This window comes from Cololabis saira, chromosome 12 (assembly GCF_033807715.1).
Source record: "Cololabis saira isolate AMF1-May2022 chromosome 12, fColSai1.1, whole genome shotgun sequence".
Classification (NCBI taxonomy): domain Eukaryota; kingdom Metazoa; phylum Chordata; class Actinopteri; order Beloniformes; family Belonidae; genus Cololabis; species Cololabis saira.
Genome location: NC_084598.1, coordinates 24,565,770 through 24,634,183, shown reverse-complemented (window position 1 = coordinate 24,634,183; position 68,414 = coordinate 24,565,770). Strand labels below are relative to the sequence as shown.

General features: G+C 38.9%; 7 protein-coding genes across 18 annotated transcripts in view; 2 read left to right on the top strand and 5 right to left on the bottom strand.

Moving 5' to 3' along the window:
- cbx5 (chromobox homolog 5 (HP1 alpha homolog, Drosophila)) overlaps positions 1-5,373 on the bottom strand; it is a 6,068-nt gene extending 695 nt beyond the window's left edge. Inside the window, exons 1-5 of the mRNA XM_061736095.1 lie at positions 5,216-5,373; positions 4,593-4,773; positions 3,306-3,543; positions 2,148-2,248; positions 1-1,039 (exon numbers count right to left, since the gene is read on the bottom strand). The exon at positions 1-1,039 is cut by the window's left edge and continues 695 nt beyond it. Coding sequence (XP_061592079.1) covers positions 898-1,039; positions 2,148-2,248; positions 3,306-3,543; positions 4,593-4,723 — 612 coding nt within the window. The 5' untranslated portion in view covers positions 4,724-4,773; positions 5,216-5,373 and the 3' untranslated portion in view covers positions 1-897. The remainder of the gene's footprint in view (positions 1,040-2,147; positions 2,249-3,305; positions 3,544-4,592; positions 4,774-5,215) is intronic.
- Positions 5,374-8,554: 3,181 nt separating this feature from the next.
- Positions 8,555-13,005, top strand: LOC133457158 (heterogeneous nuclear ribonucleoprotein A3 homolog 2-like). 9 transcript variants are annotated; one of them, XR_009783842.1, is made up of 12 exons: positions 8,555-8,668; positions 9,182-9,298; positions 10,165-10,311; positions 10,420-10,630; positions 10,722-10,868; positions 11,000-11,086; positions 11,171-11,320; positions 11,398-11,532; positions 11,621-11,717; positions 11,876-12,524; positions 12,766-12,821; positions 12,905-13,005. XR_009783842.1 is itself a non-coding variant. In XM_061736092.1 (10 exons), exons 1-9 carry the CDS (start codon positions 8,657-8,659, stop codon positions 11,704-11,706), a joined length of 1,089 nt encoding a protein of 362 aa, XP_061592076.1. In that variant the 5' UTR covers positions 8,555-8,656; the 3' UTR covers positions 11,707-11,717; positions 11,876-13,005. The 9 variants fall into 9 exon arrangements, 4 of the variants coding, with proteins under 4 accessions (XP_061592076.1, XP_061592077.1, XP_061592075.1 ...); XR_009783844.1 differs by lacking the exon at positions 11,876-12,524 and having other exon boundaries at positions 11,627-11,717; XR_009783843.1 differs by lacking the exon at positions 11,876-12,524.
- On the bottom strand, positions 12,553-19,212 carry nfe2 (nuclear factor, erythroid 2). 2 transcript variants are annotated; one of them, XM_061736087.1, is made up of 4 exons: positions 19,026-19,212; positions 17,311-17,389; positions 17,053-17,190; positions 12,553-14,343 (listed from the first exon to the last, which is right to left on the bottom strand). In XM_061736087.1, exons 2-4 carry the CDS (start codon positions 17,356-17,358, stop codon positions 13,087-13,089), a joined length of 1,443 nt encoding a protein of 480 aa, XP_061592071.1. In that variant the 5' UTR covers positions 17,359-17,389; positions 19,026-19,212; the 3' UTR covers positions 12,553-13,086. The 2 variants fall into 2 exon arrangements, with proteins under 2 accessions (XP_061592071.1, XP_061592072.1); XM_061736088.1 differs by lacking the exon at positions 19,026-19,212 and adding an exon at positions 17,468-17,523.
- Positions 19,213-25,753: 6,541 nt separating this feature from the next.
- On the top strand, positions 25,754-31,328 carry copz1 (COPI coat complex subunit zeta 1). The gene is made up of 9 exons (XM_061734957.1): positions 25,754-25,834; positions 26,214-26,282; positions 28,799-28,880; positions 28,992-29,083; positions 29,688-29,743; positions 29,848-29,925; positions 30,033-30,084; positions 30,175-30,213; positions 30,844-31,328. Exons 1-9 carry the CDS (start codon positions 25,817-25,819, stop codon positions 30,889-30,891), a joined length of 534 nt encoding a protein of 177 aa, XP_061590941.1. The 5' UTR covers positions 25,754-25,816; the 3' UTR covers positions 30,892-31,328.
- Positions 31,329-42,287: 10,959 nt separating this feature from the next.
- On the bottom strand, positions 42,288-48,429 carry znf740b (zinc finger protein 740b). 3 transcript variants are annotated; one of them, XM_061736084.1, is made up of 7 exons: positions 48,329-48,417; positions 46,387-46,538; positions 46,016-46,225; positions 45,680-45,814; positions 45,454-45,583; positions 45,051-45,169; positions 42,288-44,942 (listed from the first exon to the last, which is right to left on the bottom strand). In XM_061736084.1, exons 2-7 carry the CDS (start codon positions 46,429-46,431, stop codon positions 44,793-44,795), a joined length of 789 nt encoding a protein of 262 aa, XP_061592068.1. In that variant the 5' UTR covers positions 46,432-46,538; positions 48,329-48,417; the 3' UTR covers positions 42,288-44,792. The 3 variants fall into 3 exon arrangements, with proteins under 3 accessions (XP_061592068.1, XP_061592067.1, XP_061592070.1); XM_061736083.1 differs by having other exon boundaries at positions 46,387-46,675; positions 48,329-48,415; XM_061736086.1 differs by lacking the exon at positions 46,387-46,538 and having other exon boundaries at positions 48,329-48,429.
- A 218-nt stretch (positions 48,430-48,647) lies between these two features.
- csad (cysteine sulfinic acid decarboxylase) lies at positions 48,648-55,697 on the bottom strand. The gene is made up of 15 exons (XM_061736082.1): positions 55,558-55,697; positions 54,869-54,980; positions 54,653-54,786; positions 54,443-54,569; positions 54,268-54,358; positions 52,528-52,750; positions 52,324-52,403; positions 52,063-52,117; positions 51,812-51,928; positions 51,677-51,741; positions 51,520-51,601; positions 51,236-51,435; positions 50,488-50,539; positions 50,313-50,402; positions 48,648-50,127 (listed from the first exon to the last, which is right to left on the bottom strand). The coding sequence occupies exons 2-15, from the start codon at positions 54,891-54,893 to the stop codon at positions 49,954-49,956; spliced, it is 1,515 nt and encodes a 504-aa protein (XP_061592066.1). The 5' UTR covers positions 54,894-54,980; positions 55,558-55,697; the 3' UTR covers positions 48,648-49,953.
- A 2,824-nt stretch (positions 55,698-58,521) lies between these two features.
- zgc:174906 (uncharacterized protein LOC571548 homolog) lies at positions 58,522-60,367 on the bottom strand. The gene is made up of 4 exons (XM_061734955.1): positions 60,269-60,367; positions 59,282-59,616; positions 59,110-59,190; positions 58,522-59,033 (listed from the first exon to the last, which is right to left on the bottom strand). The coding sequence occupies exons 2-4, from the start codon at positions 59,589-59,591 to the stop codon at positions 58,753-58,755; spliced, it is 672 nt and encodes a 223-aa protein (XP_061590939.1). The 5' UTR covers positions 59,592-59,616; positions 60,269-60,367; the 3' UTR covers positions 58,522-58,752.
- Positions 60,368-68,414: the final 8,047 nt, after the last annotated feature.

Genomic DNA, 68,414 nt, shown 5'->3' with positions numbered 1-68,414 from the left:
AAAAGATCAATAACACTTTAGTTAAAAAAGAAAATACAAAATTGAACAAAATGTGGTTTATTCTTTTTTCCTTTATCTGGCAACAGTATAAAGAAATTAAAAATCAAATTCATAATGAAACTTTTAAGAGAAACATTAAAATGAAGATGTCACTACATAAAGACATAGTTGTTATGTCCTTTATACATTTTCAGATTTAAAACAGTTATATCCCAGAAGACACGACAAAGTGAGAAAACATCTACAAGATAAAAAGTGTTTAAAAAGGAAGCGATTATGCAGTCGGGAAAGTTCTGGGGTGGTGGCTTCCTGTATATCAATACAATGATCATATTCCTTTGTGTGTTTCTGAAGAAGAGAAAAAAAAAAAAAAAGAAAGAGGGGTGCACTATTCAATACAACAGGATGGGAATTGTGCACCAGCTCCTAACCGTTAACACATACGGTATCAACTTTTACTTTTATGACCAAGAATTTCAACAGATGGCCAGATATGATGGCGTTTGCGATTTCCCTTCTGATATAATTGTATCCTGCAAGCACTAAAACACGTATGTTAAGATATTAAAACGGTTAAACAACACAAAGTCAAAACAGTAGAAACTTTCCCCAGTAGCATAAATCACCCATGTCCACTATGAGTTCTAGCTGATGGATCCCTCTCAGCAGTTTGGGCCATTGTGCTCCAATGAAGCATGAATGGAGAACAACAACCATGTGTGCCGTCTTTGTGTCATCGTTGGACATGGTAAAGGTGAGGGATGGGAGTTTTGGATGTGGGGATAAAAAGTAAGAAAGAAAAGAAAAAAAAAAAAAAACAACAAACAACAAAAACAAAAAAAAAAGTCTGACTCAAGGTTGTCCCTGCAGTGGAGGTTTCCTCCTGAGGTGATGCACTCACGCAGTGACAGCCTCCTTCTCCTTCTTGTCACTATCTTCATGCCAGGTGAGACGCTCCTCATAGAAGGCTATGACAATCTGTGGGCACTTATGATTGGCCTCCTTGGCAAGTACGAGATCTGCCTCATCTGAGTCTTTCCTGCAAGGAGCAAAAGTTTGAAATTATTTTCAATGCAAGATTAATACTAAAAAAAAAATACAAAAATAAATAAACAGACCACTGAAAGACAGAGTCTCCTAGTCAAGTTAAGACTGATGCCATTGTGTTCAATGCAGGATCTAGAACCTAACTTACACCAATCAGTTTGGTCTATTGCATTCATATTTGTGCGCTATTGTGTCTACTAGGGCTGTGCGATTAATCGATTTTAAATCTAAATCGGATTTATTAATCACAATCGATGTTAAAAAAACGAAATTGGAAAATGGATTTTCCTTTTTTGCAGCTGGCTGCATTACAGACAGAGCTCGTCTAGTCATCTTTGTTTGGTCAAGAAAATTGTAAATGTTGTCACTTTACTAAACTCAAGGAGGATTTACAGTATCTTTCAGTTGCACTTCATTCCCAATAGGGAAATTTGTTGGCTATTTTTCTTTAAAAATAAAGATAAAATATTTGAAACAAATTTTTTCCATTGTCTTTTGTAGTTTTACCAAAAAAATTGAAATCAGAAATCAGAAATAAAAAAAAAAAAAAAAAAAATCGGGATTTTATTTTTTTCCAAAATCGCCCAGCCCTAATGTCTACTACAGTTTAACTCAAATGTTGTGCAGCACAACTGCTTCAAAGAATCCCACTGGGAAAAAGAAAAAAGGCCAATGGATGTAAATACAAACATAAAAGTAGGTGTACAGCTAATATGATGAAGAGCAGGAAACAGAAAGATGAGGTTCTGTCTACAACAACAAAGAAAACACACTATTAGGACCCAATACCATGAAAAGAAGAAAATTGTACATTAGCAGCCAGGCAGAACACTGGCAGTTTGCTAGCAATACCACTGAATGTTCAGTGTTATTCTTAAATAGTAGAATAAGTATTTACATCCTAACTGTATCGACAAATTGAAAAATTTTGATCTGATATTTAGATTTAAACCAATATTGCTGAAGACTGCCCAGTTAAAAAAAAAAAGGCTATAAAATCAGAACTACAAATATTACCTCACTCAAAACCAAGGATCAGGCAAGATTTCCTGATGACAATTTCCACTGACAAAGTTAAAGTAAAGCACATCAACACCTACCACTTCATAAGGAACATCAAGTCTCCACATGAGTCAGTTGCGCCAATGATCTTCTCTGGCTCAAGCCCTCTCTCAAAGCCACGTGCAACTAGAATTTCATCCTAAAAAGACAAAATCAAGTTCAAAATATTGCTACAAAACAGGAGAAGGGAAAGGTGGGAGAAAAAAAACAAACTATTCTGAATTGAGTTATGATTACACACCATAAACTTAGTCACAGACAGTAAGTTACATGTGCTGCTGTTAATAAGTGAGCAGGGTAGGGGAGTGTCAGACAATACAAGTGCTGTTCATCCAAATGGACACATTTTATATACAAATGAGCCACCAAAAAAAAAAAAGAGATAGTTACAGAACCAGTTTGATGTTGTCCCATAAAAGATCAGCTAGCTTGATGAAAAATTATGTCTTTCACCTACTACATTAGATTTATGCAGATGATACCCCTTTCCCTTCTCCTGTTTTGTAGCAATATTTTGTAAGCACAAACTGATAAGGCAGCAAGTTACCTTTGATTGTCCATATGAATTACAAAAGAGTAGAGGGGCTCAAATATATTATTGTTAAGACTAGTGATGCACCGATTGTTCGGTAACCGAAATTGTTCGGCCGAAAATGGCAAAAAAACACTTTCGGTGTTCGGTGGAATAAGTGGGGGAAAAAACCGAACAATTAATAACGGCGTTGTAAAATAAGGAAATAGACTGGCCGCTCAGTCCCGTAACGTTGCGCACCACAAACATAAATCGTTGGCCAACCAAAAACTAACCCCATAAGAATTTTACCAAACATTCACCAGGAGGTGGAACCAAAACAAAGTAATGCTGGGAAATTAAAAAAATTTCATTTTTTTATGTTCAATAAATATTTTCTACCTTGTAATTTTGTAAAATATTTTTTTCTTTGAAAAGCATGCCTAAATCAAATGTATTTGATTGAATGTATATATTAAAAATTGGCAAAATAAATGAAAAACTGCTGAAGAACCATGTTCGGTATTGTTCGGTATTCGGCCAAGTGTTTATTATTATTTTCGGTTTCGGCCACAAACTTTCATTTCGGTGCATCACTAGTTAAGACCAATAAATTACGATTTATTTTTATGATATGCTCATAAAACACTGTAAATTTTTGCATCCTAATACTGCTCATACCCACCTCTTTTTTCTTTTTGGGCTTACTTCCACCTTCCTCATCATCATCATCATCTTCATCTGAACCTCTCTTCTTTACGCTGCTGGACTCCTTGGTGCGTCCTACTGAGCTGGAACTTGATTTGCTTCCCCCACTGCTAGATGTAGCATTTGCACTGCCAGGTTTCTTGTAGGTCTTCATGAATTCAGAAATAAGTTCAGGGCAGTCCAGGTTCTTCTCTGGTTCCCATGTGTTGTGCTTCCTGAAGTGCACAACAACGCAGCAAGTCAGCACTGGCAAAGTCATAGCAGTGTATATACCAATACAACACATGCACTGTCCACAAATGGAACAATATTGTTACCAAACCAAATATCTGAGTAGGGTTGCCAGCTCCCTGAAAAATAAATAAGGGATACCTTATTTACCCCCGATTTTCTTCACCCTTCCTGGCTTGGTAAATTTTTTTAGCGAGTGAAATGACTTTTTACTATTTGACTCGACCCCCAGTTGAATTAGATGCATATTTTTGCATTCCATGAACAGATGGAAAACAAGTTATTACCTAGTTTAATAAGCTTTAATACAAAATAACAAAATGAACTGAATAAAATAAGTATCTTTCTTAAACAGAAACCTGTCCTGCTTAACTTAAAAAAGTTGTATAAATTAATATAAAATAAAGAACATCCATTCTGAACATTCAATCTGTCTCTTTTGTAAAGTACATGTTATCACTTTTCATGCACTTTTGAGGCGATTGATGTTCAAATTCATATGTCGACTTAATAGCTCTTGTAATGCCATTATTATGACGTTAACCAACCCAGTCCTCAGTGCTGTAGGATACCAGTCTGCTATGTGGAAACACTGGTATGACTGTCTTTTTTAAATATTGTTGTATGTTTGTTTGTCTTTTTTAATGGACCTGAGTCTAAATAAAAAGATTGATTGATTGATTGTAATAGTGCACATTTTTTTGTGCAATAACAAAAGTGCAAACAGAAAGTATGTAAAAAAACTTGTCAACATATTTGTGCCTCAAAAGCCATGACTGTAGGCTACAGTTGTAGTAAAACAGAAAAAAAATGTACTTATTAACTCAACAGCTCAATGCCATTTTCCATTTATTTTTTGACTCTCACAGTGCATCCCTTTTCAGCTCAATACAGGACAATTCAGTTTTTTCAAGGGAAGGTTGGCAACCCTATCTCTGAGTCTTTCGAACTTCAACAGTTAACTTGCATGTCATCTTTATGGTCTTTGCGCACATTAAGTAAATAGATGGGTATTGTTGGGGTTCCAACTTACTCTGAGTAGCCTTTCCATTTAAGGAAGAACTCAACCCGGCCTTTAACCACCCTCCTGTCCAGCACCTTCTCAACAACATATTCCTCCTCATCAGAGGAGGAGGACTCCTCTTCGCGAGACTTTTTGCCCATAGTAAAGTTCGGTGCTTAACAACACGCCGTCTCAGGCTAATGGCACTTCCCTGTTCAAGGAAACACAAGAGGCCAAACGTTAAAGAAAGAAAGAAAAACATGCACGTCGCATAAATCAAACCCATGCATGCACTCACACATATAATCAGGTACAGGGTTTGCAGCAGGTACAGGTTGCTTTAGAAGGTGAGCTGCGAGCAGCGTGGCTACCAGCGAAAGCATCGTTTTCATTGTCGTCAATTTCCCCTCAAACCGCCTCCACAAAGCACACCAAGTGTCCCCGCCACCAGCCCACGGGAACCTCCCCCGATAACCGCCCGGTAAAACAAGCTGGGTAGCATTTAACGTTAGGAGGAGAACATTTTTGCCACAAATATGTGAAGCTGTGCTGCTGCGAGCTTAAACCTGCTAAACCTGCTAACTTAACTTGACACATCAACCCACGAATCTACTCCCGGGAAAAGCACAATCGTATTTTACATTTTTACAAACCTTTGGATGTGTACACCACCGGGTTTTTTAGTGTTGTTTTTTTTTTGCTTTAGCAGTGAACACCTCGGCTGAGTGTGGTCCGTTGCGGAGCAGCCAGCGGTGTTCCAGGCCAGCGCCGATGCTACGTTAGCACGTTAGCATCTAAATCACATCAAAGGTGCCGTGCGCAAAAAGCGCGCGGTAAAGTCGCACAATGGCCCCGCCCCCCCGGTCACGTGGTACCGACAATACAAGCACAAGATGGAGAACACGTCCCTGTAGTGATATAACCACTATTATATTACTCTATTATTATATTATCTATTATATAACTCACGTCTTTTTAAGGTGCCGGTTAAAGGTGCATGTTTACTGATTTTATGTGCAAATAAAGGACACGAATAGATTAGATTAGAGTAGAAAAACGTATTCATGCATTCATTTTCAGTAGGTTGGATTATTGCAATGGCATCTTTTTTCTTTGTTTCTTTTACCTTTTCTTTTTCCTTTCTATTCTTTTTCTATTGATTGATTTGTTTTGGTGATTTTGTATTGAGGGGGAGGATTTTTTATAAGCCCTTCGGGCTTCTTTTCCTCTCCTGCACAAATTATTTGTCCTTGTATGATAAAAAAAAATTACTGTTATCATTGTGCAAATAAATAAATAAAAAAATAAAATAAAAAATCTTTACAGGCCTTAACAAGAAATCTATCAGGCAGCTGATCCATAATGCTGAGAGAATCCTTACAAACACCAGGAAACTGGACCATATTACACCGGTCATGAAATCGCTACACTGGCTTCCAGTGAGTCAAAGTCCAAAGTTAGAGTTTAAAATCTTACTGCTGGTCTACAAAGCACTGAATGGTCTTGGACCAAAATACATGGTTGATCTGTTAGTTCCTATGAAGCTCCCAGACCCCTGAGGTTCATCTGGATCTGGTTTGTTGTGGTTCCCAAGAACCAGAACCAAGCAAGGTGAGGCAGCGTTCAGTTATTCTGCTCCTCACTGGTGGAACAAACTTCCTGTAGACCTGAGGTCTGCTCCAACTGTCAGCTCCTTTAAATCAGGCCTAAAAACATTACTGTTTACTGAAGCTACTCTTAAATTAAATACTTACCTGCTGTACTCTACTGCCCTTACTTTTAACAACTTGTGCTTTTTATTATTTTACCTCTTTTCTTATCATTTTATTTCATTTATTTGGTATTTAAGCGTACTCTTAAATTAAATACTTTCTGAAAACCGTGAATGAGATGTGTACCTGCGGTACTCTACTGCCCTTAGTTTTCAGCAACGTGTGCTTTTTATTATTTTACCTTCTTTTCTCAAAATTGTATTTCAATTTATTTGTTATTTACTGTTTAATTGTATCTTGCCACTTTTAATGTTGATGTAAAGCACTTTGAATTACCTTGGGTCGAATTGTGCTATATAAATAAACTTGCCTTGCCTTGCCTAGATCCTAGGTCTTTTATTCCTTCCTCTGTGGGGAAATTTGCTTTGTGCAGCAGCAGTACACTCAACACACACATGCAGGGAAAGGGTAAAAAGTAGTGCAGTTACAAGAAAGAAAGAAAAACAGTGCAAAAAAAAAAACAGGTATATTCAACTAAAACAGACACAGAGACAGTTTCTTCCCTCAAGCTGTTGCTCTGATGAACTCTCATCACTCATAGTCTCAGAGTAATCAATCACTGTGCAATAATAATAATAACCACCATCATCTGCTGTAACAATGCATCTTTCAAAAAACACGTCTACCTCATACTGCTGCACCTTTCACTTTAAAGAAAATTGAATATATATGTTAATCAGCGATGTTGTTTGGTCTCGAGACAGTGTCACTGAGGAAAAGACAGGAGGCAGAGCTGGAGGTAGCAGAGATGGAGATGCTGAGGCTCTCAGATTGGATAGGATCAGGAATGAGGACATCAGAAAGACAGCACATGTTAGAGGCTTTGGAGATAAAGTCAGGGAGGCCAGACTGAGATGGTTGGGACATGTCCAGAGGAGAGATAGTAAATATATTGGTAGAAGGATGCTGAGTTTTGAACTGCCAGGCAGGAGGCTCAGAGGAAGACCAAAGAGGAGGTTTATATATGTAGTGAAAGAGGACATGAACGTAGTTGGGGTAAGAGAAGAGGATGCAGAAGACAAGCTCAGATGGTTGTGTGCTGTGGCGACCCCTGGGAAAAGCTGAAAGGAGAAGAAGAAGAGATATGTTAATAAGAGCTGTCATTTGTCTAATTACTGTACAGTGAGCGAAAAATAACCGATTCAAATTCCACCTCAAATACCTCAAATACCTCAAGTATTTTTGAAAATATTTTTGTAAATTTTTTGTATATATTATCCATTTTTTTTGGTGTTTACTATTTTTTTTCTCTCTTGTACATACTCTCTTTCTACTTTTTATATTGCTCTTTTTATTATTTAACTACCGGTACTTATTGGTTATTTCTATTTTACATTTTTTTGTATAAAGTGTGTGTGTTTTGGCTGCTGCACGACTGAATTTCTCCTCTGGGAGATAAATAAAGTCTTCTATTCTATTCTGACTTGGCCAAATAAACATGATTCTGATTCTTATTCTTATTATCTTAACTTTTATTCCAGTATCACATATAATTTGTTTGTTTATGCCGGACCCTGGAATCGAGAGGTCCTTTTGCCCTGATGCCAAATCCATATATTAGGGGATTCATGTATGCGTAGTATGCAATGTTAAGTATTTTTGAGTTACTGGGTCGTTGTTGTGTCCATCCCCTGAAACACGTTTTTGCTTATGTTATATACAATTCAATCTTTATTTCAGACTCAGATAGGTCCATATAAATACAATAAATGAGACAACAACAACAGTAGACAAAACAACAAAGGACAGAATAAGAACATACCTAAAAAATATACAAACACCCTCTCCAATGCCTCCAAAAACTAGAAAAGAACCTAGTACTGCTCTTTTTGGGCATGGTTAAAGAAGCCATAATAATTTCATTTTTTGAGTCATTCAGCCTTGCCATAAAATTATACATGAGATTCCTAAGGAATCTAAGGAATTCCTTAATAGACGTTTTCATGCAGCTAAACTAATCAATGTGTGCTGTGTTTACTTATATTGCGCCGTGCCATAATATAAATAAAAACGGCAATATTCCTGGAAGCAATATATATGGATATAATGTATCTTTACAGACATTTTGATTTTTTTTCACGTGTTGACGAGGTACCCCTGCCATGACCTGATAGGATATTCTTTTTGATTGACGTGATACGAACCAATCAGAATCCACTTCTCGGTGACGACACACTGCAGCGGGAACCGCTGACCAATAGGAGCGCAGAAGGGGCGTATCCTTTCCTATTTATTACAGCGTGGAGTAGGTGACTCGTCTCGTCTGACGCAGATCGCTCCCCCTGCCTGTTGTTCCCGAGGCATCCAGAATAAACCTGCAAGATGTCTAAAGACGTAAGTGTTTTATCCGGCAACGCTTTCTTCGCCATTAACCGACTACTCGATGGTTAAAGTAGTTAGTAGTAGGAGATCATAGGTTTCCCGGTGAGGCTGGTTTAGGACCTGAAGCCGCCGCAGCGCGACCGCATTGTAAAGCCGCCATTTTGTGTCTCACTGGGCCTCGTGGCCTTTTGTTCACCGGGCTGGATGTTTACTACTTCATTTAGTTTCCCCTCTGCATTTACTCGTTCTCAAGTAGATCGTTTTACAATCAATACAAGAGGGTATCTACTGCATACACCCGTTTTTAGGATTTGGTCGTATTCATCATTTGATTGATCTGCAAAGCGATAATGGCGGCGTCTTCTCCTCCTCCTCCCTGTTTGAATTTTTTTAATGCATGGTGCGATTATTAAATGCATGCTATATGGGTGATCGTTGCGAACATGCCCGTGGCAGACACGACTTTTTAGCGCCCCATTTCGCCGCAGATCCGGATGTTTATGGGTTCTTTGTCTTGTCCTGCAGGTCCCCCGCGAGCCAGAGCAGCTCCGCAAGCTGTTCATCGGAGGCCTGAGCTTCGAGACGACGGACGAGAGTCTGCGGGCTCACTTCGAGCAATGGGGGAGCCTCACAGACTGCGTGGTGAGTGTTTAGGCTGATAAATCCTACGAGCCTACGATTTAACGCAGGACTATAAATCGACGCAGAGCTTACGGCGTGGGGTCTGCGTCGTTTTAAAGCAGGACCATAAATCAGGCCACGTTTAGCTCTTTTTGTGATGCAACTGACTTGACCTGTGAATTTGATTTATCCTTGTATTTCACGTTGCAATTGTCATTTGGACAAGTACCTTCATGAGCAACCTCAACTGTATCTTTATCTTGCAAAACATCATCAAAATGGTTACATTTTCCAATACTTACTAGATCCACCCCGTTGTTCCAATCCCCAAGTATTCTCCCAACTTTTGCTGTAAATGTTTTTCAGATTTGTCTTTTTGTCTATCAATCCATTCACAAGTTACTTCCAACCTGTTTTCAGTCTTTATTTCAATTCATCACTTCAATACTAGGTCTGCAAACAATCTCCATCCCACCTTTTTCATGTCTACTTTTTCCCCAATTTTCAATTAGATTCAGAGGTTCCTCTTTATTGGAACACACATTTTTGCTAGTCCAAGTTAGCAAAGCTTAACCATTCATTTCCAGCTCTTCTCTGAACACCCCCATTAGATTCCTGTTTTTGATTTCTAGTAATTTAGCGTATTTTCCTTGTCCTATGTTTGGAAATTTCCCCTCTGTGGGACTATTAAAGGATTTTTTATCTTTTAGATATTTCTGTAGATATTGTTGGTTTCATTATAAGATGACCACTCGACAAGCCCTTATGGGGTTTTTTGGTTCCTCCCACACATTTTCTGTTGCATTTCCTTTTCCCCTACATACTGTTCGTCTGTACTTTTAAAACGGTTGTATATTATGTGCAACTAAACTAAAATTTGGTTCCAGGTTATGAGGGATCCCACCAGCAAGAGATCCAGGGGCTTCGGCTTCGTCACATACTCGTCAGTAAAAGAAGTTGATGCTGCCATGACTGCACGTCCTCACAAGGTGGATGGAAGGGTCGTAGAACCCAAACGTGCGGTTTCCAGAGAGGTAAACAAAATGCAATACGCTATGCTTTAAGTGTTGTCATCTGAGTCACTGGTGTTTTTGACTCTTATGTAGCGCCATGTTTATAATGTCTGTATGGCCCTGTTGCAGGACTCAAATCGCCCAGGTGCACACATTACAGTGAAGAAGATCTTTGTTGGAGGCATCAAAGAAGACACAGAAGAGTCGCACCTGCGGGATTACTTCCAGCAGTTCGGTAAAATTGAGGTGATTGATATCATGACCGACCGTAACACGGGAAAGAAGAGGGGCTTCGCCTTTGTCACCTTTGATGATCACGATTCGGTTGACAGGATTGTTAGTAAGTACCCGCGCTGGCATTTCATCAGTCTGTGTTTGGCTTGATGTGTTTTTATTAACCACCTTTCCCTCCGCCCTTCTTTAAATTTCAGTCCAGAAGTATCACACAATAAACTCTCACAACTGTGAAGTGAGGAAGGCCCTCACCAAGCAGGAAATGCAGACCGCAGGAATGGGAATGAGAGGAGGTCGGAACAGCGGTGGAAGGCCATACGAGTATGACAGGGGCTTCAATCAAGGTATGTGCATTGATGTTGTGATTTTATTAATATCAAAACCGCCCACGTGCTCTTCAGAATCAGCTTAATTTGCTGATTGAAAATTAATCTGCTCTTGTTAATGTGAAATGTAATCTTTTTTTTTTTACCAGAATATTCTCCAGGTGGCAGGGGGGGCAGATATGGAGATGGTCCTTACAATTGCAATGATGGTGGTGGCGGCGGCGGCGGTGGTGGTGGTAAGTGAATACGTGACAGACATGTCTGATTGCCGTCTGAAAGTTGTCTGTATGCAAGTTATACATATCTGTTTTCCATTGTAGGCTATGGAGGTGGCCCCGGAGGTCCTGGGGGATACAACAACAGCGGGAACCGTGGTTATAACCAGGGTTACAACCAAGGTGGGGGCGGCGGTGGTGGTGGATATGGAGGAGGGGGAGGAGGAGGAAATGGTTATGATAGCAATGGCTATGGTAAGGATGATTTGATGCGTTGAAATTCTTGCTTTTGTGTTTTGATGCAGTCGTTTGACAAGTTTGTCTTCTACCAGGCAACTGCGGTGGTGGAGGAGGCGGTGGCGGCAGTAACTACAACAACATGGGCCACTATGACCCCCAGGCTTCTAACTTTGGGCCAATGAAGAACAACTTTGGTGGCGGCGGCGGTGGTGGCGGCAGGAACTTTGGTAAATCTTGACCCGGAGACAATGGGACCAAATGTGTTAACTGGCGCCGTGCACTGTTACTGACGTATATTTTATTTTTTGCTTGCAGGAGGAGGTGGAGGTGGCTATGGAGGCGGCTCAAACAATGGAGGTGGTGGTGGCGGCGGCGGCTATGGCCGTCCAGGGAGATTTTGAGATATGGCGTGGTAAGCTTGCTAAGGCATCCATGAGCTGATATTCCTTGTAAATCACTCTTATTGCAGGGAATCATTAAGTGCAGATAACATTGAACAAATTCTCTCTGGATGTCAGGTCAAATGGAGTCAGTGCACAGTTAACAATGTTGTTCCGTATTGTTCAACAGGACTGAGTACTTAGGAGAGGAGAGCAAGGAGAGGAGAGCAAGCGAAGTGACAGGGCAGCTGCAGGTTTACCTCCTAAATCTGCTCAGCCAAACAGTTGTGGCAGGTTACAGCTGCTACAAGAAGAGATGTACAGTAGATAAATCATGGAGGGCCTTCATTTAAACCTTTTGTCTTCTGTTTTTATTTTAACAAATGTGTCTGGGAAGTAAGCATTCCAATGAGCGTTTTATGTTTATATTCAAGTCTGGTTTTTATTTGTAATTGCATCAAATCTGAAATAAACCACCTTTCAGTTTTCTTTTTTTTATAAAAAAAACATGCGTCCTGGTAGCTTCTTCAGTGGTCTGGGTAAGGGAGGGTTGACTGTTAGATTCTCTACAAAATATGGATCCAGTTTCTACAATATTTGAGTGGTGCATAAATGCTACCATCGTCAGAAAGAATCCATCCCTTGGTTACCTGATGTCCACAAAACATCATCTGGAGGATGCTAGCTTACATGCAAAGTCTTTGAGGCTAGCCATGGAAGCAAGCTGAGGGAGAGAAGTAGCAAAACCACCGCCAGGATCATTGAAGCAGGGGAGAGTGAGAACAGAGGCCTGAGGCTAGCAGGCAGCAGCTACCAAAAGGCTAAACTGCTGTCTGTAGGTAAGACCAGACTTCTCAACTACTGATAGTGTATATCTTGCTTTGCCATGTAGCTGGTAGTGAGTTTTGTAGCACAGTAATGATGTAACTGTTAAAAATTTGACTTGTGCCAATGTTGATGGGGACAAGAAGAAGGCCTCCGTAACTGTTCTTTGAGGTCCAACGTAATGTTGCATGCAATCACATTATTAGACGAGCGTTATTGAGTACTTATTACTAACATTGTGCCACTCCTCCCCAGGCAATGCCAAGAGGTCTCCAAAACTGACATCATTTCAGTGACAATGGCTCAGTCAGGTACAGACTTTTTTTTTCTTTCTTCAATTTATTCATTAAAACTTTTTTTATATAAACTAACATTTCTCTTTTTCTTCCCCCAGGTCAGCTGAAATATGCTAATTTTTTAACATAAAACTGCCGTGCAGTGGTTTTTTTATAAACATTTTTTTAACCTTTTTTTAATAAAGTATTTTTGATACAATCTGGTGTGGTCTATGTAATTTTGAAGAGCACAAGTTCATTGGTACATGAATAACAAGTATTACATGCAGAACGTGACACTTCAATGGTCTCTCCTTTCCATCGTATGGGGAACCAGATACACTTTGCCATCAGGTGTCTGTTGCAGAGAATATTCATCTATTGAATAAGGCTGTCCGTCTTCATCTCGTAAATGTGAAAACACTTCCGCGTACAAGTCCGTTAGACGACATTTGGCAAAAGTTAAGCTCCGCTGGAAGTCGTGTCGTTCCTGTGCCAGGTGCTCTCTTTGGGCCTGCAGCTGGTCCAGTTCTCTCTCAAGGTGAACGATGCTCTCCAGCTTCCTCTTCCTGCAGTTCTGAGCTGCCACTTTGTTTTTCCCTCTCCGTCTGATATCTCTGACCAGTGCGAGCTGAGTATCCGTCAGAGTGTACTGTGTCAGGAGCTCATTGAAGTCATCCACGGGCAGGTTGATGATTTTATCCATGGGGAAAGGTATCTTCAGGGCCATGGCCCGTCGCTCATCCCTGCTCAGTGGAGCAGCAGCAGCAGAAACGCCGCCTTGTGGTTTTGAGAACTTGTGCTGTGAGCTCCCCCTGCTGGTCATTGCACCGTTGTACAGGTTGCTTACTGGAGCAGGAGCTGGACCCTGCTGCCTTGCTGCACGAGAGGTCAGAGGGCAAGGCTGTGAGTGAGAAAAACTCGGCTGAGGTGAAAAATAAGATGTATGTGGGCCTGAGTGTAAATATGAGGGAGCCTGAGACTGGTAGTTCATTGAATAGTGAACCTGCGCCCTTCTGGCATGCTCGACCATGCTCTCTGGTTCTCCATCGCTGTATGTCATGGCTACGTCTGCGCTCTGGTAACCTGGTGCGCTGCCAACTGGGTTGACTGGGGAGGCCAGTGGGGGACTGGACCCCAAAGAGAGACCAGAGTCAGACTCAAGATCGTCCGCTGAGCGAGCGTGTCCACTTTGATCAAGTGTAGTCCATAGCATGTGCCGGTTTGAGCCCTGAGACAGACCGCTGTTGGTCCTCCTGTGCGCTTGGCTGGTACCTGACATGTTCATGAGAGACAGCTGAGGATGAGAGGACATGGGCAGCATTCTTTGGCTCATCTGAGTTTCAGAGGTTCCATACATTGGTTCTGTGTTACTCTCCAGACGATGGCAGGCGGGCGCTGCTTCAGCGTAACATCCCTCATAGGTGTCAACGGTGCTCAGTCCACACGCAGCAGGGGCGGGCTCGGACCGGGACACAGGCATTCCATACTCTCCTGCAAGGTTCATGCTTTGGCACTGTGTTGTTTCATAGGAACCTTCACTTGGGACTTCAAACTCCTGTAAATATATAAAAAAAATCCTTACAAGCAGGTAGATACAGTTTACCACTCTAACGGCTTTGAAAACGACTGAAAGTAGCTGTTAAATTCCGAGACTATATCTGAAAAATGTATCTCGTTTGATATTGTGCAGTGTTTTCCCTGACTTCAGCCTGCCACCCATAGCTTGTGAGGGGCTTTCAAAGATGTGATCTGGTTTCACTTTTAAACAGATGGCTATTGTAGAGCAGAGAGGGGCAGAAGTAAAGTCCAGCATGCCCCCCGTCCTAATCTGTTCATGCAGCCATCGCTCAAATAGATCATTCCAGCTCACCTTACTTTGTGTTCATATTACAGCTGATGGCACACCCAACTCGTAAGGTTTATCGTGCGTGTATATATATATATATATATACACACCCACACACATTTGATTGAATTGTTTATTTCGAACACATAAAAAAATATAAGATTTTAAAACAAATTCAAAACATACAGAAAAAAAAGCAACAAAAACGTAATAGAAAAAAAACAGTGTCCGAAAAGGAGCAGGTAGAAGTAAAACTTTTTTAACCCTGCCCCTTTGTTACCTCTATCATAAATTAAACATAAATATTAATAATAAATAGCTGCAATTACCTAATAGGCTACTGATTTTCCCATTGGTTGTGCCTTTGCACCTAACCAGCTAACAAACACCATGTTGCCTTAACATAACTCCTGAACCAAATAACTTCTCAGAACTTCCTTTTTGTACCGTTTTTTAAATTGATTTATTTTTGTACATTGCTTCAACCCATCACCCAACCCATTCCATAGATCCACTCCAACAACTGAGATACACATGCTTTTCCTTTTAGAATGAAAACATTGTTTTTTGAAATTATATTTTCCTCTTAAATTATAACTCCCCTCCCTGTCATAAAACATTTTCTGTAAATTGCCTGGAAGTGAATCAGTTCTCGCTTTGAATATGATTTGTAGAGTTTTTAGTTTGACAATGTCCCAGAATTTCAACACATGCGACTTTAAAAACAGTGTGTTTGTGTGATCCTTATAACCCACATTGTGAAGTATCCTGATTGCTTTTTTTTGCATTCTGAATAGCGGTTGTAAATTGCTTATATATGCGTTGCCCCAAACTTCCACACAATAATCCAGATATGGTAATACTAGTGATGAATACAGAATGTGCAATGATTTATAATCCAGCATGTATCTTGTTCTCCCCAATATTGCTACACTCTTTGTCAGTTTTGTTCTTATATGATTTATATGGGGTTTCCAGCAGATTTTGTGATCCAGTATCACTCCCAGAAATGTATTTTCATACACCCTTTCAATAGGTACATTATTGATCGTTATTTGCACAGTATCAATTGGGATCAACATGTTAAGCAAGGGACACTATTTAGCTGCTATTTAAACAACATAAACGACAACTCTGAAAATAATTTTCCACTGTGATATACATTCATCAACGCGTTAATCTTGGAGCATGCAGTTTGCTTTTTTCTTGTAAAAAAAGCATCACCTGTAAAATACAGAGAAGAATAAGCACTGTTTTAAAAACGCTTACTTATACTTTTGTTGCTGACGCCTCTTCTCAGTCTCACTGTTTTGGCTGACATGGAGTGTCGCAATATTTGGATTCCATTTTTCCCTTTCACCTTCCATCCTATCCTCAAAATATAACATTTTCCTGTAAATCTTAAATGACCAGAGTCATCAAATGCTAGTCTTACTGTAAATACACCTTCAGTGATTGTGGCTTCAGAGGTCAGTTTTAACTTCACCTGTCAACAGCAGCGCTCTTTTTAAACAACTCTGTCTACTCCAGATGCCGGTTTGCATGCTCGGGACACTGAGATCTCCTGAAGTTTGCGAGTAATAATTTCTGCTTGATGAATCTTTGAAGAACACTCTGTTTTATAATAAAACTATACATCAAAACTTTGCAGAACCACCTAAACTGTTGATAATGCAACGTCTTCCCGGTGAACTGTCTGTTTTGCGTCAGGCTTCTGCTCTGAAGATGTGGAGTTTCATCAGACGATGTTTCATTTTCTTCATTAGCTTGTCTCTACACTTGATCATAACTAACCATAACTCCATGTGTAGTACTGTATAGGCTATTCATATGTTTATGCACTATTTATTATACTTAATAATCCTTGTTAGTTGTTGTCATGATGAATTTAAATGCTTATTTGTTTTAGAAGTCTGAATTAATATAGTATGTCTTTGCAATGTTTTTATAATGCAATATAGGAATTATATATTTTTTTAAAGTCTCATAGGATTTTTTTAAATTAAATGATAGCTTTTATTTTTTTGTCCTTATGCTTTTGTCATCACTACTACTGTCGATAAGAACAGCTTGGGGTAAGAGCGTTAGAGACTCCTCTTAAGTCAGTTTAAGCTTTTTGACTTTGAAGCTTTACCGTTTTTCTTTTACTTTTTTTTTCTGGTTAAGTTGTTTGCTTCAAGCTTTCTTTCTAAATTACAACTTTAATGGTTCGACACAAATGGCTTACAATGATGTCCTTGTGTCTCTGTGTGCATGTGTCAGCCTGCGTCTCCAAAAACAGTATGACAACATACAGTAACTATTATGTTATTCGTATGTCCACTCTCAGAAGCCTCTTGTTGAAGTTTGATAACTAGACCAGTCTGTACATTTGTAATTAAAACAGAAGATGCCAAGTGTGCTGGTGCTGTGTGTTACCTGTAACTCTGTGATGGCCATTAACTCCTGCCAAGCCACATCCATCTCTGTGTCCTGTGTCGGTCCATTTGGCCTGACTGCAGGGAAATTAGTTGGCATGGACACTCCCCCACACAGCCGTCCTGGAGTAGCCACTGCCTTATAGTGGGAAAATCAAACAATCGCTGACATTTAATCAAAAGAAAAACTTTCATGAATCTATTTCAGGCTTGATTGTGCGCTGAGCATTTTGTTCTCTCATCTTATTGACGGACCTACCTCACAGGTTCTCCTCAAAGGGAGAATGTAGTTGGCTGTTGAACACATTCAGGAGAGGTTTTTGCTGCAAAAAATCAGCCTGGTGGAAGCACAGAAATACCGGTTACTGTAATGTATGTAACCTCTGAAATATAACGCAGGGTCAAACAAAACTCACATTCACTTGCTTTTAGACAAAGTCACAGCATGCCTTCGCACACACACATACATACACATACACACACGCACATCTGTAGTCCTGTGGACCAGTTGGTGTTAAGTAAGTGACTATTTGGGTGTTTTGAAGGTTCTTTTGGAGCACATAAAAGGTTCAGTTGAGTTGAGTTGACTCCTCCCATCAGCTGTTCCAGGCTGCAGCTATGCCAAACCCTGATAAGACAATCTGCGGGAAAACAGCGTGCTCTGAGAGACAGACGGGGGACTGATGGCTGCCATGGGAAGTTTTGGCTCACAAGTCTGCATTAATGGTTAAGTTACTTTAACAAAAGCAGACAGCGTTGAGGTTTGGACTTGTTCTGCTTCTCTTTCAGAATTTCTTGGTAAAAGTCTTGCAGTCCATTTGACACGAATGTAACTGCTCTGTGGATATACTGACACATGCATTTAGAGCAAACAGTCGGTGTTATCTTTGCTTTTGATTTATAACCCGAATCCGTTGAAGTAGTTTGCAAGTGTACTCAAAGTTTATAGCTGAAACTGAGCAGGGCTGCAGTTGGTCCCTAATAAACATCTCTCTCACTGTTTCTGTTTTTTTGCAGTAAAATAGAGAAACAAATTATGAAAATATTGTTTGAGTCTTCCTATAATAATGTTGTGGGTAACTTATGACTGCTGTGGCACTGTAAGGACCTAAAGAACCCAATATTTCAATAAAATATGTGGAACAAGCCGAAGCAAAGCAAAAAAAAGAAGTGTAATCATGTTTATCCATTGTTTAATGGCTTTTAAATGCCTCTGAAGCTTAAACAGTTTAAAATAAAACGTTATACTCACGTGCCACAGATCCTTTTATACCTTATTAAGGTATAAGAGGTTAATAATGAATTGACCTAAAGCAGATCTGAGAAAGTCTTTTTTGCAACATGCAAATGTATTACGATTCTCATATATGTATATATATATATATATATATATATATATATATATATATATATATATATGAAATTATTAAATGCTATTGTTGTTTTTACTGTTAAGTGGAAAAACAAACAAACAACAACCTGCAATGCCCCCACCAAAATGACAGGTACATTAATGTGTATTATTATTTAAGCAGAACCATTCTAGATATTTTCCTTTTGTAATTTCTATCAGTTTCTTTGTAGATTGTCAATTCTCCCAAATAGGGTTATAACATTTATATCTTTCAATAAGCAGCACTAAATTCAGCAAAACCTATATGTACAAATGTAAAATCAATCTGTGAAGATATTATAACAAAATTGTAATTTTTGTGGTGTTGTTTGTTTAAAAATGAAGGAAATGTGTGTTGTTATTACTCAAATTTGGGTTTCTTTATTTATTTTTTGACCAAAAGTTAAATGTCTAGAAATGTCATTAACATCGGAGAACATCCAGTAATATAAAACATCTAAAAATACTTTTGTGAGATGAATGTTACTTGAAAGTAGCTGTTTATCAAGTTTCCCCAACAGTCTAATCATAATGTTCGGTAGCTCAACAGAGTTTACAAATGTGAATATAAATGGACATACCTGAGTAAAACTGTCTGCATCTTCGACAGATGTTGAGTAAAAAAAAAATAGTACAAATAACAATTAAACAAAAAGATGTGAAGCACAGTCCTGGAAGTGAGAAGAAGAAAATAGATCACGAGAGGTAAAACACATGAGGCCTCCTGCTCTGCGTCTTGTTCGGCTCTGCCTCTCTCCGTCAGGCTTCACATGCAGCCACTGGCATAAATGGGATGTCTCAGTGCAGACAAACACAGTCTTCCTGTAAAGCACCCACACCATTTTTTTCTTTGCACCATTGTATCCTTAATAGCACACTTGCACCCCAACCTCCAAATTTCCCTTTTGCCCACATGACAAACCACAAACCAGTAGTCTGGCAAACACCACAGTAATCATTCTGTCAGTCCACAGTGAAGTAGGCAGATGTTTACAAATCTTAAAAAAAAATTAAGCAATTTCAGTTCTAATTGTCTTATCAAAAAATGTATAAAAGGATCAATTTAAGCAGCTGAAACTGAGTAAAAACTTTGCCTAGCCCAAACCGTACAAGTACAATGTCCTTTTGAGTCCTCCTAAGTGAAAAGTCTAAGGAGTGTGATGTGGAGCACCTGGAGTCAGAGTCAGAGCCAGCGTTGCAGCGAAGGCCCTGTTCAAGCAGGGGTGGCTTGGAGGCAAGACTGAGACTTGGTTTCGCAGAGATGGAATGTACACCCTCCGACAGGTAAGAAAGACTACATTGTTCCTCTATCTGGCAGAGCAACTGCCAGAGAAGAGAGAGGAGCAGGGGGAGAATGGAGGGGAGCGTGTCTTACATAGCAAGTGACCATTAAGATCCCTCACAAAAAAAATCCCCTCATTGCCCTGATCTGAAACACTGTGAACAGTGAACTCACAGAGGGTGTGCTGCTGAAATGTCCCATTGTGCCACAGCTTTCAAACAAATCACCGATTTAAAAAAAACCCAGAAGGTATGTGTAATTATTGTTATAGAAAGCATGAGGAAAGTATTGTGTTAAAATGTGATAGTTAACAACTTTTATGACTGATCTTGATTGCATGAAATATGACTCCTTACTATGTTTAAAATGTGACACGTAGTTGATAAATTTAGTGTTATTATTTACATAAATTGCTCGCTTATATTTTGAAATATGCATCTGTTATGCAGCTCAGCTTCTGTGGCTATGGCAAGTGATAAGCCTATCTATAAAAATATATTTTTTAAATCCTTGCAACATAATTACAGACTAACCTATGTTTTATGAATATCAATAACATACATGTACATATAAAAATGTATATAACTTACTTTTTCTCTGAAAAAAAAAGAGAGGAACTTTGAAGTGATTTGTATTTTAAACAGATGTTTTGTGTCAAAATATTGAAGCTATGTATTAAATTAAGCATAGAGTTCAAGAGAAATGTTCCTAAATAAATAAATCTATAAATTTAAGTCAAATTCCTGAAACACAGCACCTCATACACCCACACCCACACCCAGACCCACCCAACCATAGCCACACATAAACACACACACAAAATGCCCACTAATATTATGCACCTAATAATACTTTTATGGTATACGGTCATCTAAAAGTGGGTAAAGTTGACCTCATTTTGACTCCAGTCGTAGCAGTGGAATTAACCAACAACGTCTTAGAATAACAAAAAATGGTATAATTGAATATCAGAAACATTACGCTTCACATTCAATGGTAATGCTTAATTTAAGGTATTTATGAACCCTTGATGCTGTTATTCATGGAAACATTAGGAGTTTATCCAAGAACATGGGGATAATATGTTTGTGGTAATGTAATGTAAATGTTTGTTCTGAAAACTGACCAGATCGAAGTAAAAATAAATTTTACAGCTGCATTTAATACTTTCAGTAAGGCTGAACATACTTAAAGAACATGAATATTGTAGAACAGTTATAATACTGTATCCCACGAAGACATAAATCACAATGCTTTCTCTGTCTTGTTTTTAGATGGAAAAAGTAGGTGGCTGACAAAGTCAAGAAAGGTGATTGTCTACCAGGAATCAAAGAAGGGACTTCCCGACCCGAGTTCCTAGCACCCAGCCCCTGACTCAACCACTACCACAACATGCCAAAGTACAGCCTGTTATTACTGCAACCACAGTGGTTTTAAATCTGGACACAGTTCCCAGGTCGACGCCCACGTTCCCAGTTGGTGTTTGTTTGCTTCAATTAGTCTTTGACATCTTTGCTTTCGAGCCTGCCCGAACCCCTCAGGCCTGTCACAGTTTACTTCTTCTGCACTCAGCGCTACAAACAACTCTAATTCAAAAATGGAGGGGGCACGCTAGCTGGAAACAGCACACGTTACACTCACTTAGGCTTAAAATCCTTTAGAAAACGCCTGACTCTCATGCAAGGCAGTTTTATCACTCATTTGTCAGTAATTTCATGGATATTTGTTTCCTGTCCCACACCCCATCTACACGTGATGTCATATTTCTGTGGCATTCACCGTGTCCATTAAAGATGGAGTAATTGTGGCCATTGGGTTTTTTTTCAAGATCCAGAAAGCTTTATCAGACCTGAGTGGAAAAACCAGCTCACTACCAAACAACATGAGTGTCTGCCCTGAGCTGTGGTATCCACAACTGTGCACTTTTGGAGTCAGCTTCTGGGAAAGGAAAAAATAGAGGATATCGGATTTTTTTTTTTTGTTCAATTTATCGCTTTGTGATTTGTGATATTCTTAACCTGAAATCAAGGACACTTTTCTCAAAGTTCATTGTGTGTAATAAAAATAACACTGATGGGAATGGTCAGATGTCCAGTCAGTGTGTTTTGAAATGCATGCAAAATAATCCCCCTGGAAGGCAGATGTCGCAGACACGACTGGGATTCATGGACATCATTTCCACTCTTCCTCGCTGCAGTGTCTGTCATGATGGTCACATACTATCATGACCTGAAGAAAAAAAGGAACCTGAACATGCAGCATCATTCTTCTGAATGTCACAATAAGGCGTCCGCTTATCTCAAGATGTCAAGATTATGATAACATTTTGCAACACCATTGCGCTTCTGGATTATTTTCCGATAGCTTTTATTTGACCCACCACACACATGCACACATAAATATACACCACCGCCCTCCAGCCACAACCCTCCTCCAGTTTACAAATAAAACACTGAAATACAGAATGTTTTTTTTCTTTTCTTTTAAAGTTACTGAATATTGTGCAAAACTTTGTGTGACGGTGATCATATATACGTAAGATTAGGCTTATGCGTTTGTTACTTTAAATGTAAAAGCTTGTTAGAAACACAGGCACAGAGAGACCATGCGAGGGAAGGAGGATGTTGGGTAGCGGAAGTTCTGCTTAATGCTGATAAAATGAGCTTTTGGTTCTAAGGAAGGGAACTGCTAACTGTTGTGGTTGATGCCATAAGACGGGGAGAGGGTAGCAACCCATAGTTTCACATTGTACTTCTATCTATGCTAATCATGTCTATTTTTTTTATATATTTGTGAGATTTACCTCGTGATATAAGGTGCAGTAAAAACCTTCTGCTCTCATCGGTAGCTCCTAGAAAATGATTCTTATTCTTGCTTGGAAGAATTTTTATGAAGATGACAAATCATTCTTCATTTACAGAAAATGTACATTAATATTTAGGCGTACAATTAATTAAAAATAAAAACATGTTTTGTCATGAGGGGTTCCTTTTTCCAAATAGTCATAATTATCATTAAAATAACAACTAGATGTGTGAAGGTTAATATTCTTTCTCTCTATCCCATGCCTTTTTCTGTGTGTTTGTGTGTAAAAACACCATCAACTTAATTTTGATCTTACTTGGTCTTATTACACAAATATACTCAGATGAACAGCAACAGGTGATCTTTCCACTGTGTCATCATGTTTTTAACAAAAATGCAGCCTAAAAGAAAAAAAAAAGTCCTATGGACAATACTAAGTTACCCCCTTTGTTCGGAGTGATCACAACAAAAATACAGATAATACAAGTTTGAGATGAATAAGTAAAGCTTATAAAAGAGGAATTTGAGAGGGTGAGTTGTGGCCAGCGGCTGTTGATCGTCTGTCCTTCATGAATTAATAATCAGCAGGTGTACAGACCTCTATAAAAGGTCACAATTTGCTCATCTGGAGTATTAAGGCGTGCAAAGAGGGAAAGACGGGAGTAATGGTCTTAAAGAACATTTTGCTGTACATCAATCTCAAAAAGTGTAGAAAACAATTTTAAAACAATATGGCCAAAACAAGAGCTACAGAAGTATCTCATTATATCTGAGAGCCTTACACCACACTGAACATGTTACATGTTGCCATGACAACATAATTAGAAGATTAGAAGGTTGCCAGGAGAAAATCTCTTCTCCAAAAACGTCAAAAGACATCTGGAATAATGACCCATGGACATATGAGTGGAGTTGCTTGGCTTCAATGTTTGGGACCATATTTGACGCAACCAAGCATGGATTTCACCAGAAACACCTCATGCCGACTGTAAAGGACGATGAAAGATGGGTGATGATTTGGTCTTTTTGTGGTAGGCGCAGCATCTGGGCACTTTGCTGTGACTGAGTCGACCACAAGCTTTTCTGGAGATAATTCTAAGGCCATCTGTTTGATAGCCAGAGCTTGGTCGAAAAATGATTCATGACACAGCACATTGATTAGAAACACAACAGATTTTCTACAACTGAAAAAAAAAGAAAAAAGAAAATAGTCAGGGTTTTGGAACAAATTTGTTAAAGTCCATTCCTCAGCCTATTGAAATGCTGCCACAGAACCATAAGAGAGAGAGAAAAGGGTTACATATAAAGATACAATATGATCAGATTATTTCATTCATGTTTAACTTTTGTATTATTATTTATCAACTATCATTCTCAATGTAAAGTCTTTCAAATGCATATGAATTGAAATATGCATAAAATATGCAGGGACACGGAGACGTTTTAACATTTCAGCGTGAGTGAGTTCAACACAGTGTACAGTTTCCTCTCCAGTGAAGGCAATTTTGAAATCTTGGTCGCGGAATTGTGTAAACATAGTGTAGTATTGCAACATTTCATGGTTTCCCGCAACTCTGTTATGAATGTGCGTCAAATAAGTTTATGTCTCTTAACTATACATGTTCAGCAGATGAATAATAACTATACATAATTTCCTTTCCAGTATTATTTGAACTCAAGACCAAATATATCTGTCAGTAAAGCCAAGCAATGATGTCATTTATGGAGCTAGATAGAGGGAATTCCCCATCAACCCAGGATTTTCAGATGTTTCCCAGAAGTAGGAACTAAGATAATTGGAGTTGGTTAAATGTAGGAGGATCCTGAAAAAAAAGAAAAAATGCTGATGAGTATGAGTACACTAAAAAGGTCTGTAAACTGAGGGATTTCTGGTTGCCATGCAGTCCTACAAATAACAGCAAGCACTGGCAGTCACTGAGCTAATGTACCATTAGGTGTAACTTCATTTCATCTGTTGAAAAGATTTATGATACCAACAAACCTCTTAGTAGAAATATCCCTCTGTTTGTTTTTTGTAAGTTTAAGAGTGTACTAAATACAATGGGGTTCATATTTCTACACAATAACAAGAAATGAGATAAAAGTACAATACTGTTGTCTGTGGAAATATGAAAAAAATTACATTTGGTTAATTCCAGTTGAAATTTCCCAACCAAATGGACAAATGTCATAACATCACTTTCACTTACAATGATGACTCAAGCTTGCATGTTCACGGCGTCACAGTGTACTTGACTGATCTTTACCTCCTGGATCTACAGTGGGAAAAGACTAATGAAGTTCATCATAATTACTTTATTAATAACAAGGAGAAAGAGATTTCTTTTTCAGATTATACTGTACTTCAAATTCATCCTGTCAAGGAAATACTTAAAACGTTCAAGATAAATATTGACGATGCCTGGGCTTTCTGCCTATCTATCAAAGAGACAATTTTCCACTTGTTTTCTCATTGTGTCTACACCAAACAATTCTGGTCAGATATGGAAAGCTTTATCTGTGCTAAATTGGGTATCACTATCCAGTTTCAAGCTTTTGATGTTATGTTATGTATTGAATGGATTATCAAATGGTATACAGTATGTTAATAGTTTTTTATGACAAGAAGTCTGAATATTTTAAAGGAACTGCCAAGGAACTTATTTAATTTTGTACTTCAACAACTTAAGAAAAAGTTTTGTTACTGATGTCCTCTGGGTTACTCGTTTCAAGATGCTGTGCATGTTTATGTAGGTGATGTTTCTTGACACCTATTTAGTATACCTACTAAATGATAAAGTTTGATAAAAAAACAACTTTGTCCCCTTGTTTTATGGTTTAATAGTTTTATACAGTCTTTTTTTATTGAACACAATGTATAAAAAAAAACACACATTTATACAAACTGCTCGTAGAGGAAATACAATATAAGAAAATAGAACATATTTTGGGAGGTATCATGAACAAGAGACATACACACAAAGAATAAGGTAAACATACAATTAATAACAAAAACAGTAAGGCATTTTAAGGCAAATAGCATTGACATTTCAGAAAGAGATTAAAATAAAAGATACTTTGATATATTAGTTATTTGACTTTATTTTTTTTTAAAGAGACAAAAAAACGTTTGAAATCATTTAAAAAAACATTGGAAAGAGCGAGTTTGTGCCCCTGCACTTTGCCCTTTACGCAGGACGTAAGGGAAACGTATTACGTCACAACAAAACGTGTGACGTAATTCGGTCTGCTAGCTGGCTAGTTGGCTTGCTAACGAGAGAGAAGATGGACTCTCCCATACTGGTAATTCTTGCGCGTGTTTTTACTTGCCAAATAATAATACAATTTCTATTGTGACCAAGTTCTCCTTCAAAACGCAGAGAAAAAGATATTTGTCTCGATACGGAATTACCTCGACACAGAGATCACTGGTGTAAACGACGGCTAACCAGTTAGCTTCCGTGGTTAGCCTGGTTGATGATGTGGAAGTCTGTCTCCTTTACGACCTGGGCCAAATAACTTAGTCTTTTTAAATACTCTTACGATACTTTTAGTGAATACGCTTTGTCTCGTTTACTACATGTCAGGACCTGCTGTGGTGTGTTTTCAGGTTGTTTCTACTCCAGCATAGTTATGTGAGTGTATATGTGGTTAATGACAGCAGTAACACCTGTCTCCGCAGGAACCTTCTCTCTACACGGTTAAAGCGGTGCTCATCCTGGACAACGATGGAGACCGGCTCTATGCCAAGGTATTGTACACTGCCATCGCAACACAAGGTGTCATCATTGTTGAACTTTTCAAAGTCTTTCTTTCTTTCTTTCTTTCTTTCTTTCTTTCTTTCTTTCTTTCTTTCTTTCTTTCTTTCTTTCTTTCTTTCTTTCTTTCTTTCTTTCTTTCTTTCTTTCTTTCTTTCTTTCTTTCTTTCTTTCTTTCTTTCTTTCTTTCTTTCTTTCTTTCTTTCTTTCTTTCTTTCTTAATCCTTTATGCACATGGTTAAAAAAATAGACAAGTAAAAACAAATGTAAACAGTGCAATATTTATAAATAAAAACAAAAGCAATTCAACAAGCTTCACAGGCAACCAAATGTGGGATAACTTTAACGAAAAGAGAAAATATTGTATTTTAACATTAATGTAAATATTTAGCTATTGCTGTACTTCCAGTATTCTTTCTTATGTAAATAAATATATTCTACATTATCATTATAATATCACTCATCCTTCTGTGCATATATGTATTGTATACACAATAACAATAACATATATATATAACATACATACATAAGTATACACATAGTGATGCACCGAAATTAAAATTTGTGGCCGAAACCGAAAATAATAATGAACACTTGGTCGAATACTGAACATGGTTCTTCACTGTTTTTCATTTATTTTGCCAATTTTTTCCCCATTGCATAAATCAAATTAATTTGATTTAGGCATGCTTTTCAAAGAAAAAAATATTTTACAAAATTACAAGGTAGAAAATATTTATTGAACATAAAAAAACTGAACATTTTTTAATTTCCCAGCATTATGTTGTTTTGGTTCCACCTCCTGGTGAATGTTAGGTAAAATTCTTATGTGGTTACTTTTTGGTTGGCCAACGATTTATGTTTGTGGTGCGCAACTGTTACGGGAGCGGCCAGTCTATATTTCCTTATATTACAACGCCGTTATTAATTGTTCGTTTTTTTTTCACACTTATTCCACCGAACACCGAAAGTGTTTTTTTGCCATTTTCGGCCGAACAATCGGTGCATCACTACATACACATGTACATAATATGCACACATATACACATGCATACATACACCTACGCATACACATATACATATACAGCATACTACATCCTCGCATACCTACGTAACGGTACACACATACATACTGCTACATACTATACTGACCATATAGTACACACATACACATACATACTACTACATACTATACCGACCATATAGATTGTTGATGCAATTCATCATCCTTATACCTCATAAAGAGGGATTCTTTATATCTTTTCTTGAATGTAGCCACACTTGAGCATTGTTTTATCTCCACATTTATACTGTTCCATAGTTTTACTTCGCATATTGCATTTCCTCTACAACCAAGACTAGCTAATTGTTTACATGTTGTTTCTTAATGAAAGGAGTAAACAATGAGGGGATCCCAACAATGATGCACACATACGTGATATAGGCGGATCAAAAAACAAACAAACTGAAACAGGACAGGGGGGCGGGGGTGACTTCACTAATAAAACCAAGTTGAACTTAGTGATTTTCAACATCGTCATATTATATTGTTTAGCCAAAAATAGATACATTACCTCTTCGCTATCCATCCTGCAAATGACCGCTGAAAACAGAAAAGTGGTTTTGAAAATCTGTCCCGTTCATTCACTATCAAAAAAATGCACGCGACGGAGACAGGATCTTTCCGGCAGTACGCGCTGGTGCTCATGGGAAATGTAGTGTTCTTTCTGGTAAAGCACTACCGCTTTTGTCCAAAGGAGCCGCCAAACTCAACAAAGGCTGAAAGTTACATTGTGCTGCTTGAACCATGTTTCGAACTAGGTTTCTCTTTAGTCAATGAAGCTTAGCTAAAATTAGTTTTTCTTTCTTTTCTTGTTTTCGTGAGTTTCCCCATTGAGGGAGTAATAAAGGACCATCTTATCTTATCTTAAATGTACCCCCACAGATTGTTCTTGCCCAAATATCAGAACGCAAAAGGAAACTAACATTTGGTAGCTGCATCTTTTTTTCTTTTTGTTTTTATCTATGAGCTGCAGTTTAATTTCTGAATAATGTTAAAGTATTGACATTAAAAATGTTTTTCCAATGCATTACATAACTGCAAATGTGAGTGTGCTGTTTATTTGGAAATACTGATTTGATGTACATTGTTCAAATCATGTTGATTCTCAGTTTTACACCAGTTTATCTTGAAGTATGAAGCCTAAAAAATATATAAAATAAAATAAACTTTGTCATTATTATTTTCTTCCTCTCTCAAAAGACCAGATTCTTGTTGGAAGGAATTGAACAGGCACTAAGAACAAATGGCCATCAGGTTGAGCGCTGCAGAATAGCGGGGGAAGTTACAAAGTGTTAAGACTGTAGATCAGTCATTTGGTCCTATTTTTTTGAAGGGTGGTTGCTATATCACCAACCTTTTCCACTGAAAAAAAAAAAGTAAGCTTCATAAACTGTGATGTGGGTTATAGATTTTTAAAACAATGAGCATTTTTTCATGTGTCTACAGTATTATGATGACACATACCCAACGGTGAAGGAGCAGAAGGCATTTGAGAAGAACATATTCAACAAGACGCACAGGACAGACAGTAAGTAATGTGTAACATATTGAATAATTTTGCTTTCTTTATTTTATGTCCAGTAACATTCATATCTTTTGGGCTTATGTTTTTTTTTGTGCCTTTTTTACATCCCCTTAGGTGAAATAGCTCTACTGGAAGGCCTTACTGTTGTCTACAAGAGCAATATCGATCTCTTCTTTTACGTCATTGGAAGTTCACATGAAAATGAGGTAAAAGCTTGATTTCGCAATTAGTTTTTTTTATATGGAATTTTAATGAATGCCTATTTGAAAGTCAGGATTTAAACCATATGATATAAAAAAATAATTTCTGAACTACTACTTTTTAAAATTATAATTCAAATTTAGTATTTTAGGTTTTCATTTTATATATTTTTAGTTAATTTAATTTAGGTGTTCCACAGTCTAATATAACAATTTGATAAAGAGCACAATTTTTTACACAGTTGGCTCTGTAATCTGCTGTGTACTAAAATATTTGATTGGAATTTTTTTCTTTATAAATTACTGAATATTGTTTAAAAGAACTGAATCTTTATTTTTGGATCCCAAATTTTTTCACCTTGATAGGCCTATTTTAACGTGGTGTATGTGACTGAAAATAAGTCCATATAGAAAGAAAATTAGTATTTAGGTTTCATATTAAATAAAGTAGAGCTATGCTTCATAACAATTGCCTTGGAGAGGACACTTAAAATATAAAATTAATAATGTGGTTTTTTTTTTGTGTGTGATCTTTGATTTCCTCACTCTTACCCTCCCTGCATAAAAAATGTGTTGGATATTCTAACATTTTTGTTTTTATTTTCAACAGCTTATGCTTATGGCTGTGCTAAATTGCCTTTTTGATTCTCTCAGTCAGATGTTAAGGTATGTTTCGAATGCTTTTACTTAAATCATTTACAATATTTTAACCATTTAAAAAATCTTTAATCAGGCGTAATCGTTTGTTTTTTCCCTCCAATTCTCTGCAGAAAAAATGTGGAGAGGAGGGCTTTATTGGAGAATATGGAAGGCCTGTTCTTGGCTGTGGATGAAATTGTAGATGGAGGGTGAGTAAGAATTTAGCAGCTTGATTATTCCCCTTTAAAAGAATCTTAGTGCAGCTTTTCTTTTCGTGTTGTGGTTATTAATTGCCGGTGTGACTCTTCACCAACAGTGTGATCTTAGAGAGTGACCCACAGCAAGTTGTTCACCGCGTGGCTCTCAGAGTAAGTTCCTCTTGGTGTTCTCTTTAAAATATTCAGCAAAGTTTGTTGTAGGTTGTTTGAGCTGTAAAAATAATATACTTGTTCTTGTAGGGGGATGATGTACCTTTGACGGAGCAGACAGTCACCCAGGTGAGAAAGATTACCTTGATCCTCTCTCTCTGCTATAAAGTTTAAAAGATCCATTAGTCTTTTGACTGCTAAACGTCATTACGTGGAGTCAGAATATACAAGGGCACTGCTATTGCATCATTCTCTTCTTCTGCTACTTGCTTACTGGCTGTCATACTTTACATAGTCTTTTTGCACAAGTGTCTGCGTGATTACAAACTATCTGTGATAAGGTGGTAAGTAGTCAGCCGTGGTTCCGGTCTTTTAGTTTCTACATGGATCTGTCTGCGTGTGAGCTCCTTTTGATTAATGTTGCCATTTAAGAGGTCTGAGACTGGCTACCGCTATTCCCTGGCCGTGATTAATGGTCATGTCCAACCAATGCTTTATGGTTATGATTCGACTTTCATTCACTGAATAAAGAAGATTCATTAGACCCGACATATTTCTCTTTGTTTTCATCACTTGGTCATCATTTTCTGTTGAGTTTTTTAATAGATATTTGTAACTTTTCTGTCATTGTTGTATTCTGCCTCATCACTTATGTCAGTTTTTTTTTCATTAAGCACTGTTAGATGTTTATCCTTGTTAGGTTTTAGTTTACACTATGTCCTTTGGAATGATCTGTTTAAAACCATTTCTCTTCCACAGGTGCTTCAGTCTGCTAAAGAGCAGATCAAGTGGTCACTGCTTCGATAGTGAGGCCCGCGCCGCTCTACCAGTGAGCTGCTGCTCACCATGGCACTGATCCTTCTTCTGCAACTTCCACTTCTTCAATCAAAGTGGAGAAGAATACAAATGGCTGATACAGTCACACTTCAGGACTTCTTCTTGAGAAACCTTTTTCCCGTTTCCATTTTTTTTTTCTGCTCAGTCTTGCACTGTATGATCAAAATGGGGATACAATATGGTGTGCATTCCAGTAACGATTAACCTGTATCGTTTATTGATATACCTTTTCATTGAAGAAAACAAATAAAATTTGTACCTGTCTACAAATGTGAAATACTGATCCATACCATCATAGCCTCTGACAACATTCCTTGTATCTTGTATAACATAAAATGTAACCTTTACAATATTATCTTGTCATTTCCTTTAGATGATCAGAGAAAGAATAAAACCTCTTTAAATCAGCCTGGATATTGTGATTAAAAATTGTCAGTATAGGAGCCGTACCGGAGAATGCAGACCTGTGTTTTACATTTTTGACCCGGCAAGTTTTGTTATCAGATATGTTCCAATACATTTTAGTATGTGAGCAGCAGGTCATACTACTACAGTATTTATTCTGTTTTTTATTCTTGATTGTGCACCACCACCCCGCAGTAGTTCCTATATTTCCTACAATTTAAATTGTGCTTTTATGTCATATGTTCTTGGGCTAACTGTTTTTAGACTGATAATCAATTGCAAGGACTCCATCTGCTGGTATTGTCCAGACAGTGCAGGGCAGTTACATAAATTATATAGTCAGGGATGATACGTCATCATGCAGCTTTAATCTGAACCTGATGAGCTGCTGACTGCTGTGAATGAAAACACGTTGTATGGACACATATTCTATTTATGTCTACTGGGAGCCAGTATGTGCTCCTGAACTGCATCCTTCCATGTGTGCACCTCAACTGTCATTGTAACATCATTCAGTTGTCTGAATGCAGATTACTGTATGAGATGCTGGGATGGGCGAATAGACACTACATCACACTGTTCCCTGATGTATGTCACAAGATCAGAAATTATTAGACTTTTTTCCCCCTTCCCATCCCCTCTGTTATTTATTCCCATGGGTTCCTCTTTTGTGTAGGCTAGACAAAAGAAAGATCCAGCCATGCCTTATTTAAGCTGCATCATCTAACAGGTCCTGAAACGTTTCCTCTGCATCTGCTCCGGGAAGCTATGTTTTTTTTAAACGTAATGTTCAGAAAATTGCATAACATTTGGAACATTTAAGAACAAACTGAATCAAATTGACATGGATATGTTTGTGGCCTGGGGGACTTTGTGGAAAAGACCACAAACACAATGTTGGAGTGCAGAAGGCAAATGAGGGTTTTCATGCATCATTGCCCTGTGGGAAATTTGAAATCATTCTGGCAAATAATTAACGAAACGTTTTGAGAACTCTTTGATCCGTTGTAATGTGTGCATACTGATTGCTTATATATCTCTCAATAAAAGTGATTAACAATAACCTCCAGCAACAAAAATATATACCATACAAACATTTTTTAATGAAAAAAAAAAGTTTGTTCTATGATGGCACTATTTGCAAAGTGTTTTTACTGGACAAAAAGCAGGAATAAACTGTATGGTAATTATTATAGACTATTATTGCATCAGTTTACTGTTATCACACCAGTTTGCTGCTATAATGAGGACAGCTTATGTCTTGGTGTGTGGTTTCAGCAAAAGAAGGAGGGTGGGGGGGGCTGAAGGTTAAAGAGGACAAGGCTTTGCAGAGGTAGTCAATACTAAATGTAATTATGAAATCTCAGCAAGGACACAGCATGGGAAGAGAGAGGGTTAAAACCGGCACAACATGGCTGTCCAGACGTTCAATTTTCATCTAGATAGCCCCGTGGCACCAATGACAGCTCAGTGACTTGCTTTCATCCTATAATTACAGTTGCACCATCATAAAAATCAGCCAGGTAATTTATATTAATTATACAGGAATGGGCATTACAGTTAGAAACTCCATGGTTTGACAGGCTGTACATAACGTGCAGTAAAATTGTCAGAGATGTGTAGGTTAGAGCCTTGTAATTGATCGATGCGTACAGTGAAAGAGTCACTCTCCTTCACTGTGTGTGTTTGTGTGTGTGTGTGTAATTTGTGAATTAGAGTTAATAAATTATCATCATCTATAAGCTTACAGAGTCTTTATGTCACAGTCAATGGGTCCCAGCATCTATCCAATAGCCCATCCAGCCAAATAGACACAACACAGTGGAAAACAATGACAGCATGTTAGATTCTGCACTACGGTGGTACTTAATAAAGGAAGAGCTGTTATATTGTCCAAGCAGGGCAAGACCCTCATGATGTTCAATGACTCACTGTATTAAAATGATCACTGTACCTACTCTCACATTTATTCTCAGTATATAAAAAGAACATTGAAACGATCCTTTTAATCTAACATTAAAACAAAAAACACTTTGATCTGAAAGGAAATTAACTCGTTTGTTATGTCAGAGTTGCTTTTGTTTCCAATTTTGGGGTTTTGATTATTTTAGAGATTCAGATCTTATTCAAATTATAGTTTATATATGACGAAAATTGACTATTGACAATGTTATATTTATGTTTAGTAAAGGTTTTTAGTCGCTAACATAATTTTCTCTGCAACACAGCATGTTCAGCAACATGGATAAGCTGCAGAAAAGGTGGAAAATACAATTTTCACAAAGTCAGAAGAAAGTTATTACCAAGCATGAAACATAATTAAACATAAAAACATTATCTTAAATGAGTAATTCATAGCTAGCGAAAGTGAACGTGGCTGAGCATGTGTGCTTGCAGAGAAAAAGAAGATCTGCGCCCATGCTTGGTTGCTGAGCCGCTGCAGCATTGTGGCAGCCTGACATGGTTTATGGGCCCAGTTGTCCTCACTGGGTCTGTTTATGGATTCCCATAGAAAAGAGAATCATGGCCACTCCAAGGAAAGCCAGCCAAAAACAACACCTCCACCATTGCACTCTTGCCTGCCTTTGCCATAACTCAACCTGCTATTTATGTTTCTGAAGAAGGAAAAAAAAAAAAAAGGTTTTCACAGTAATGACATAAGATGATTGTAAATTCTGACGATAATGTTTAATTTTTTTGTTGATGTAAAATAAAAATGTCACCACAAATGTGTATTGTTTATTAGATGTCATTGCAACATGGTAAAAAAAATAAAAAAATAAAAATGTGTTGTTTTTTCTCTCTCTCGCTCTCTCTCGCTCCTTGTGTTGCCTTCACAGGACCAGCCATTTCATGAAACCTGTAAGATTTATCACATGGAAATTGTTAACTTTGATAGGGCAATGAAAATGCACCACCTCGGGGATTGTTAGTTGAGGAAATATTCCTCCTGATATGTTTTCCCTCTGCTGTTTTCCTCTCGGTTCCCTTGTGTGTAATTCTTTCCTAAGGAGCATGCTTTAGAGGGGTGATCACTGAAGTTCTCTGGATGTGAAAACACTTTGCTGACAGGGCTTAAATGCAGAAGAATCTTACTTGGCTTTTTGCCTTCGTTCTTTCTTTTCTTCTTGACTGGATTCATAAAAAGAAAATCCTCAGGCATAGTGGTTCAGGACTGCTGTGCTTCAGGGGATATTCCATCATCCTCTGAACTTGCACAACTGGGGCACATCTGGTTGGTGGATTGACTTAACTGGACTCTGGCCTCCCCTTCCTTCAGATCCTCGCTCAGGCTGTAATCCTGCCGGCAGGCTACTGATGCTGCTGTGTCATGACAGTCAGATGTTACTGCTGTTATCAAACAGTCAAAACCAAAATTTTGGTGGAGCAGATGATGCAAAAGGTCACTAAAGGAGGAACCATTAGTCATCTTTGAAGCTGACAGTCAGCATCAGATACAGCCATGTTGGCCATAAACCTTTATGGGTCTTTTTGCTGGTATTTCTTTTTAGCTTCCTGTGCATCCCCCAACGAAAGAAAACATATGTCTCAATTGAGAAAAAAAATAAATATAGCCTATATATATACATTTGCAAGCTCTTTTTTTGTTTCACTGCAGGATGCATGAATGCAATTTTGCTGCAGGAGTTGCAGAATGTAAAGAAAAGCATTTTCCGTGGCATACCTTTAAACCCTCAGTATGCTCTCCCATCCTCGGGTCCTCGCTTTCTCTCCTCCCTCCCCGTGGATTCCCCAACCACACAACAACACCGTTAACAGACCTGCCCCTGACAGATTTACTGCCATCGTCTTTCCATTGGCCGCCAGCGTGACAGCTGAGATTTAAAGCCGCATTCTCATTGGCCGAGGGTTGACAGGTGAATTTATGGCTGCTGCGTGATTTGATGCCTCCCGCCTTTGAAGTGAGTTACTGCTCTGTCGCTTATAGGACACAGAAACGGTGTCAGGTTGCAATCGTAAAACCTCATCCCTAAAGGGAGGTGGGCACTGGAGTATAGTCCTTACATCATGAGAGCATCTTGCAGAGGTAGAAACAGAGGAAGGTAGGTATCAAGCTGCCAGTTGTGGGACATGGAAATTATTTGAATAAAACAATGCATTTGTGCAAAAAAGGGGGAGATTTGTGATTTTTGAAAGTGCATCTGTGTGTATCCAGACCCATCAAACACATTCCTGCCTTTTTTCTGCTCAGTCCTGATCCCTCGTCATCAGCAGGTTTTTCAATGACTATGTAAATATCTTTATCTCAAACATGATGTGCAAAGAGCACACTTTTTGTGTTCCCACACTTTCCAAAATGGGTTTTTTCAGGTATTCAGAAAATCCCGTTCATCAAGCCTAATGGAAATGCTTTTTGCTCATTTAAAACGTGTAGCTGGTCAATCTTAAGTATTCAAAATCTAGTTCCCAGCTGTTTTTGGCCTCAATAGTAGGATGCGGCTGTGCTATAACACTACTTAATCCGTATGCATTACTACATTATATGTTGGCTTTGCCTCTGAATGATCATTTGAACTCTTTACTTGACTATTTTTGCATCATTAGGGGCAATAATTTGTCAAAGACTAAATATGTTTTTGCCCATCTTCTTCAAAGTTCACTTTTTTTGTTGTTTTGAGGAGAAGTTTCGCAGGAAATATGGAGTTATGGAGGGAGAACTATGAGAGTTACACTCATAGATAGAAAAACCACGTTCAATGGAAACACCGATCCTGGCAGCGCTTATCGCAAATTCAGTTTTTTCTTTTGCGAGAAAATGTAATGGAAATGCGACTCCTGCCAAATACACTCTATCTAACCCCTACATCTGCTCACTGCAGCCTCGGTGTTCGTGCAATGCTATAATCTGTCTGCATCCTATCTCTTCATCAGCCTGTCAGTCCGCCCTGACAAGATCGAGAGGATTCCAAATATGGCCCTGCCAGGGCCTCGACCCATGGATATCTGTAAGGTTAAACAGCATGGGTGCCCCTGCCCTATCTATCAACCTTAAGTGAATTCATGCACCCTGTCCCTTGCATATCAAACCCATCCCGTCACTCTCTCACTTCATATTTGAGGTTATCTCTTCAAGTGGGAAACTCTTGGAAAATAAAATGACTGCGAAAAACCCTGGTGTTGCCTTGTCAAGTGGGATTGCATCATTTCAAGAATAACCTTTGCATGAACTTGATAACATTGGGTTACCCCTGCTTCCCTCTGACAATGTGCCATGCAAGAGAGAGAAAACAGGTTTTACACCTTAAAGAGGCATGATCCCCCTGAACTCAGAGGAGTGATGGATAGCATGGCGGCTCTTTAGAAGGGGCCAAGACAAATATACCTCCACAGGGTTAACCATTGCAGCGAGGCCTTTCTTGCAAGATCATGCTACTATGGAACTTTTGACTTTTCCTGGTGCTGTGACTACACCTTGATAACTTTTTTGTCTCTTCATTATTTTAAAAAAGGTATTTGGTGAAAGTTGCTGATGAAGTCATATTAGAAAACAACTGATTTATGTGCATTTCTATCTGTGAAACATGAATATCCTGACTTCCTGAACAATTTCAGAATGTTTGAATCCATGTCTTTATAGAAAAGAAAATTGTGAATACTTAAATGAAAATAGTTGCAATAATAATATACTAAATAAAAGAAGCAGTAAATGCCGTCTTGGTTAGTGATAACATGACGGGCAATGCCAGTGGCTAATAGTGCCAAGCGATCACCAGAGGCATTATAACTCTAATGTGGTTGACGTCGACAGCTGTACTGAATGTCATGGAAATCAAAAACTTACAAAAGCATTTCATTTAAAGTCAGAAATGTCTCAAGGATGTGTAAGAGAAAATGCCTGGCGATTACACAACTAAGTACGAATACTCTGTCATGGTAACATACGTGCTCAAGTTGATCCATAATGTTGAGAAATATCCCACAGGATGAATGAAAACTTTGGCTCTGACCCTGGCTGCGCTAGATTAAGTTTTTATTTTTTATATGGATCAAAGAACTAAATCAATATTACCATTATGTTCCAGTATAATGAAGTCCATCAAATCTGTGTTGAAAGGGACAACAGTCCAGCTTCAGCTGCACTAAATCACTGATGCAAGTATTGTCAGAAAGGTCCACGATGATGAGATTTGTAGAATAAACCATTGGTATTCTTCCAGAAACTCCATTAGAAAAAAAAAAGCTGTGGTTTTGATGAGACCAGCCTTCACTTGAGGACCATGTACTTTGGAGTTTGTTCAGATGTCCAGAACAGAGGGAGGAGACTGTAATGTCAGTATCATTTCTGAATCTTACCAGAAATGTCTTATCTGGTGAACAGCAGAGAATAATCTTCCATTTAGTAGAAAAAAGGAAGAGGAAACAAGAAATATTTCTCCCGGGCTTCATAGCAAGCAGGTAGAAAACATATACTGTATTTCCTTGACGTGGATGATCTGGATTCAGCGAAGGAATCACTGCATAGGATGAATGACCGTAACACTTTTAAAGGGTGTTAACACACAATGGAATATCATCAAAAAGTGCTGCAAACTATAGGCCAGAGATGCAGCTTTATTATTTAACTGTTCTGATTTTTACACTGTGGGTCAGATCCTGAAGAAAAATAATACCAGTGCTAATCAGCTAAATAAGGCACTATATTCCCATCCATCAGAACACCTCACCATACTCTTCTTGTGCTGTGTATGATGGGACAACTATAACAATAACTGGGCTGTGTAAACATAGTGACTGACCTGTATCATCCTCCTGGATGGAAATTTACCATATCTCTTGGCATGCCGCGCAGTTGTTGGAGAAAGTGGTATGGTTAGAAGAAAGCAAAATGGTTCAGTGACTTGTCCATTGAAGGACCTGTGTTACAGCAAGTTGAGTGATTCCTGGAGTTACAAAAACAAACAGGATGGTGTTTGGGTCTAGGTGTTGAATGCACATTTGTTGGAAAATCCTTTTTTTTTATAGTTAGAAGGCAAAAAGAGGGTCCGCCCTTTTGGGGCGATTGCATATTGAGAGTTTAGTACAATATCAGCCACAATATCATGTGTGACCTCTGCACATAGACAGAAGAGGTGCTTGCTCTCATCAACACCTGGCCTTCTGTTTTCCCCATTTTCTTATTTAGATACACTAATAATGATACATAAAATGAAGAGGAAGCAGTTCACTGGGGTGATTTTAGTACTGTTTTTCTATTTTACACTTACACAACAAAACCAAATGTATATCAAACTAGTGAGCAGCAGATAGAAAAATTAACACGTTTTGATTTAAATGTAGATCACCTCTTGTATCAGAACCAATAGCAAGGGATTTGCCATGGTGGAAGAGTTGCTTTTCAGGTTTACTATGGACCCAGATCACAGCGGTGACCATGTTTGGATAAATGAAAAGAATATGTGAGAAGAGGAAGTGCTTGAAAATGCGGCACCTCTTGAAATCCTCACTGTCATTTTTAATTATGCACCCATGCTGTGAGAAAATGTACATCAGGACCCCGGAAAGAGAAACAAAGAAAACCACTTTCAACGAAAGCAAAACTATGTGAGAGTTGAAGTCATCAAAAACTTGAAACTGAAGCTGCTAAATTCAGTTAACCATTTCTGTGGTTGGGAGAGTATATTCAGGCGTCTGAAGTGACTAACAGCTAAAAACTAGAAACAACCCAGGCGCTTTGTGTGGGTCTCCCAAGATCTGAAAACTCTTCAGTCAGTGAGCCATTCAGGTTTGCGATATGTCGCAGAACCAAATCAGAGTGGAAATATTCATCTTTGTCCCTAACTACCACCTCAATTTATGCAGCATTTGTTGTCTCTTAAAACTGCATACTACATACTGGATTTCTAATGTAGTATACTGTATACAGTATGTACTGCATACAGGTCAGAGGTAATGGTTAGTAGCAATTGGTACATAGTATTCAACAGTGAAAACAACTGTACTCGGGCAAACATGAGACAGATACAAAACCACAATCAACCAGCAGTAACACAGTGCATTATGGGATATAGTATGCAAGGAAGCCTGGACAGAAGTAGCATACCATTTGGATATGTCTTTCATACTGCAGAGTGTACTGTAATTGTTTGCATACTACATACTATATACTCCAATTTTGAAAAATTAGTATGCACTACTAGTAGGCTATAGTATAAAGTTTCAATAATAGCTCACTTAAGAAAGAAATTAGCTAATTACACTCTACCAGTACATTTTATATCCTAACTAATCTCACTTCTTGTTGCCGTATTTAATTATTCATTTTCACCTGAAAATTGAAGATGATTATTTCCAGAATATTGCTGAGTTTAGGATGCGTAGCAGGAAAAAACAAATGAGCAAGCAAACACATCTCAGCAAAATTATGCTCAAATAAAGAAAGCTAATGGTAACCTCGGAATCCTCAAAGGAAACTTGAAGAAGAGTCCATTGTGTGTTTTTTTTTTTAAAGATTTGCCAATCCTATATGTTTCAGAAGAATTCCAATGTGTTTTTTGACTGATGTTTAGTGAAATAACCACAGGCTTTAACAATTATTTTGGTGTTCCTATACTTACATGTGGTGTTTTTCAAACTTGGGCCACTTGGACATTTTGAGTTACTATGAGATCGGGCCTGAAGGAGGGATCGGTACCTGCTGTCTACAAATGATGGAGATATTGGAGGATTAAACACCCTGTTGAGTATTTTTCAAGTGTGTGGTAGTGTGAGGTCTCAGACTTGGCGTATTTTCTTATACAATGTAACTATGTAATTAATGTCATTTTTCTGTTTAACTTCTCTAGAGGTTCATTTTCATGGACGAATATTTATGATCTGACAACATCAAAACACAAGTGGACCAAACCCTTTTCCCTTGCCATCAGCTGATGGGCTACTCCTTTGCGCTGCATTTTGAGTCCTGGGAGCTCCGTGGAGATGCTAATTAATCTAGTTGAGATACACTAATTGGAAAAGTGGTGACAGCCATTTTAATTTGGGACATTTTGAGGCAATCGAATGACTAATTGTCATCAGAAACATTTTTGTGAGGCAGGTACCTGGCAGACATCCCTTTGGTAAAGCTCCTTAAATGTTTTCTAGATTTTGGAAACAAAAGCGGACATCAAGCTGACAAAGTCTACGGATGGAAGCCATTTCATCTGCTTTCGAACTGGTGTCAAATGGCTGCCTTTGGCCAAGATGCTCTTAATTTGACCCAGCTTTCCTTCAGTCGTGCTCCACTAAAACTCTCATTTGGCACCTCGTACCTTTTGGGTATAACAAAGACAAGGATTCCGCTACATAAATAATTTATTCCTGAATAATAGCCCCGAGTACAAGAGAATATTGCAGTATTTGGTAATCATTAATAAGTAATGCATTCACATTTCTCTGCCCATTGTTTGATAAGAACTTTGGATTTATAGCTAATTATGTCATGCAATTTGAAATAATTATTAGGCAAGTGTAATAAGTCAGATTGATGTTTTTACATTCATGCTGACAGTGTGGGTTTGATATCAGGGAAAGAAAAAAAAAGCGAGTATACCAACAGTGTTTTGAAAAGTTCTGTTCATTTCAAATTTTCAGTTCACTTATTGGTTATATTTCTTCAGCACTCGGTCTATGAGAGTGTTTAAGGACGTGTTCACTGAAGTGTCGAGGAAAATGGGAGTAACCCTGACAGTGGAATTGAAATTTTAATGATGAGTGGCACAAGCACTGCGCTGACGGCCATGGAGCACCTCAGACAGCTTAAATATCACTGCTAATTAACACAGAGAGGTGGGCTGTCACAGACCATGATGGATGGGCAGAGGCGGCAGATCGTTGCTTTCCGCCAACCAACGATTCCTTTATTAATCAAAGCCTGAGATGAAAAGGCTCTCCCACACCTCGGGGAGAGGGAGATAGCAGGAGCTATTGTTGGGAGGGTTTCAATCATTTGCAGCAAGCCTGTGATGTGTTTGACCAGGCCGCAGCCAAACATTTGTCGGAGACACAACCTTTCTGATGGCGAGCACCTGTTTTTTGTAAACCCCTGAACCACCCGTATGTTTAAAGAGCCGCAGTGTGCACACAGGCTGGTTGCTGGGGAAATTTCTGTTTGGAGGATCTCTTTTTTTTGTATCCATCTGACAGGAGAGGTGAGCATGTAATGAGAGCTCCCCTCCCTGATGGAGGAAGCCACGCTGAGGACGAGGGGCACTCCCACACTGCACTCCTGGACCGACTCCATGAGCAGTCTGCCTTGCAGAGATGATTTCGACCTCAGATGATTTCAGCACTTTCTGCTTGAAGATGGAGTGTTATCTTCCCCTCTCTGATCTCCTCCCCATCTACCTCACTTAAGAAGGTCTATTGTTAAGTACTGGGGGCCTGTGGGTGCTGTAAATCAGGCTGCAGAGGGAGGGCATGTCTCCCATGGGGGAAAGCGCACACTCCCTGCAACCTTCAGGCTGATCTCATCTTACCTAGTCTAATACTGTAATTAAAGAACTTGTCAATAGCAAAGAGGAAGGTGCTAAAGGCTATGATCTGCACTTCCTACAGCGTGCCCCATGCACTCATACCCACACAGGCAGAATTACAAGCCGGTGCACTTGAAGAAATTCTTTCCTCTTCGCTAACGAGTTTTCACTGCAACCACACAGATGCTTACGTGTTTAATAGCACACTGTGATAGCATTTCTTAGGTGAAATACTTTAAAGAAACATATATCAACTCCATTACTATCGTGTTACGTTGCCCCACTGGAAACATTTATTACATTTTGACACCAAACTGGATTTTCAAATGCATAGAAAATCCTTTGTCTAAGTTAGTTTTCAAACATCATTTGTCACAAAGTTGTGAAATCAGATCTTTGTACAGTGTTCCAAGTATAATAGTATGAATAAAAGTAGATAATCAATAAAATGGTGTATTTTTCATGTTTACCACTGTCTTTCTTCAAAAAAACAAACAAACTGTATCCTCTTGTTTTAGAAGCAGAAACAGTTTGTGATGAAATTTTTCAGGTTTGTACTGCAGTCAAACAAAGAAACTGTTTCATTAGTTATATAAAGGTATAACTCTATTATTATATTAAATACAGCTGTTTTGACTCCAAGCACTGATCTTTTATGGTGGTAAAACATTTCCTGTCGTCTTTTCATCAGTGGTCTACAAAGATGATCAACACTCATCAGGTCGTGGCTGCCATCTGCTGACACGACCGGTGCATTACTCCCTTCAGACATCCGCAGTGTACAACTGAAATGTTTCAGGTTGCAAACTTCTGAGTAACATGTTTTTCCAAGAATTTTTAAAAAAGTAAAGCCTGTATTAACATACAAAAACAACATACAATCCAAATGTTGTACATAACATAAACTGCATCCATAGTTTAAAAAAAGGGAAAACAAACCAAAAAAAACTTTATTGACCGTAAAACTCCATTCAGTACAAGGCCATCGAGTCAAACCTGACTTCACTTCAATCCTGAATGCAACAGAATGGTTAAGGCCTTCATTCAAAAATGAAAAAAAGAAAGAAAATCTATACACACTCAGTCAACAAATGCATGCAGATGAAAAGAAAACAACAAACAAAAGAACACCCTAACTTATCATGGCTGTTATACTAAAAATATACAAGTGGTACATTTTACTTTTATTCTTTTCAGCTTTCAGCACAAATCCTGGGAGTAAGGATTCAAACTTTGCATGGACTGATACTATTTTGGAGTTTAGGTCCCAGACATACTATTTTCTACATCTAAGACATTTTAAATATATATTAAGTTCATCAATAGCAGACAGCAAGAGATGTCCCCAAACTCCTCACACGAAATCTAAAAGCCTGACGATAACAATGCTACCAGTGTACTATACAACATTTTAGTCTAATAACGGTTAAAATGTTCCTCTACAATTGAACTAACATCTTCAGTTAAATTCAGCTATAAGCAGGTGAGAACTAGTTCCCTGTCAACAAAAGTACAATATTTAATTTTCACTGAAGATGCTCAAGATTAATGAGAAATGAAAAGACGTGACACTGTAATCAGATCGAATCAGTCAGACAGAGATCAGCATTCAAAATCTGTAGTTTTAGAGCGAGTTCATGTTTTTAAAGGAGATCTATTATGAAAAACACATTTTCTCTTGCTTTAACATATATAAAGTGGTCTCCCCTCAGCCTGCCAACTCAGAAGAGGAGGAAAGCAACCAGGCTCATGGCTCAGAGGCTGAATTTCAAATGTATTTAGCAAAAACAACCAAAAGCTTGTTTTTTAGACATTCAAGGCCTGTTTAAAATAGGTATTAGATGCCATAATAGGTCTCCTTTAAGTAAGGTTGATCTGGGCCCCCGTCATGAGAAACTGGCGGCTATAGAAGCGCCTGCGTCGCATCCAGTGAACCGTGGATCTGTTTTGATAAAATAGACTCAAATGCACCGACCTAAATACTAGGAAGAAAGAAAGAAAAATAAGTCTTCTAAAGCCTGGGAAGTATGATTACAGATCAGAAAAAAATACAGTAGTTTTAAGGTACAGAGACTGATATCAATGCTCATTTACAGAAGCACGTCAGCTTTGCAACAGACCGCTGATTCCTACATACAGCTACTCTAAAAAACAAGAATAAAAAAAAAAAAAAAAGGTCACTATTCAAAGGCTCCATAAAATCTTGAAGGTAAATAATAGAAAGGATCGTATTCCTTTAAAACAAGGCAGCATTGTTACGATGTTTGCCAGCAGTCACTGCACAACTTAATAAACCCAGGATTAGCTGGAAAAGCTAGTTTTTTTTGGGACAAATTTCACACCAAACAGAGATTGTAGCCATGTAAGACCTGTGTGTTGGAAAATAGAAGCAACATTTTACATGTAATTAAACAAAAAGAACATAAACCCATCAATGACTTGAATTTCACACCAACTAGATCGTTTACATTTTAGAGCAGTGTACACTAAACTGACCTGCAGTGTTTGACTGGTGGCAGAACACGTCACAAACTTTCTATGACCCAGGGTTTTACATTAAAAAGATCTATGATTTTATATATCCTAACTGTGATATAACAATCAGATACAGGCCTGACTGCAGGTCAAAGATACAGTATATCTAAGAAGTGCTGAACCGAGTTCTGTATGTCATTGCAGTCAAATAATCTGTGGACAAGGACTCCAAAGAAACATTTCTGCAGCCTTCCAGAACACAGCGGATGTGCGCATTTGTCAGTTCAGTTATTGTGTATTATGTAAAAACCTGCAGTCAAAATCCATCCATCCCCTTCTTCATGAACTATGAATGTAACAGTAAGTACAAAAGTATAAAAATTCAACATCGAGCTCCATGAATGAGCTTCTATTCTTTAGTTTAGAGAAAACTAAAGTTAGCCTGACTTCAGCTTGAGTTTTTTTAAACTCCAGTGGGTAGCAACACTGAGCTGCAGACTGCTGCCACAAAGCTGACGGTCAGACAGTCAGACGGTTACTGGAAGGCTGTAGGGGACTCCAAGAAGCTGGATGAGAAGATGCATCCTGGGAGTACTGGTTTTCCTCTTTGCTCATCCCAACCGTACACAGCCGCCGGTGTCTCAGCAGCCTGTCTGTCCGTGAAAAATTCTGTGACGAGGCAAACAAAGTTGTGTACTTCAGGAAGGTCAGCAGACAGCTGGAACTGTAAGATCAAAACGTATATACAGACGCTGCACAACAAAACCCCAGACTGACCTGATGGCAGCGATCGCACTGGTACGGCTTCTCTCCGCTGTGCACCCTCTTGTGTCTGTCCAGGTGATAGCGCTGAATGAACCGCATATCGCACGCATCACAAGCAAACGGCTTTTCCCCTAAAAGCATCAACAGATGGAAACTATTTATCAGAATGTACTGTGACTTTTTGCATTTAAAAAAAAATCTTACATACCACTAAGACACTGGGTAAACGCAGAAGTTACATTTAGACAAAGAGTGAGAAATATAGAGAAAAAACAAACAAAAAAGAATAGAATTTTTGGTTCACCCAAAAATGATAAATTGAAGGGTTAAACTTGTCAAAAAACAGGCCGTGAATCCCAAATTAATAAGAATTATTGCAGTGTAGGAAGTGTTGCATGAATGACTGAACTCTCACCTGTGTGTGTGAGGATATGTCGCTTGAGGTGGTAGCTGCTCCTGAAAGCCCCATAGCAGTGATCGCAGATGAAATTCTTCTGGACTTTCATTGAGCTATCATCATCCATGTCGATAGTTGGAAGCAGGAGCTATCACGATTGGCACAATTAGATCAAATTAATTTCATCTTTAAGAGTAACTTTGTACCCCCCCCCCCCCCCATGAAGTTCTGAAGCTTTACTGACCTCCACCTTCTCTTTAACTTTACTGGATGACCCAGATTTCTTGTGTTTCTTCTTGGGTTGCATATTCTGGTTTGTCTGTTCGTTCTTAACATCAATAATCCTTGATGAGTGATAATCCCCGTCTTTTCGGATTAGCTTTTGACGGACACAAAGAAAACAGGCATTATTTGATTCAAATTCATTCAATCACTAAAGCAGCTGGTTTGTGGTACCTGCTGCAATGCAGTGAATTAGCAAACAAATGACACAGAAGTTGACCCTTTACGGCCCGTCTCCAGCGGATGACAGCATTTCACTTGTAATTGAGGATAAGGCCGTACGGGATGCGTCTCTCACCAGGGGTGGGCAGGTCCCTCCCGAGGCGTGGCCCATGTGGTGGTGAGCCTGGTGCCCGTGGTGGCTGTTGCTGTGCTGCGAGTGGTGGCTCTCAGGGCTGGCCCTGTGGCCCTGACCCAAGGCTGACATCATCTTCTTCTGGCCTGGGATGTTGTTGGCCTGCATCAGGGCCATGCTGGACAGCACTGCCTCACAGCCCAGCAACCCAGCCTGGTAACATGAGCAACAACATGTCAGTGCACACAAAGGGAGCACCAGCATCCCTCACAGAGATGAGGAGTCAGCGGGACTGTGAAGGTGGGGTTGAGCAATGGGAGACAGATTAATGCAACCATGATGGTGATTCTGGAGATGAAAAGACTTCCACTGACCCATTTCATATGGTCTCGAACAGAATTGTTGGAATGGTGTGTCATCGCCGTGGTTTGAATGCTTATGTGTTTGAGGGGACAGGGGGGGCTTCACTCAGGATGAGAGGGAGACAAAAGAGATCACAACCCCCCAAATCATCAGGGGCCAAAGTCTGAAAGTAGAGGCATATGGATATGTGACCAGATATTTGTGTTCCAGCTTTAATACGTGTCGTTTATGAGGCAGGAGAGCTGCAGTAGTTTGATGCACTGGTCAAGTTTGCAGCTGTGACAGAGACAGCAGATGTTTCTAAAAAAAAAAAATGTTTGGAAAAAAAATAATCAAGACAATGTTTAAAAACAAAATGCATAAATGTAGTTATTATACAGATTTAACTACATTACAAAGAAAAATATCAATCAATTTTACTCCAGGACAGCAGATGTGTGGTGTAAATATTAACTTGTACTTATACTAAAGTACTACTTAAAATGGAAAACAGACTTAGCTCCGATACTTTGTAGATGGACTGAAGTGAGTTATAGAACTGAGGAAAAACATTTTAAATGGGTTGATAAATGAGACTGAAACTGACGTGACTGAATTCAGGAAATATTATGTATACGTGCATGTATTATGGCACACAACACTTTATAGTGTAAATTGTTTTATTTGATCATTGATGTGCCTTTTTGAATATCAACTCTTGGAAACCTGATCGAAATGAAACAAGAATCGAGCTATGAACTAGTATGTTCAGTATATTTCTGTGCTAAAAACTATGAGCCAAATACTACTGCATCGTATTCTATTAGCTTTCAGCTCATCTACGAGCCAAAACAGGGTAGAAAGAAGTTTGTTAAAAAAAACAACAAAAACAAACTACACAAAGAAAAAACAAATCTAATTGCTAAAAAGTTAAAATAATGATCCACAATTAAACATGAAGTACACAGCAAAAACTCAAAATCTTACCAGGAATATTGTCTTATTTCTAGTTAAAATGTCTCATTTTTAGTAAAAAAAAAATCTCATTACACTTAAAACAAGAGTCAGTACCAGAAAAATAACTTATTTGACAATTTTCACCTGTTTCAACTAAATTTTCACTTGAAATAAGTAGAAAAGATTTATCTTCTCATTACAAGCAAAAAAAGCTTGTTCCACTGGCAGATTTTTCTACTTATTTTAAGTGAAAATCTACTTGAAACAGGTGAAAATTGTTGTTTTCCAGTGATGAGTCTTGTTTTAAGTGTAATGACATTTTTTTTTACTAAAAAATAGATATTTTAACTAGAAATAAGACAAATATTCTTGTTAAGATTTTGAGTTTTTGCAGTGTATAGAAACGTTTATGCGTGCAACCAGTACCTTAATGTTGAAAACTAGTTTCGTGAGAGACAAAACAAAAAAACCATGCTCCTTTAGAGAGCATGCGTTAGAAAGTAAAGAAAACGAGACGTCTTGATGTGGGTGAGAACAGATCCTTGGAGCAAGAGTCCACGGGGAACACGTGACTCTGCAAACACCAAACACAGTTAAGCCTGATTTATGGTACCGCGTTACACCAACGCAGAGCCTACGGCGAGAGTGCGCGGCGACGCAAACCGTACGCCGTAGGCTCTGCGTCGATTTAACGCGGAACCATAAATCAGGCTTTAGGTGCACATCGTGGGGGGCTCTGTTGTGGCAGCAGAGCAAAGCTGAGCGTCTCTGCTGAGCTAGACTGGACTCAGACTGCAGCTAACTCACCGACTGAGCGGGTTTGGGGCAACTGTAGGCTGCAAAGCCCCCCAGCAGCAGCCCAGCACCCCCCCGTCCAGACACAACACCAGCCAGCCGGGCTCACACCGACCTCATTACAACACCGCCCTCTGCGGCTGCAGCGGCCACGCCACGGCCAGGGGGTACACCACGATTAGAAAGCTGCAAGTAAGAAGTGCTGCAAAGCTGGCCGCTTACCTTTCGATATTAAAGAGTTTTGTAGATTATTATTTTCTTGTCGCACTTCCAAATTTTCTCAGTTTACAAACAGTAACAGGAAACACTTACACCGGAAGTACTCCCCGGGGAGTGTTCTGATTGGTCGTGCGCCCGACCACGTGACCACACGCGTAAACCTACGCGGCATACGGTCCATGTACGCTGAGATTGTATTTTAAGAATGTTATTTTTGGTTTTCATAATTTTAATCACAAAGATAGGGACGCTTTATTTTTTATTAATCTGTTTTTATTTTTAGCTAAATTTCACATACACAAGTCCAAATTCATCCGCAGAAAACCTGAACTCCTTGTACTTAAAAAATAACTTGTCAATTTACTCATCAAAAAACCGAAAGGCACAAGAAAGCATCGGCATCTGTAAATTGTTCAATTTGACTACATGAAACCTACTCTCGCACATTATGTTGTTTTTATTTTTATTTATGTTTAATTTACATTCAACTGTTTTGTTCTTTATATATTCTTTTGTTTATTTCTTTTCTATATGGTGCTCGAATGTCTGTATTTGTATGTTAGCCTTGTTCTTAATTTTGCATTGTATTTTGAGATTTATTGTAAAAAAAAAAAAAAAAAAATACGCTGAGATTGATTTTAATTTACTAATGCCGTAACTAAAAGCATTGACTATAAAATTACTAAGTCTAGTGTCATGTGAGTTTTTTTTATATGACAGTTCTGTTTTGATTTTTGTAAAAGGAAAAAAAAAAAATGTAATTCATAATTTTCTTTTAATATAGGCATGGCATGGTAAATTTCATTGTACGTCTAATGTGCAATGACAATAAATCTGCTCTAATTAAAAGAAAAAATGTTAATACAAGATAAACTAATCAACTAACCAATTACGCAATCATTCATTCATTTTGTATTGTCACCGGAATCTTTTAATCAAAAAAGGTTACAAAAAAAGAGAAGCAACCTATGAACTCCATATAATTTAATAAATCAAAACACAATTTTAAAAACTGTTATAGAATCCATGACACAAGGAAATGCACATCAACCAATTCACACAAAACAAATCAATGAAAAAAACAAACAGTTTACCAAAAGCATAAAGATAAAACCAGGAATAAAAACATGAAAATCTAATTTGAAAGTCACACTAAATATAAGAACCTTTCTACGAAAAATGCCTAATGTAGACTTTCCAGCCTTTCAGCTAAGATAATATTTTTCTGTCTTATATTATTGATACGATCATTTGAAAGATCGGAAAAAAAGGAAAAAAATCCAAGCCCTGTTTTTCCAGTCAAAAAAGTGGACGGATGGAAAGTGTGAAAAGTAATAATTCACTCGCATTACTACACTACTATAAAAGAAAAAAAATACATGGCAAACCCATTTCAGATAAATTTTTTAAGTTACTGAAAAACCCAATTTAAAGTTTACAGTTTACATATAGAAATAACAAATACAACATTCATCCAGATCAGACACTTATTTGTTAATTTCATTATCTTGTTAGAATGCAAAACTTTGTGAATGCATACAAATCTTTTTTTTATGTGCAGATTCTGCGCATAACCTTAAATCCAAGATGGTGAATATGTTTTTATATCTGAAAGGTTTGGACTGTGTTCACAAAACATTTCCCAGTCGCTCAATTTCATCAAGGAAGAAGTCCATGTCTTTGTTGGAGACGAGAGGTGATAGCACAGTCACACGGAAGAAGTTGACCTTGTCTCCAAGAGGCTGGTAGCCCACCATCATGGTGCCTTGCTTCATCATGCGTTCCTTAATGGTTGGTGCTACCTTTTAGCAAAATAAAAATAAAATGACACACTTTGATAACAAGTTAGTACATTTATTGTTCTTAACAAGAATGCTGCATATAAATTAAGTCAAAATATATATGTATGTATTCTCATAAAGGAACTAGAAAATTCAAACACGACTTAAATCTTCACTTATTTCTCTGATGTCATATAGAAACTCACTTTGGCCAGTCTTTCCTGGTAATCTGCCGTTTTCTCCTTCCCTCTGAGACTTGGTGGTATGAACCAGAAGCATACATTCACAAACTCCGGCTGTCCGTAGAGATGCAATCCAAACACGGGGTTGTAACATTGTAACAATACAAAACAGAAACGTGTAATTTAGATGTGAACTTACCATGTTTAAAAGTTGGAACCCATCTCTTTTCTTCATCTGTTCCACCAAATACCTGTAAAAATAAGTTTTCACACTCTTATTCTCTTTATTCAAGAAACTGAAATTTAAGATAATAGTCCTGCTGTAGTGGATTGGATCATGTAAGAAAAGGGGGTGCGAGGAGAGGTTTGGTACCACCAATCAGAACTGTCTGAACTGAAACTGATGTGTGTAGAAACCCTGAGAGCAGCGCAGTTGTCAAGGCATCTGTATGAATGAGCATAGATAGCTGGGTGTCGACCCTGCACTCACGTTGCAGGCAACCATTAGTAGCTTAAATTTGATGCTGGCAGGCACAGACAGCCAGTAGAGGGGTGTGTGCCTTTTTTGGTAGACAAAGAAATTACTGTAATCTTGAGTGGGGTGACATACCGTGTCAGACATGGCATGAAATTTCTGATGTTGAGACGCACTTTTCAACATCAGAAATTTCATGCCATGTCTGATGCGTCTGACTGTGTCAACAAGGCCAGACAGCTGAGGCATGCTAGGTGAAGGATAACCGGTCATCAAACTGGACTCCAGGGAGTCTTGCTACTGTAGTTGGGGAGCTGGTTAAAGAAGTTATTCTTTATGTTTTATTGGATGGAACGATTAACTGGGATGAACCATTGATCAGCCTTTGAGGGGTTTAATCCAAAGTGTTGTTCTTTATTTAAGTGGATATGTCCAAAAGAGATGCTGAGAGCTGTAACAAGGCTTTACTTACCTTACATGGATGAAAGCTTTGTCTATACGCTCTTCAAAGCCAGCGGAGCCGATGGCTTTCCACATCAACCACAATTTCAGACAATCCACCTTGCGGCTGCACTGCACAGACTTATCCCCGATGTCCAGGTTCACATCGTAGAATTTGTCTTGTTGGAAGAGGTATGAGGCGTTGGCACTGTGGCATTGCCTCAGCAAGTTCTGAAGAACACAAACAAATTGTTAGAAAAAAAGGAGCAAATTCATCTTTAATTTTGAATTTGAAGTCTTAATCTGAAGTCAAACCGTGGTGTCCTTCAAAAGCAAAGCAGAACACTGCAGGCCAGCAATCAGCATCTTGTGTGGATTCCAGGCCACTGAATTTACTCTTGTAACACACACAATATGGCAAATGATCACAATCGGCACACTTTTTAAACTCCGCTTTTGTACGTCTTAATACCTGTCAACTCCTTTCATCAGATGTCTGTGCTGCTTGGAAAAGAGGACACTTCCACCCCACGCAGCCTTAAACAAAACAGATGACACTGAAAAGCACCTCAAAATCTAAATTCAGAAACCTTTTCGGAGGACTCACGTCGACGTGCATCCAGAGCTTGTGCTTCTCACACACATCAGCAACGCCATCAAAAGGGTCAAAAGATCCCTGCACCGTGGTACCTGCTGTACACCAAACGAAGAATGGTACCAAACCCTGAAGAAATAAACTGGAGGTGAGTGAAGTTTCCCTCTGTTTGGGTTTTTAAGGCTACAGTTGGCTGTAGCCAGTAACTTCCCTCCATGTTGAATAGATATACTGTATCTTGACTTGAGCATCAGCGAATGTACCTGAGATTTAGACAGCTTTATCTTTTCCTCAAGGTCTTCTGGGATCATGTGACCTCTGTAGCAGATGAGATAATATTAATAAAGTGATGGAAGAAAAACAAAGTTTCCGTTTTGATTACAATTACTGGGCCATTATTAAAAATATTTCTATTTCCCTTTGATCCTCACCAAGTTCCTGAAGTATAATAAAATACATGTGCAATAAGTGCAACACGTTTTGGCAATTTTGATTCTTTAAGAAATGAATAAACAAGTCATTACCCATTGTCCACTTTCACAAAGATGACATTGTCAGTACCAAAACCCAGAAATGCGGCCCCTTTCTTCACAGAGTAATGGCTCTGCAAAACACAAAGATGCATCCTGGTGTCAGACAGACAAAAGTAAACATAAATCTTCACTGAAGATCTCTGAAAAGTTCTAGTGTGCTCACTGAGACACGTGGTGTTCAACAACCATCCTGACCTCTGGAGATGTAAAGATGGCTAGCCGGGGGAGACCCCACATCCCCTTGCTTTTGACCTCCGGGAAGAGTTGGTATCGCGCAAGATTCATGGCATACATGTTGGAAGTGGATCCCCCAGGACAGAAAAGGCCATCACCATCCATCCAGCCCACCAGCTGGCGTAACCCTCTCAGAAGCTCGCCCTCCATGAGCACAAAGACTGGAGCAACCTCATAGGTGAAGCTGCAAATGACATCAGGAAAATATGATTATCAATGTCAGTATCTTTCTTTTATATTTCATTGGGAAACACTTTGTAGCATCAGATCCAGAGTTATCACATGCTTAACTAAAACTTAATTACTCACTTATGTTACAATTTTTACACAAGGCCTTTCAAATCTTTAACAGATAAATTAATAAACATTTTCCTAAAGCCGATTTTAATGCATTTAGTCAATCCAAATTTCGATTTTGATGTGTTAAACTTAAGCTTTTAACTTTCCGCTGTTTTATACTCATACCTCACTGCTTTATTTGGCAACAAGACGTATTTGAGCAAGATTTATAAATGCCAGGTCTGTCTCTGGGCCTGATCTCATTTACATCTCAAGCCTGTCCTGAGTGAACAGTTGTTTTGCAGTTTAACAAATCAAAATGTGTGACCGTTTTTACAATAGATGCAGCCTCCTCCAAACTACAGAGGAGAGGGACCAGCTGGCTTGTTATCGTGCTCACTGAAGCAAGAGTGAAAACACCTGTGATTTCTAATTAGTGTTCCTGCATGGGCACTATTGTACAATGATTCGTGAACACGAGAGCTTGTTGGAGCCATCAGCCTCATGTTTCTGCATGTTTGAGGGGAAAAGTATCAGTCAAAACAGCCGTAGTAGTCATGTGTTCCTGCATGGACACACTATTCAGAGCAGCCGAAAATAAGACAATGGAGAGCGCTTCAGACTCATAAAAACCCCTGGGATGCCACCGTTTAAGGTTGACATCCAAAAAACAAAACCCCTTGCTTGTTCTTGGAAGGAAACCTCAGTGTTTAACCTCGCCAAAGAACATTAATAGCGGTCTGACGAACAGTGGCGGCACATTTGGAGTTCAGATGAGGCAAAGACAAACGTGTTCGGCTCAGACATGGTCCAGCACATTTTGCATGAGCCTGGCCGAGAATACCACAATGAAAAGAGGAAACACGGAGTGCAAAATGTGCTACCACAAATCAGCAATTTCATTTAATTTGTTAATGTACATCAATTTTTGCATTTCAGGCCCGCAACACACCCCAAAAAAGTCAGTACAGTAGCAGCTTTAACCACTTTGCAGTATTGCCTTTCCTTCTCATAACACTTAAAATGCATTCTGGCACTGAGGATCCTGTATGAAGCATTTCAGTGCTTATTTTTTCCTCTTCTTACTGTGAACACATTCAAAGTTTGCATTTTTTTTTTGCTCTCCATACTTTTATTATTGGAGACAGGTCAGGGCTGCTTAGGGGCCAGTCTGGTACCTGTGCTCTCTTCTTCCTCAACCATGTCTTTGTAAAGTTTGCACAAAGTGGAAAACTATTAAAGTAGCCCAACTAGGATTCAGTCTGTCGTCAAAGAACGTGCAGCTCACAAGTAACAAAAGATTTGAACGTCAGTGACTTAAAGCAGCATTTTGTTCCGTTTCAATGTAACCTCTAGATATTTCACTCAACATTGCCTGATGTAGTTGTAGATTTATCGGTGTCATTTTCAGATATCTCTTACAGGTTAGTGTTCAGGGCTTCTGTGAGGAAGCGTCCAGCCAGGGCATGATAGTCCACCCCGCCAAACTGCTGATTAAAGAAACGTGGGTGACCTGAAATTCACAAATGAACAAAGTCTCAAGTATGAAAAACAATCGAGTCTTTTTAACAGTTTCACCTGTCTCTGTCAGCCTTACTTGTCTTGACGCTGTACCTGGCGACGTCTCTGACTCTCTGCAGGAGCCTGTCTTGTGTCTCTCCAGTCTCTCTCAGCTGCAGATCCAGCAACACCGAGAGCTCATCCGGCTCCTTCCACTCACACACCTGCAGGAGGAACATCTGGATTAAAGATACTGTTAAAAAAATGTAACGTGGTGGGTGAGATATTCTGTGTTGCACACAAATACCTTCTCTTTGACATCTGTGCCCTTGCAGAGCACTTCCTCCACGATAATTTTGATGGCTTCATTCAGGAAGAGCTGGCCTTCTGCGTGGTCAATCAGAGGTTGGCTCAGGTCACGTTGGTGAACCGGTCCACCCGCTGCCGGTGTAACAGTTTAAACACTTTACGTGAGGGACTCGCTCTCCAAAATGAAGATAAACATGTTTCACATTGTACTTACATGCAGAAGGAGGCACATGTGCCATATTCACACTTTTCAAAGTTGTTGACTCTCCGCTGACCTAATAAACTGAGCCGACACCCAGACTGCAGAAAAGGACTGCAAAGCACAACTAAGGAAAAACAAGAGCGGGAGGGAATCAACCTTTGTCCACGACCAAAGGTTAATTAATGTTGTCTAAGATTATAGTGGAAACTGGGAGAAACAGCAACTTCTGATTTATAAGTGTCTGTCAAAAAAAAGAAACTAAATTGTTTTCTATCAGGTTATGTTTGGATTCTTTCTGAATAAAACAATGTATTTAACTGTTAATCGGTAAATAAGAGTATCAATCCGTCTAAAATAAGATTTCACATGATAATTTTTTATGATCTTTAGAAATAATCAACTTAAGAGTTAATTATTAAAAACAAAAAAGAACAAATACAAAATAAACAGATCCAGGTTGTCCCCTATTTATATTTTATTCACCTTATTTTACCATTAACATAGAGATCTGCACTTAAAACAGTGCAGGTTTCTTTGAGGTAATTTGAACAATCAAGTAATAATAGTGCAACTATTAACGAGTAAAAAGTGCAACACTGTTATAAAGTAAAGCCAGTAATGTGCTTTTTAGACTGTACTCTTACTTCTTACTGTGCTTTCCTGGCTTAAATAATAAAATGTGTGTGTTTGAAGTGACCTACAATCCTCCTCGGGCGTCTATCGCGCTGCGTTTAGAAAGCCAGCCCTCGTGCACGCCGAGTCGGCCAGTGCGCGGCCCCGCCTGGAAGTGAAGTGGAGCAGATGGAGCTCAGGTTTCAGTCACCGTTTGAACTGAAGTTTTATTGATTTGGTTCCGATGTAACACTGCTGTGCGCATGCGCAGATCTCCCCAGACAAGCAACTTTATTGAACTCACTTTACGCGACAATCCACACTCTGCATCCATGGATGTATATATTAACCCCATAGCCTTCTTCTTATTAGCAGCGCTGTCGTGCAAAATTAGGTGGACCCGTTGCTTGTTGATACACCAGTTGTTTAGCATTTTTCCATATATAATATATAATATATATATATATATATATATATATATATATATATATATATATATATATATATATATATATATATATATATATATATATATATATATATATATATATATTATATTTATATTTATACACACACACACACACACACACACACACACACACGTCTAAAATAAGATTTCACATGATAATTTTTAATGATCTTTAGAAATAATCAACTTAAGAGTTAATTATTAAAAACAAAGTAGGTCTAAAGTATTTTAAATCTACGTAACTCACACACACACACACACACACACACACACACACACACACACACACACACACACACACACACACACACACACATATATATGTAGATATATCCTATATCACACTATATCCATATATATATCCGATGCCAACCTCCTGTCTCCACACATCCGCAATTGCACAGACTAACCCACCTCTTCCGAACAGCTTTTAATGTGTGAATTGTTTCTTATCCTTTATCTCTTATCTTTTTTATCCGGTAGTTTTTCATTTTAATTTTCTTGCTCTCTATGTTTTATCTTTGTGTCTGTGAAGCGTCTTTGAGATCTTTTAAAAGCGCTACTATTATTATTACACACATACATTTCATTGGTAAATTTCTGGGTAAAATAAGTATTTGGTCACCTACAAACAAGCAGGATTTCTGGCTTTCACAGACCTGTAACTTCTTCTTTAAGAGGCTCCTCTGTCCTCCACTTGTTACCTGTATTAATGGCACCTGTCTTAACTGGTTATCAGTATAAAAGACACCTGTCCACAACCTCAAACAGTCACACTCCAAACTCCACTATGGCCAAGACCAAAGAGCTGTCAAAGGATGTGAGAAACTAAACTGTAGACCTGCACCAGGCTGGGAAGACTGAATCTGCAATAGGTAAGCAGCTTGGTGTGAAGAAATCAACTGTGGGAGCAATTATTAGAAAATGGAAGACATACAAGACCACTGATAATCTCCCTCCACCTGGGGCTCCACGCAAGATCTCACCCCGTGGGGTAAAAATGATCACAAGAATGTGAGTAAAAATCCCAGAACCACACGGGGACCTAGTGAATGACCTGCAGAGAGCTGGGACCAAAGTAACAAAGGTACCATCAGTAACACATTACGCCACCAGGGACTCAGATCCTGCAGTGCCAGACGTGTCCCCCTGCTGAAGCCAGTACAAGTCCAGGCCCGTCTGACGTTTACTAGAGAGCATTTGGATGATGCAGAAGGGGATTGGGAGAATGTTATTTGGTCAGATGAAACCAAAATAGAACTTTTTGGTAGAAACACAACTTGTCATGTTTGGAGGAGAAAGAAAGCTGAGTTGCATCCAAAGAACACCAAACCTACTGTGAAGCACGGGGGTGGAAACATCGTGCTTTGGGGATGTTTTTCTGCAAAAGGACCAGGACAACTGATCCGTGTAAGGGAAAGAATGAATGAGGCCATGTATCATGAGATTTTGAGTGAGAACCTCCTTCCATCAGCAAGGGCATTGAAGATGAAACGTGGCTGGGTCTTTCAGCATGACAATGATCCCAAACACACCGCCCGGGCAACGAAGGAGTGGCTTCGTAAAAAACATTTCAAGGTCCTGGAGTGGCCTAGCCAGTCTCCAGATCTCAACCCCATAGAAAATCTTTGGAGGGAGTTGAAAGTCTGTGTTGCCCAGCAACAGCCCCAAAACATCACTGCTCTAGAGGAGATCTGCATGGAGGAATGGACCAAAATACCAGCAACGGTGTGTGAAAACCTTGTGAAGACTTACAGAAAACACTGCTGCTGCACGACTGAATTTCTCCTCTGGGAGATCAATAAAGTCTCCTATTCTATTTGACCTATGTCATTGCCAAAGTGTATATAATGAAGTATTGAGATTAACTTTTGTTATTGACCAAAAACCTATTTTCCACTATAATTTTCAAATACATTCTTTAAAAATCACACAATGTGATTTTCTGGATTTTTTTTTTTTTCATTTTGTCTCATAGTTGAGATATACCTGTGATGAAAATGACAGGCCTCATCTTTTTAAGTGGGAGAACTTGCACAATTGGTGGCTGACTAAATACTTTTTTGCCCCACTGTGTGTGTGTGTGTGTGTGTGTGTGTGTGTGTATATATATATATACGGTATATATATATATATATATATATATATATATATATATATATATAATTTGAACCTATCCAAGAGTGGATTAACTAGTTAAATCATATCAATTTAAGACCACTAAAGCAATAAAATCCTATTACATATTTATGAAACAGTAAGAAAAAATAATTAATGTTATGAGTTAACACTCAAAACATTTTACTGCTGATGTTACCTTTTATAGCTGCTTATGTAATGTCAGAAGGAAAGACTTTAACTTAAATTGAGTAATTTTAGAATGTACTACTACTTTTACTCGTGAAAAGGATCTCTGTAAAGGATATTTTTTCCACCATATAACATCGACATCTTAGCTTATAGCTCATAACATACTAGATCAATCTTAAACCTCTAGATAAAATGTAAGATTTTAACGTTCAGAGGACTTGAATACTGAACTACAGAAATAATAATAAAAAAAGAGAAGATTTATTAATGTAAAAAACTGAGAAATTATAAAAAAGAGATGAATATTCTGCTGTCCACTTCAAACACCATTCAAAGTATGGTGTTCAAATGTAAAGTATATCTTTAAAAGGCATGGAAAAGGAAAGCTTTTAAGCCCTTTCTTTGACAGTCACACTGTCAAATGAACTTCAAGTCTCCTGTCATGAGATACTCACTAACAGTGAGTAAAAACATTTTCTCTGCGAGTTCAGCCTCATTATGTCTCTCAGTCTGTTTCCAGCAGACAGTCGATGCTTTCAGGAGGCAGCGCCCAGTCGTCCTGACTGAGGAGGGAGTGCAGGTGAGGGGCAGTGGCTTTCCCCCGCTGGCAGTTCCGCCAGAAACGCAGCATGGCGAAGACCCGATCCACGTGGACAGAATGGTCCACTTCAATTTGGTCCAACTTCACGGATGAAATATTCAGAGCCAGTATGCCAATTTCTCTCCACGACTTGCCAATGTTACGAGCCACAAACATCAGCTGCTTCTCCTTCACTAGACCACAACCTGTGCAACAAGAGAGCGGTGAATATTATAGCGGATGATGCTGTGAAGTAGAAAAGATGTTACTGAAGTGTCTCACCTCTTCTGCAGCTTTTCATGGGTGGAATGTCATCCTCTTTTTCAGAAGAACTTTTTCTCTTTTCTGATTTTTCATGTTCCCCTTTAAAACAAAGAGCACATTTCTGGTTAGCTTAAAGATGACTAATATTCAGCCTGAAAGGTCTGCATTAACTTTTTTTTTTGTTTTGCACCTGAAGTCGGGGGTTGGACTTGCAGATCCTTGGCATAAGAAAGCCTTGGGAAGGCCTCCTGCATGTCGTGTTCCTTCAGGAGGTCGAAGAGTCCCTTTGCTTCTTTGGGACCTCTTTGGATGACATGATCCAAAAGTTCTGTCACCTTCTCACTGGGAACACGGCAACTTTTGATGCGCTCATAGCCGGGAGGAGAAAGCAGACGGCGAGCATCTGCATGCTGCAGAACAAAATCTGCATCTGCACTGAGAATCTCGATTAGTTTGGCCTTCTGTCGCCTGAGTAGCTGGACTTCTGGATCTTCGACCATGGCTCAAGGATGCAGTAAATGAGCCCTAAGAATCAGAATCAGAATCATCTTTATTGGCCAGGTTCGAACATTGTCCAACAAGGAATTTGACTCCGGTAGTTTCGCTCTCTATGGTAAAGGTGAACAATAAACAAATGAACAATAGACAAATGTGGAATTACTATGTACAAAATTATAAACATTATAAACATTTTAAGGTGCAGCAGTTTGAGGTAGTGAGAATAAGAAAAAAAATATGACCTATTTACAATTCCTACAGACAAGAATTATGCAAAAATACAAGATAAAAAATTAAAAATTGTACAAAAGAAATAAAAAAGTGATGCAGTGTGTTTGGTTACTCTGAGACTTTGTTATTTGTGAGTTCATCAGAGCAACCGCTTGCGGGAAGAAAGAAACTAAGAACCACAAAAGACATAATACATAGAAGTAATTTAATAATTTTCTCTGCAAGCACAGCCTGTATAACAACTGTGATGCAGGGGCGCATTTATACTGAATGCTGAATCAGCTGAGAGGATTTGACTAAGAAGTTATTCTTTGCTTTTCCTGGATATCCTCGCACTGTCTGGACGGCAGCATCTGTTATTGCTTACTTTTAAACGAGCTGCTTACATGCATTCTCCTGCAAATATGTCACTCTGTAATCATAAATACGTATCTGACGATTTTCTTACCATATATATAAAAAAAACCCACACCATCAAAGACAAGCAACTTTTTCTTTTGTGAATATAAATATGATCCCGACACTGCTTTTTCTTCTGCAGCTTCCGCCTCACTGAAATGGTTTTACAGGCATTTCACTTCCACTCAGTGGTTGGAGGATTTAAGTGCAGCCATCTGTGGGGGTTTGACGCCACCTGGTGGAGATATTTACACATTTTACCCAGATAATTCATCCTGCACCAGTACAAACAAAAACACAAAACAGTGGACAGTAAATCCATATTACAACAGCAAACGGGAAAACATGTTACACGAAAAGCATAGTAGAAAATTCCTAGTACTGGAGTTAAAAATAAGCAAACCCACAAAGTGTAAAGCTGGTCCAACCTCCTTTGGCAGCAATGTGCCCATGTTGGATCATCCTTCAGTAACTCTGGATCATGTCTAATCTGGATGTGATCTCAAAGTTATTCAGGAGGAATGCGTGCCCATTCGCCTTTACAGAACTGCTTCAACTCAAACACATTTGTGGAAAGTTTGATGTGAACACCTTTCCTGAGGTAATTTTCCCTGGATCTCGATAGAGTTGAGGTCTGACAGGACCGCTTCAAAAGGCAGAGTGTCTTTTTCTGAAAGCTCTCTGGATTTATTTTGCTGGCCATTGTCCTGATGCATGGCCCAACTTCTTCTTTGACTGGCAGACGGGAACTCTTCCTGACTGTGGGATATTTTAGTCAACTTGGGAACTAATTTCCCCTCCTTGGTGGCAAGAGGTCAAGGCCATCAGGATAGGATATCCTCTTTTTATATCTTTCTGCTGAGAAAACATTTTCCCAATGGCATGGTGGGTTGTCAACGTGCTCGTTAGCAAACTCCAGGTCTGGCATGTCGCAGTATTTTATTTATTCATTTATTCTGAGAACAGCAGCTGTTCAGTGACTTGTGCAGGGTGAACTCATGAAAACAGACGTTTGCCAGTTCCAGTGACATATTCACAGCTTTAGTTGTAGTTGTGGATTCTTCTTGACCTCGTTCAGGATTCTGCTTTGTGCCGTTGGCATCATCTTGGCTGGACAACTCACTTCTAGCAAGAGTGGGTACTCTGCCAAACTCTTTTTTATTTTTTGCTCAGTTTGTCAAACTGTGGACTGATGGCTCCCCAGACACTTTGAGAATACTTTATATCCCTTTCCAGGCTTACTGGAAAGGGATATACTGGAGATAAAAATCAAATGACATCCAGTGATGTCAGATTCAATACAGCCGAGTAGCAAAATTCAGACACTAGTGTTCAACCTACACGACAACAGTTTACAATGTGCGATGACATGTATTTAACACAATGACCAGCAGACACGGTGGTCAAACAGCAACAAACTATATAGGAAAGGCCAGAGGGACATCGCCATTGATAAGAGCAAGGTGATTGAAAGGTTTGTGGCGATGAAGGACCGGCTGTGCTATGATGAGGCCACACACATACTGTAAATAGTTCAGATTTGAAAAAGTTTTAAAATGAAAGTTTTTGCATTTTGGATCATTCAATGTGTTCATCGCCGTGTAACAATTAAAAAAAATAAACTTTAGAATAAACGTCAGAGGTCCTAGTTTGTGATTTTTAAACATGCTGCTGGCCAGACTTCACATTGACTTGAGTTAAGACCTTCCCTTCTTGGTGGAGGAGCCACTGGATTGATCCCACACCAAACTTCATTTCGCTCACTTCCTATTTCATTTCAATTTCTACAGCAGCCTTGTGGTCCGAGGATAATTACTTTGACTCTGATAAAGTGCGCCCCCTGCTGGTAGCTTCCGAACAGTGCAAGTCAGCTCATTGCTTCAAGTCATCCTGGTTAAAATGATCAAATTCCACATGATGAAAAAAAAATCTTCACAATTTATCATCAATAATCGATTAATAATTCCCATCCCTAGGTTGTACTGCTGAAAAGAGAGACCTTGTTCCTGGACAGCAGGCTCCTTCTTGCCATCGCCTCTAGAAATATTGTCTCCACATTCACCAGCTGAGGCTCAGAAAGTAAATATATCAGCTTTAAAGAGGAAAAAACTACCAACTACTGAAACTACCATCTAAAGTTATTTTATTACATTTATTTTTGTCCCCAGAGCAACTTGGTTTTGCAGCAAAATGGAGGGAACATAAGAAAGAGAAACATAAAAGCAGATTAAATACTGTTGACCCTTCTTAACAGCAAGTCAGAGTTATCTTAACATGTAGTTTATTAATGATTGGAGACCCAAAGTATTTACACCGCTCTACAAACTCCACTTGGTGACCTTTAATGATGGTGGTAAAGGATAATAAAAGATGCTACCCGCAGCAGCGTGATCATTTTCACTGTTGTCATGGAGACGCACTCTGACAGAAATTTCCTTAATGTCAAAATGAACCTGAAATTTTGGTTTCACAAATTTGTAGTTGTTTAAGGCAAAGCAAGTTTATTTATATAAAACATTTCAGCAACAAGGCAATTTAAGGTGCTTTACACAATGGATATATGAAAAGTGTATAGGAGAAAAAAAAAACAACAATAAAACGTGTGTAATTGTGGAAACAGGAATGTGTTGCTAATGGAAATGTTTGTGTAGATGCAGGTCATCTTCTTGGTGTATGTTGAATTAGTTTATTTCTGTTTCTTCTGCTGAATGGGACTTGAACATCCCAGAGAAAAACCTGCAGCTCACTTAAAACGTCTCTTTTTGAAGGGTCTCACTTCATCCCTTAATTTCTCAGTCAGCTGCCTTGCTACTAAATCCTGCTGGTCTTTGCTCGCAGGTCTTTTTGCTGGAGAATTTTTTTCTACACAGGAAATGCCTTTATATGATTTGTCAGTGGCAGCCAGTTTTTTAAAGGTATCTTGCTCGTCTTCTTTTACACATCTTGGGTCAGATGTTGCATAATCTTTACTGGACCTGGCATCATTTGATCCCTTTGTAAATTGTAATATTTTAAAGTCTTCATACTTGACTTTCTTAAAAGTTTTTTCTACACAAGTTGCTTTTTGTTTATTAGAGCTGCCTTCATTTGATCCATATTTAGCAGGTAATATTTTAGAGTCATCATGGTTGGCAAGTTTCTTCAACATATGTTGCTTTTCGTTCAACATATGTTGCTTTTCGTTTATTGGAGCTGCTTTCATTTGATCCATCGTTGATAACAAACCATTTAGAGTCTTTCTTGGCTGTAATTACAGCTCTCCGTACAAACATTTCATCTTCTTTACTGGAGCTGGCAGCATTTGATCCCTTTTTAAACGGGTAATATGTTATATTCGGCTAGCTTGACTTTCTTGGAAGCTCTTTCTACATATGTGGCTTTACGTTTATTGGTGTTTTTTTTGTTAAAGCTGGCTGCTGCTGCTGCTGGTTTGTGACAGCTGCCGCCATCGCTTCCAGAGGTTAAGCCTTTTCCTTGTCACATTTAACAGAAGTCCACTTTCTTTCATTAAAGTGACACACTGTCATTAAAGTATTTGCTGAGATCATATAACGTTGATCATCAGCAAGAAGAAGGTGTTTCATCGTGATGAACTTATGATCGAGAGCTTTACTTGGGGTGATCCGTCTTCGTGGATTAATTGCGAACATCTGCGTCAGGAGACTGATGAATGCTTTCGTGTCTTTATGACAAACAGGGTTCATTCTTCGTGGCTGCATTGCCATCAGTTGATCCAGAGAAAACATATTTGTACAAATACCATAATAGTTTCCAACGTTCTTTTTTGTTATCTGCGAGTATTGTTTTGGGGAATTCAGCCACCACGTACAACAAGAATCCTTCTTAACCAGATTAAAGTAATGACGGGTGTTGTCTGCCTTGTCCAGAAAATCATTGTCAGGTTGACCGTTCAGTTGCACCACCACCCTCATGGCCTCATATTCACTTTCTATTGGATTCGAGTGTTGTCCGAGGTACAAATAGGCCAAAACACAACCAAGGCTCCACATATCGACGCCTTCATCCAAGGTGGGATGTTCTAGTAGGACTTCTGGGGCCCTGTAAGAAAGGTTTTGAAAAATCTCTTTCTTACAAAAGTTTGATCCCTTGGTTGCAAGACCAAAGTCTATCAGCTTCACCTTGAAAGGAATGATGGTTAACAAGCATGATGTTGTCTGGTTTAATATCAGCATGAACCAGATTCATACTTTTCAGAGCCTTCAGAGCGACGAGCATCCGCTGAGCAATCGGCCTGATTTCACAAATGCTAAGAGGAGTGTCATTCCTGTTTTCCATGAAATCAACCAAACTCATGTCCAACCGTTCGCCGGTTCGCCAAACATCTTACTTCCGCATCGACACTCAAGCGTTGCAGTTCCTCAACTGACCGATAGAGGTTGGGTCCAAACGCGTGTCAATGTTCACTGACAATGTCCAACTTTATGAAAAAAACTAAATAAAAATGTCCAACTTTATAACATACATAAACATATTTACAGCCTGGTTAAAAAAAATAAAAATACATTTTGGCCTCAATCATTTTATTTCTTATTCATGACAACTCTGAGGTGGGTACATTTTTTTGTTCCACGCCAGCAGAGTTTATATGAAGCATTACATTAATTTCTAATATAATTGATTGACAGTGGGCTCAGCCGTTATCACTTCCTCGTCTGTAAACAACACGCCATGTGCCTCAGCGGAGCAACCAGCCGCTTTTACGAACACATTGAACGATCCAAAATGAAAAAACTTTATTTAAAGGAGCTTGAGGCCGGATTGTGGCAAGATTTATGAAAAAAAATCCGTATACATTTTAGGTTTCTAGTAATAATGTCAGATGAAGCGTTCCAAACCCAAAAGAATGAGCCCTCTAGTGTATCTCTCCTTTGCCTTGAACAGGCTGTGTGCTGCAAAATGTGCTGCAATTCGGTCCCGAATTTCCCACGCTGGGCTGTGGATGTGATGTCAAATGCGCTGCATGTGTGTTCTCCCCGTTCTCCCGTGCCGGCTCCACTGTTGGCTGCAGTACCCCCAACGGCCATCGTGGTGAAGGGTGGCGCTAGAGAGTCTCATTTCTTAAAAGGAGCCTCAAGCTCCTTTAAGGCTACACTTCTGATGCAACAACCAGCTAAAAGTAAACAGACAACATGCGCGCACGTACCTGTGCATGACAGGCAGACACACAAGGGGAGAAGGGACTATTTCTTTCATTTTTATTTTTTAAACAACTTTATCCTTATAGCAAATGTTATAAGAAATCCCTTGCTATAACGCGGTTCACCTTTAACGTATCGCTGCTTCACAGATTTACATTGTGCATCGTGTTCTGCATTCTGATTGGCTAAACAGTCTCCCCACTTCTTCACTTCCTGTGTCAATACCGTTGGTCGCTTAGTAACAATGCTGAGAACGGCCAATGAACTTCAGCGAGCAGCTCAAGAATGGGACCCTCTGATGAATCGTTCATTACAGTTCTCAGATATAATCCATGTTGTCATGTCGGCTTATAAGTATCTTTTTGCCCAGAAGAAAAAAGAGCGGAAAAAACGGCCCATAACTATGTTCTTCTCTGGAAAAAACACACCTGCACCGTGGGCTTTAGAAGAAGAAGACGCTACAGAGCGGAGTAAAGTCAGGATGCAGCGGCAGTCAGAAGATCAGTGAAATATGCGCCAGTTACAATTTGTCCTACTGTACTTACCGTATTTTTTTCTTAAAGGGGACCTATTATGAAAAACACATTTTTTCTTACTTTAAAATATATAAAATGGTCTCCCCTCAGTCTGGCAACTCAGAGAAGGAGGAAAGCAACCAAATTCTGCAGTGTCTGTACAGCCGCCCGGATGAGCCGTCCAGTGTGATGTGGCTTCTACGAGCCCTTCAGATTCTGCTCCCGTCATGACGTCACGACAGGAGCGATGCATGAAACCACGCCCACAACTAACTCCGCCAGCCAGAGCTTCCGCCATTTTTTCGTGGCGGTGTATCGTGTCATTGCGTCAGGCAGCCAATCAGCACAGAGCCTCATTATCATAGCCTCCCCGCCCACTCAGAATCCCACATAGAGAAGGAGGTTAGAAACGGGGAAGATAAAGACATGGTTTAGAGACTGAATTTCTAATTTATTTAGCAAAAACAATCAAAAGCTTGTTTTTAAGACATTCAAGGCCTGTTTAAAATAGGTATTAGATGCCATAATAGGTCCCCTTTAATCATTTTTCATTTTTTCCCGTTCAAATCCAATGAATCGGGTCGCAGTGGGGCGGGGCTGATCTCTACAATTTCAAGCCTTGTATAATAATTATAAAAAAAGGTTGCCTATCACGGGTTCTTTTTGGAACGTAACCCCCGCGAAAAACGAGGGGTTAGTCCAACTTTCCTTATTTTATTCAGCACACCTTTTTTTCCCCCTTCGGCGTGGGCCCCTACACAGCGGTGGGCCCGGCGCGGCCGCCCCCCCGCCTGCTCCGCTAGCGACTACTTTCCTTTTTGTGAAGCTTGATACACATTAGTAGCTTCTTCTCATGAACAGCAAACTAACAATATTTAAATTTCTTCATCGAAGTAGCTCTTAATCACACCTCCAAACTCATTTCACTAACTGGGTGAACAAACTGCTGACTGATGAACTTTTGTTGAGGTTATTAGTCTTTCTGTGAATGCTTTATGGGTGTGTTCAGTAAAAATGTGAGAAATTACACATTTTTTTAGTTTTATCAGATTAAGCAGAATATGCTTATCAGCTATTGTTAATGAAATAAAGATCGGAGCACATTTTATAGTAAAACATTGCACAAAACCAGTTATACTTCCAACTAATTCATTATTTTCAAATAACACAGAGCTTAGTCTTACATGGAGCTGAAAGTTACTTTGACTTCTAATGTATTTTAGGCTTGTAACATTCTTTCTAAAAAACAGTAAAAAGCTTTTTTTCCTTTATTAAAATCAATTTCTTTTTTTTTATTTCTCACTTGAAATGCATTTAGACATCCACAATAATGAAATGTTTATGTTGTTATTTTGTCTTCTTCCTCCTGCAGCCACATCTTAAGCTGTGAGACAGGACTTTTTTCATTTCAAAGCCTACTACTGCAACCGTTCGTAACACTTGTTGGTTATTTATATTAGTAATATAACGGAGAGCAGAAGAAAAGGGAACATTTGTATATGGGTTTTTCTTTCTTTGAAATGAGCTCATATTTCACATCCTGGAAGCAAACCCTTCCTGCTACTTTTATTCATTATGATTGTTAAACTGTAAACTGAACAGTTGTACTCTGGCATTTCCTGAAACAAAAGGAGCTTTAACATTCGTGTAGACAGAGGAACATTTTGTTGTTCATACCGAGGAAACAGGACGCTGTAAACCTGAGAATAAATATTTGATTGTATTTGGATGAGAAGAAAAGCATTCACCGAATATCAGACAAAAGCTGTCTATTTTTAATCCGTGTGTGTGTGTTGTGTGGCAGCTACAGTACATTTGAGTTTAAGGACTCTGTTACTGGACAACAATTATCAAGAACCGGCGCTCGCGTGTCTGTTTAGCCTTTTTACGCAGCTTCAACTGTGGAAAACGACAAATCAATACCTTATTTCAGGACAGGTATTTGCTTTGTGTGAGAGGAAAAGCCTCTGGAGCCCGTTTCATGCACACACAGTACACACTGTGAGTCACTGTGTGTATTAGCTGTCTGAATAAATCCAGTTTTCTCTCTGCCTACAGTGGGTGGAGAGAGCAGAGCGAATTATCATTTATTCCTGTTATTTATTTTTACCATCCGGGCGAGACTGCTGCACAAGAGAGGAATGCACAATTCATCTACCTTCATAGCCTTTATGCGCTTCTAATGACTTTAGTATGGTATAAATTTGAATGCTATTCAGTCTTTATCTTAAGTAGATACGTCAGCTGAAGGGAGTCACAAAATTAAATTGCAGGGATATATTGAATGTCGACATTTGGGGAGCTTTGAACACTATACGATACATAACACTACATTGAAGTCAGTTTGCATTTTTTGGAGCACAATGGAGCACATTCAGTACTGAATATGAAAAAAACCCTACAAAATAAATGCAGTTTCCTGCTGATCAAGCACGATCCCACTCACACCCTGGCTATATTTTATTTTTTTCAGGCCCCAGTGCGCTCTGTGTCGAGTGGTAATCTCCATTTGTAAGTGTAG

Bases quoted from the DNA above. Each gene is read 5' to 3' on its own strand.
- LOC133457158 (XM_061736091.1), top strand. The intron at 10,631-10,721 runs GTAAGTACCCGC...TTTAAATTTCAG, and splicing joins TTCGGTTGACAGGATTGTTA to TCCAGAAGTATCACACAATA. The intron at 11,533-11,620 runs GTAAATCTTGAC...TTTTGCTTGCAG, and splicing joins TGGTGGCGGCAGGAACTTTG to GAGGAGGTGGAGGTGGCTAT.
- copz1 (XM_061734957.1), top strand. The intron at 26,283-28,798 runs GTATTGTACACT...ATGTGTCTACAG, and splicing joins GAGACCGGCTCTATGCCAAG to TATTATGATGACACATACCC. The intron at 30,085-30,174 runs GTAAGTTCCTCT...TTGTTCTTGTAG, and splicing joins TTCACCGCGTGGCTCTCAGA to GGGGATGATGTACCTTTGAC.
- znf740b (XM_061736084.1), bottom strand. From the start codon at position 46,431: ATGACACACCATTCCAACAATTCTGTTCGAGACCATATGAAATGG. The intron at 45,815-46,015 runs GTGAGAGACGCA...GTCCGTCAAAAG, and splicing joins GAGGGACCTGCCCACCCCTG to CTAATCCGAAAAGACGGGGA. The intron at 45,584-45,679 runs GTCAGTAAAGCT...CAATCGTGATAG, and splicing joins AAGTTAAAGAGAAGGTGGAG to CTCCTGCTTCCAACTATCGA.
- nfe2 (XM_061736087.1), bottom strand. From the start codon at position 17,358: ATGTGTTCAACAGCCAACTACATTCTCCCTTTGAGGAGAACCTGTGAG. The intron at 17,191-17,310 runs GTAGGTCCGTCA...TCCCACTATAAG, and splicing joins CTTTGAGGAGAACCTGTGAG to GCAGTGGCTACTCCAGGACG. The intron at 14,344-17,052 runs GTAACACACAGC...ATATATTTACAG, and splicing joins TGGCCATCACAGAGTTACAG to GAGTTTGAAGTCCCAAGTGA.
- zgc:174906 (XM_061734955.1), bottom strand. From the start codon at position 59,591: ATGGTCGAAGATCCAGAAGTCCAGCTACTCAGGCGACAGAAGGCCAAA. The intron at 59,191-59,281 runs GTGCAAAACAAA...TTTGTTTTAAAG, and splicing joins AGTCCAACCCCCGACTTCAG to GGGAACATGAAAAATCAGAA. The intron at 59,034-59,109 runs GTGAGACACTTC...CTTGTTGCACAG, and splicing joins CATGAAAAGCTGCAGAAGAG to GTTGTGGTCTAGTGAAGGAG.
- csad (XM_061736082.1), bottom strand. From the start codon at position 54,893: ATGGCACATGTGCCTCCTTCTGCAT. The intron at 52,751-54,267 runs GTAAGAGATATC...TGTCATTTGCAG, and splicing joins GAAGCCCTGAACACTAACCT to CTTCACCTATGAGGTTGCTC. The intron at 50,128-50,312 runs GTGAGTTTCTAT...TTTTGCTAAAAG, and splicing joins ACCAGGAAAGACTGGCCAAA to GTAGCACCAACCATTAAGGA.